Source organism: Adiantum capillus-veneris, chromosome 19, assembly GCF_014529385.1.
Source record: "Adiantum capillus-veneris isolate H3 chromosome 19, ASM1452938v2, whole genome shotgun sequence".
NCBI lineage: Eukaryota > Viridiplantae > Streptophyta > Polypodiopsida > Polypodiales > Pteridaceae > Adiantum > Adiantum capillus-veneris.
In genome coordinates, this window is record NC_140949.1 from 124710621 (window position 1) to 124782709 (window position 72089).

Sequence of the window (72089 nt, forward strand, 5' to 3'; positions counted from 1 at the left end):
AGGCTCACAGTGTAAGTATAGTATGTATATTGGGGTATTATTAATTACCTCTTGAACGCACGTGATATAGGGGTTTTTTTATAAGTGACTGCCCCGGGAGTGAAGTGGATTGGCATTGGGAGCAAGGAAACTCGAGCAAGTGGATAGAGCACCAGGTTGCTAGCAAGAAGGTCAAGGGTTACCTAGGTTTCCCGATGTTCATTTAAGGGCTGAGTCGCACTAGCGGTGAGTAGGATTAATGGTTACTATTTCCTGATGAGTCCATGTTTTTCTCCAAAAGAATAGAAGCTTTCAACAAGCACTGCTAGCACTTTCAAAACACTAGGGAATAAGCTATTTTCACGAAGGAGAAAGGCCTTCCTTTATTTCAGGCCTCTCATCTTCAATGAAATGCTTGGCATGTTCTCCTTAAATTATGGAAACCCATTCCTTTCCCAGTCGTAATTGTGGGTGAGACACTATGCAACCTTCGTCCACCCTTGCCCTTACCTACCTCATCAAAGGGAATCTAGGGCCCAAATTTGGGCAGGCGAGGCGGCTTTAATCTTAGCCGTCGAATCATGCGGTGAACTGGGGGTGAACTAGGGGTGGGTGAACTAAGGGCGGATAAACTAGGGTGTGATCATGTGCCATGCTAACATGGACAGTGACACGCGCTAACGTGGTGGCAGGGCATTCGTGTGGCAACCAAGAGGTGTTCGATCCACACCACGCGAGGCGAGTGAACTAGGGGTGAACTAGGGGTAAACTTGGAGCGCCATTTTTGCTCAGAGTTCACCCTTAGTTCACTCCCTAGTTCACCGAGTCGACGGACGGCTAAGATTGCATTGCGATTCCCGTTTCTCTTTCCCACCATAGATCCTCCTTTGCTAGAGCCGTGCCATATAATGACGAGGCCCTACTAGCACACTCACACTGTGACGTTTTACTCTGGAGAAGAAACCGCAAGGTGCCCACCACTGTCAATGAAAATGCAACACTTGTCGTGACTAGAAGAATTGACAGGTAGAAAGCGGGCGACACGTTATGCGAATCGTGGCAAGAGGCGAGTGGGTGCGTATAAAGGGGGCAGGAATCCAAGCACAGTCATCCACTGCAAGGTATATAGAAGCGAGAGAGACTAATAGCGAAGACTGCGACACCAAGCGCAAGAGCGAGCACGCACCATTGAACAGCAACACCCTCTCTCTCTCTCTCTCTCTCTCTCTCTCTCTCGGTCTGTGTGTGTGTGTGTGTGTGTGTGTGTGTGTGTGTGTGTGTGTGAGAGAGAGAGAGTGGGCGCTTGGAGGAAGATGGGCGGCGTTCCTTTCTGCGTAGAGTGCGGCACGACTGACAACCCCTGCAGGTGCAAGGTGGTGGGTCCCACGCTGGGGCTGGTGTGCATGCTGGTGGCTGCGGTGGTGGAGTGGCCTGTGGGCGCCGTGGTCTACCTCTTCCACCACCACAAAGGCCGCCGCATCATGTCCCATCCCGTCTCCGTCGTCTACCCCTCAGTGAAAAACTCCATCCCCATCTGAAAATCTAATCCCCCGCCCCCAACTAACCATTCTTTGTATACTTGTAGGTTCATTTCGCCATTTCTCACAATAATTGGCCCTCTCCTCTGTACATCTTGAACTCAACCCCAACCCCCTAGTTAAAAGAGACATTAAATGTCATTAGAATATTCCAAACAAAACAAAAACATATGCCCCTCTCTCTCTCCCTCCCTCAAATTCAATATCAATAGAAATATATTTTCCAAGAGCCTCTGACTGACAATCTCATGGTTTGCTTCAAAATGTTAGCATGGGTGAGTAATGGTAAGCTTATGTAATTACATTGTGGATTTACAGAAATTGCCTTGTCACACCATCGTTTGGACTAGCTATAGCCACACAGTCATAGGTTTTCCTTGCGAAAGTCTTAACCACCTCCAAAAGAGGTTGTTGTCTTTCTATGGTAAACACATACTCATCTTACAATTTCTGAGAGAGAATATAAAACAAGTTTTCTCCCTATATCTATCTTTCATATAAGTTGAATGACAAAAGTGATTGGGATGACATGATTTTGCTCTTATCTTTGTCTTCATATGCTTTTGTTTCCTTTTCCATGCCGTGATTCAAAACAGTTGTGCATCATGTGCAAGCCCGTGATCTTATAATATCTTATATCTGGCCACAAAGTAGTAAGGTCTTTGTGCCTTAAATTGTGAAGCAGCACTATCTAACATCACCCAATGATGATGCAAACAAAATCCTTGTTTCTTTAGCCACTTGTCGCGAAGCATAAAACAATATTACACAAATACTGTATCATGTTGCTTGTCATCTGATATGTGAAAATGCAATGTCTTCTATTGCATCTCTTACATAGGTAATTTGCACAAGTATTTGTGACATGGGTCGACCACTTATGCATGGACCGAATTTCATTGTGAATTTCGAAAAACTAAAACAAAAGCACTGCTAGAAAATTAAGCAAGTACTCCTTACACTATTGGCAGGAGATGAAGTTATGCTTGATGAAATTTGTGAGGTGAGCTAATAAAAACCAATCACATAGCTCGGACTCTAGATGTGCCACAATAGAGCTCGGAATTGCTAGTCCCAACCATTGCATCATGGAAATATTGTAAGAGAGTGTACAAGAGATACTCACCTTGGCCATAACAAACATTAAAGCGTTGGGAGAAAGGAATCATTTAATGAACAAACCACGCAAAATGCAAAGTGAATGGCGCTTATAGACAACTTGCTTGCTAATTGCTCATAATATTACCAACAAATGTGCCATGTTTGAAGATTCAAAGTTGATCACATTGCCGTCAAGGTCGGAGTTGAGGGGTAGTGCATTCCAACCATCCATTGACTCGTGTTTACTAAGCGTAATCAAGGTTGCATGCATCACATTTGCAACACGTCACTCTTGACGAAAGATCTGTTAGTGACCGTTCCCTTGTAATGCATGTTTTCCCATGGCTCCCTGCCTCCGCTGATCACCACGCAATCACTTGCATTAGAGGAAATGGTCCTACCCCATGAACGTCAAACATGCCATCTTCCTCTCTGAAGCTGGTGGTTAGCCTTCCACTTCTACGGACACTGAACAACTTCTAGATAGAGCAAGTTTACACTCTCCGCAATTAGTAGGATTCTTCAATCGGCTCCTCTAGGGCATTAGAAGAGCACCGCCCTGCTTTGTTGAGACAATGGGCACGCATGGCTACGTTCTGAAGTGTCACAAGGTCAAATTACCTCACATTAATTGCCATCGGCCCGATTCATTCTCCATGACTCCAACACACCACCCTGAGCTTGGAGTCCTTGTGCATATGTTTTGGTTTGTATGTGGCTCCTTGAGAGGAAAAGACCACCTTGAGCTTGGAGTCCTTGGGCATATGTTTTGGTTTGAATGTGGCTCCTTGAGAGGAAAAGCTGATCCGAGGATCCTCAAAGACCCCTAGAACGCAACAATGCAAATCTCTCTTTTCTCAACGAGAAGAAGAGTTTATACATCGCAGGAAACTATCAAAGAGAGAGAGAGAGATTTTATTAGCATCGTCAGAGGTCATAACCTATAGGACCAAAGATACTTGTAATGTACTATATGCGGGGCTGATAAGTGATTCTCGATACTCAAGGATCATGGTGGGGAATCGCAATCGACCACCCCCACTCTGGCTGGAAGAGAAAAGTGTGTAGGTCTAAGTCATGGCTGAATTTGTGAGGGAAGCAAGATCGGATGTGAGCAAAGCTGAGCACTCTGATAGTGTGTGGTACTAAGACTCGTACTTGCAGCGAGCATAATGCGCATAGTCAATGGGGCCCTTCTCGTGTGTGTGTGTGTGTGTGTGTGTGTGTGTGTGAGAGAGAGACTCATGAAAGAAGAAAAAGTAGCTAGCGACTGTTTTCAGAAATCAACTCCAAACTGATATACCATGTCACTGGAAAGAAAACTAGTGTCAAGCTTGGCATAAAGATGAAGCATCCAAAGCCCAAAATATCCAGATCTTTACCTTGGAATGTTATCAAAATTGTACCTTCTAAAGCCCAAAAAGCAAGTTTCTGTTCACCACAAAAGGTTCTATTTGCATATAAACCAACATGGAACAGCTGGACTATATGGCAAAAAAATCAAACACAAACCATTTTGGAGGAGGCTCGGCAAGATGATTACATCACAAAGCATGGGCCATGAATGCAAATTCCTAAACAGAACACAAGACCCTCTTAACCATCCCATCACAAAGAAACTTGACAATACCTTTGCCGGTCTGGATTAGTACTGAGTGCATACCTAACAAGAGGGACAAATTATGTGACCTTACCTTCAGAGAAGGAATTAAAGAAGCATGAAACCTCAAATAGCAAGTGTATACTATGCTATGACCACACCGGAAACAGCAGGACTATCCTACAGAACTAACACTTATACCATGCAAGGACATCCATCAAGCTGCTAAAGATCAAGGTGCAATTCACCATATTCTCCACTGGACTCTCCATGACATTTGAGCTTCTCCGTTACAGCATCAATATTTACAAATTTTGAAGACACGGAGTTTGAATACCCTTTCACTCAAAAGAGGTAACACCCAGAGACCACTTATGGTACAATTTTAAATGGTGTCGTGCAAGTAACAGATGCATTTGGCAAAAGTTCCACCTCAAATGGCCCCAAGGGAGCACAATTCAAATTTAAGGAGCAAGATATTTGTCCATAGGCACAAAATCTCCAACATAAAAAACTTTTGCTGCCGAGCTAAAAATAAATAAATCTTCTATACACCTGACCTCATCATCCTTTTTCAAAGAAAACAGCTTAAAGCTCTCCTCAAGATAGCTTTTGTTGGAAGCACTTCAGCCATCCTTAGAAGGCATATTGACCAGCTTCGGCCGCCCTAGTTTAGGATCTACCTCCACTTTATAACCCATCTCAGCCAATTCAGTGGGCGTAAGAGAGCCTCTCATCTGCAGTTCTGAAAGTTCTTTAGAGTTCTCAATGTTGTTATCTACCAGATTCCGTACAGCCCACAAACCCCACTCCCTGAGAAATGGATTTGCTTCATCCGTAACACATTGCTGCAACAACAAAAACAGGCCACCTAAATGTCTCACTTCATCCTGCACAGCCCGATTTTGATATGCAGCATTGCCAATTACAGCTACAAGATCTCTGCGGTATCCTCGGTAAGGAAGGGTAGCAGTGGTTGCATTTAAAGGATCCTTTGCATAACCTATAATCAGTTGTAAACCTTCTTGAGTGTCTTTTCCATTGTGTTCATGGCCACTATCATGCGCATTGCTACGCTGCATAGCTCTAACGATCAGCTCCGGAGGCCCGAGTTTTTTGAGAAGCTCTATGCATAACTCGATCACCCCATCTTCCAGAAGCTTCCCTACAACTGAAGACCGACCAAATCTGCTACCTGATTTCTGATCCCCACAATCAAAACCAGAAAGAACTTTGAATAACTCAAGAGTGTACCCTAGCACATCAATAACAGGGATTCCGCAAGGTCCAGTAGCATGAGCCACTGCACTTGAGGTCGTAAGGAGTGAGGTGAAGTAGGCATGTGAGGCATATCTTAGAATCTGTGCTAGAAACTCGATTATCGCCAGCACGTCAATCTTACTATTTTGAACAATGTCATGGGAATGCTCTTCACCTAGGACATCAAGAAGGCAGCTTAGCAAAGTAGCCTGCTCAGTTGTAAACTGACACTCTGGAATGCTCTCCTCAGATGGACCTTGTAGACTTCTAAAAAGAAGTGGCACAAGAGACTTTTCAGAACAAAGATCCAATGTAAGGAGACATATCCAATCACTGTCACTGCCACAGAGAGCCCCTATAAAAGCAAAAAAAAAAAACATCAATTCACTGAGGCAGATGATTAAATCAATGGCATCCAACGCCCTAATAGTACCAAAAAAAATAATGCATTAAGGGTTGACTTCTTCGGCCTACAAATCCTAAGATTCTTCATAATGGAGAATGCTATGTGGTGCCATCTACTCAAAAAATATTATGCTTACCCTATGACTTCGCATTTCAGAAAAATCGGGCATTCTCATACTCATACTGGTGACTTCGTTATTATATTGCCCCCGAATCTTTCACAGATCCCTTTGAGATCCATTCGATTCTATTCATGCAAAAGCTCTTCATATCGTGAGGATTCGAACCATGGCTGCGACATTACAAACTATTCATCGCTCTGACCATCCCAACCAGAGCTGCTTGGTGCCGCGCAATTGAAGCCTCACATATATTTTCTAAAAATCCCTGCGCCTGTCCTACCCTCCACGCCTGGAGCCCTTCATGCTCTGCCCCACCTTCGTTTCGCCCTTACCTTGCGCCTCCTGCCTGCGCCCCTTGCTCGACGCAGCACGGCCCCTTTACCCTCCTGAGAGTGCTCGCATCTTCAGAGATTCTTATAACTTACGATTTTTTTGAAATCGTAGAGAGGAGACACCTTTTTTCATCCAAGATGAATAAATAATTCCACTGTCAAGATACTTAAATGATGAGTGAATTCAGGGACAACTACTCCTTGTTAAGGGACAACTACCATAACACCAGGCCCTTTAACTCTAGCATATAGAAAATGTCACACGACTTTGGGCCTTTGGGCTGTGGCCTGCTAAGAGATGTCACAACATGTACTTCGCCGACAAATATAGCTTTTCAGAAAGCTACTGGCATTCAATTTCTCTAGCTAAGCCAGCAGTCTGTTGGTCATGTTTGGTAGAATAATTTTCTTCCTGGAGGTAAAATCAGATGACCTCCAATCAAACAACAACAGCAATGACAAAAATCAGATAGTCTCTACAGACACAAAGATTACAATATGCAGGCCCATGATATCCTGATGATATGAAGTCACCAATTTTGGCCATTGCAGGGCTGATCTGCAACTGTCACCGATTTGACCCATAGCTATGGACGGGGCTGAATATCAGCAAAAGTTGAATATTTAACAGGAACAACTTGAGAAGCTGCACGAGAATCTGTTGCTTGTGAAGCTACAAGGGCATGACCTGTACAGAGCGCCCAGGAGAAGGGAAGCTGGCAGAGCATGCAGGGCAACCCATAGCTTAGCAAAAGATCCAGAGAGAGGAAGGCTACTGGTCATGCACAATGCCTAGCAGGTGCTGGTATCTTGGAGGTCCAGGGTTGCCACGGAAACCCTAGCAGACAACTTGAAATTCCTTGGAACATCTTTCAATAAGTGTCTTTTCTCAAGCTGATAACCTTAGAGGTCCAGTGTGATTGCTATGTCTTGGGACTACCATCACCGCCACAAGAACACTGTCTGTCGAGGCTTGTTTCAACTATTCAAGAGCTTACGGACCATGATGCAATCGGCTACAACCTTCTGGAAGAAATCTAACCCTAATCTTGGTGTAGGTTTCAGGATGGAAAGTCAGTCGCCTACTTGTCTGGTGATCCTGTTTGGAATTTATTTGAAATGGATGGTATCTGTTTTGAACCTGTCTTGGGCTAGAGCAGCTACCTATCCGATGGGTTGCAGATTGATGAGTCAGTTGCACTTTTGTACCAGATTGTGGATTGAGGATGACAGAGGGGGATTTGCTCCCTTCTTGAAGCAGAGGATGTTCCATGATTTTTCATTTTCCATATAAGGATGTGCACTGATGGGAGCTGCTTTTGCCGTTTCTATAGCGATCTCGATCGAGCAAGCCAAGCAGCGTTCTCCCCCTTTCACTTCTATGCACGACTGCTGCCGCCATCGCTTGGCCTTGAGTTCCTACTCAAGGGCCAGAAAGTTCACAGGTACTGGATTGGCTAGCGGCTAATCCCCCGCAGGCACAGGTGAATTCGGAGAGGTTTCACGCCAGAAATCTCGTCCGATTCAAAGGGCAAGGAGCCCTACAGGTGCGGGAGCTCGAGGAAGCGACCGGCACGCAAAACGGAGCCCGAAACAGTAAATTACAGCCTGCTGTGTATTTTTGCAGGTTTAGGGTTTTGGTTCTAAACGGACCCTAATACCCCCAAGAGGTTCGGGGACGCGAGGGGACCGCTGTACAGGTGATCTGGCGCATTTTCAGGGCTGAAAACAGAGAATTCAGCGTGCTGCAGATTCTCGTCAGGTCTTGCAAAGTGCCCGTATGCGTCGGGAAAGTCACTTAATGCGTGGGAATACTGACCGTGAAGGGTTCTAGTACAGCTATGTTGCCGAAATCGGGCCAGAACAGTTGAAATTCAGCCAAGGTTGTGCGGGGCAGCTTGTAAGGAACCACAACGTTTATTCCCTCTTTTAAACAATAAAGAAATACCGAAAGGGGCGCCTAAGTTAGGGGCCAGTCTGGTGTCGGTCTTTTCATACATGTGCAACCTAGCAGCCTGTATCCCTTTCCCTTTTGTTGTGTCTTGAAAGTACAGGTAAAGTGGGCGACAAATTAAATGGGTGAAAGCAAATAAGGTTTAAGTCTAAAGTCTACCGCCCTTTTTGGATTGAACAGGCCGGTTTCGGGGGGGGGGGGTAGAAACTACCCCTTGTATACCCTTAAAGGCCAAGGAAATTTAAAGGCTCTTGCCTCGGCAATCGCGCATGAACACACACAACTGTACATTGGTCAATTGAAAATCCCACTAGTGGGGCATAACATACTGCCATAGGGAAGAGAGAGGGCAGTGCGTAGCGTGCAGGGCATCACTCTTGGCACCGCACTGTACATAGGAGGGAAAGCAAGCACTCCATAGCTCTTAACCTGTGACAGAAACTTGCAAAATGAGCCTCTCAGCTATAAATTCAGCGCCACTTCTTCCTTGAGGAGGCAAGTGCACAGAAATGTGCCACTTGGCACATTTACAAGCATTTTCCCGTTTTGGGTTCGCCGCTTAAAAATATCATGACCGGTTGCCCAGTTGACTTCGCGGCAGAGTAATAAAATGTTCCCCTTGTCATTCCCGAGGTAATGACACGAACACATTTTCAAGTCCCAAAATAGCAGTTCCCTAAATTTTAGGAGATGCTGCCATTGTATCTTTTTAGGTCATCCGACCCTCTTTGTACACTGCAGCCACACCCAGAACTGAAATGTAGCCTTTGTAGCAAAGGATTCCACTTTGGCTAGTTAATGACCCCACTTGGCTAACCATAGTCCTTGTCCAACCTTAGTGCTCTCTTGCCCTCAAGCCTGGACTCTCTCTGAACAGTTCCACACTAGCTATGCAATGCAGGGCAGTTAGATTTCCCGAGGGGCGTTTTCCAAAAAGTGGAAATAAATAAATAATAGGAAAGAAATCAACAAAAAGGATAGATAGTAGTCACACGCTGGTGACATACCCCCCTCTTGAAATCTCAAACGTCCTCGTTTGCATCTATGTCGTACATGCTCACAGTCAACACTGATGTATTCAACACCTGTCAACACATGTACGACATATACATGCTCATTGTCAACCCTGGTGTATTCAACACCTCGTCGACACATGTATTGCCTGCGTGTGAACCCTGTTCCAATGACATAGTGGTAGCTTCGCACTCTGCCATTGCTTTGAGTCACTAACTTTCCAATGACAAAATGGTAGCCCCACATTTAGCCACTGTCTTTTAGTACACGTTGGATCCCGTAACACTTTCGAGCATACCCAAACCGACAGTTTAAGAATGCAGTTACACATGTACCATTTAATAGAAGCAATTACTGTATTCTTGACAAACTGACAAGGAATACTCACTTCTATAGCACCAAGCACACTTTTGGACATTCCATAAGAGCAATTGCCAAACTGACAATCTGTACAGCTCTAAGATTCATGTAACAGGTATTTCATTTAAGCTCACTTTAAATACCATGTACATCATTTCTTTCAGAAGCCATTGTCACACCGACAATCCATGTAGCTTTGAAAGTCATGGGGTCAAGGTAGGTTGCAAATCGAAGGCTTCAAGGTAAAGTGATAACACAGTTGGTGACTCTGCAAGTTCACCTTCTTCCATCCACTTAGCATCCATTGGTGGATAGTTTCTGAACTTCACCAAGTAACGCCTAGCAACCTTGCCTTTCACTTCTCTTTCTTTATGTGCCAAAATCTGTTCCGGGACCAAGATCTCGTCAAGTTCCTCGACTTCCGGCTGATCTTCAGCTGGCATATCCTCTCGCACATCACCCACATAGGGTCTGAGAAGACTCACGTGAAACGGATTGTGAATCTTCCAACTCTCAAGCAATTTCAGCCTATATGCAACATCACTAATTATGTCGCACACTTAAAAAGGCCCATAGTAACGCGTGCTGAGCTTTGGAAACAATCTTTCCTTGCCCTTCATCTTCTTTAACCTTGCCTTTTCAAAGCGCAGAAGCACCCAATCACCAAGTGACGATCAGCTGCTTTCTTTTGCTTTGCCTGAGTCTTTTCTAAGGCCACTTTGACCTTCTTGTACATTTCATCCATGTCCTGAACATACTTATCTGCTTCAAATATCTTGTCCTTTGTATGCAGTATGGGAGGAACTTTCTTGCCACCTTCAACTATCTCAAAAGGTGCCTTGTCAGTTGATGAATGCACTGTATTATTGTACGCATACTCCACCAATGGCAAATATTGCTCCCACTTTCCTTTATGCTCTGACACGTAGCACTTCAGCAGATCTACGACAATAGAATTTGCCTCTTCTGACTTCCCATTTGTTTGAGGATGAAATGACGAAGAGAATTTGAGTGTTGTGCCCATATTCTCAAACAAGACTCTCCAGAACAAACTTGTCATGCGTGGATCACGGTCGCTAACAATCGACTGTGGCATGCCATGATACTTGAAAATATTGCTCATAAACAAGCGTGCCATCTGATCTGGCTTTATCTTCTTCCTGACACGAATAAAATGAGCGTGCTTGCTGAATCTGCAAATGATGGTCCAAATACTATCGTTTCCTGTCTACGTTCTCGGAAGATCAAAGATAAAATCCATAGCAATACTTTCCCATGGTTTATCTCGAATAGGTAGTGGTTGCAAAAACCCTGGTGCCTTTTGCCTGTCAAACTTGACCTTCTGGCATATTATGCATTCTCGCACAAAGGCATCCACATCTCTTCTCAATGTAGGCCAGTAGAAGAATGTCTCAACCGCTTTAACTATAGCATCGATACCACGATGCCCGGCATACGGTGGGACATGTCACAAAGTGATGACGTGGCGGACAGCAGAAACCCTAATTTCTGCCAAAAACCCTAAAATTCCTGCAAACCCTAATTTCTGCCAGAAACCCTAATTTCCGAAAATCGCGGAGGCTATAAAATTTTTTTTTAAAAATGAAATGATGAGCGACGCGAATTTTGCTTTTTTTTTATATAAAAAAAGAAAAAAAAGACTCTCGAAAGAGAGAGAGAGGACTACTGCTTTTGATTTTAAAAGCTTTTGGGGCTCTGCTTTTGGGCATCCCTTGTAACCTTTAAATAAGTGGTGAGGGCCTCACTTCTCAGAGGATCTGGACGCAGAGTCTGAGAGTGAAACCCTAGCCACTCTCTTGTACTTTGATCTGATTAATATAAAAAGCAATACCGAAAGGGGCGCCAGTCTTTGGGACAAATATCTCTAGGCACGGAACTCCGCCGGGCCAGTGCAAATCTATTGTGATCTGTGAATTGTTTTGAAGTGGTTATTTGGTGCTTTCGCGGTTGATTCTTGACTTGGAGTGTGCAAGTCTGTTACAGTGGTATCAGAGCACGGCCAATTTCTCTTCTACAGGAAATCCGATCCCCGAAATTTTTTTCCGCGGCACCTATGGCTTCAGGCAATGATCAGTCGACTCCCTCTGCATCTGGAGATGCGGGCTGGGATCACAACGAAGATTCAGACAAAGAGTATAGCCCGCCTCGGCCTACTCAGGCGGAGCAAAGAGAGATGGAGCGTCGTCAATTGATTGGCGTTGCAACAAAGATGATGCTCAATTTTGCCAAGGACCCGAAGATGGCAAAATATATGAACCAAACCTCTTTGGAAGAGGTACAGATGGAGTGGCAGAGAACCACAACACCACTCCCGAAACCCGCTCTCAAGAAACCTTTTTGCCTCCAAGAAATATACGGAGAAGGAACTAGAGAACGTGGTTGATGCACGGATTGCTCAGCTTTTCGACGTGCAAAAGAAGGACAAACAGCACGGCAAAAAGCAGAAGAAAGGCACCGACTTCCCGGGATATTTGGGTCGTCGGTCGACATTCGACAAGGCAAAGAAACTGAAGAAGCGCGTCAAGTTTGAAGGCCTACCCAGTTCTTCTTCTTCTACTTCTTCTTCTTCTTCTTCTTCTTCTTCCTCTGACAGTTTTTCTAGCTCTTCAGACTCGAGCGAAGAAGACAGGAAAAGCAAAAAGCGTAGCAAGAAACAAAGCTTCGGAAAGGGCAAGAAAAAGGCAAAGAAGGCTACATCTCGCCCAGAGACTGACAGTTCTACTGAGGACTCGTCCACAGACAGCTCAGATTCTGATGACGGAAAGTTTTATGCGAACAAGAAGAATTTTTACAAAGCCAACCAGTGTGACTTTCTCGAAGATAAAAGCAAGAAAGTCCGAGAGTTTAAGGAAGGTGGCCACTCGATCAAGTTTGATACTTTTTCAGGATACTCAGATGCATGGAAGGCTTTGTCTTTTATACAGCAGTTTGACATCGCTTTCGCGGGAGGACGCTATTCAGAGCACTCCAAGATTCGGAGAGCTGCCTCTTACTTTAAGGGGAATGCTCGTACTTGGTGGTCCACGCTTCTATTAAGCAAGACTGTGCCAGTTACATGGCTGAAATTCAAGAGGCGTTTTATTTCTTCTTGGTTGACTCAAGAGTTTGAGCGAGATATACGACCTGCTTGGAACCATCTCCGGATGACCAAGAGCGATACAGTGAATTCTTATTGTGAAAGATTCTGGAGCTCTTTTCTACCCGCCTCTTCATTCAAGAAGATCTCATTCAGAGAACAGATTGAGCGGTTTACCTTGGGTCTACCTACAGAGATCCGAGATCACTGCTTGGCACAGAAGTCAGCTTCTATTCATGAGTTGATGAGTCATGCGAAGCGGGGCTTAGCCATTCACTCTGGCAGTTTGACCTACCCCACAGATAAGGCCATGACACAACGAGCCGAACAGACTTTTGGGAATGAAAGTAGAAAGAAAAAGAGCAACCCAGAAAAAAAAAGGATGCACGACCCAAGCTTACTCCTGAGGAGAGAGCTCGCTTCATCAGAGAGGGGAAGTGCTTTGGATGCGGGGAACATGGACATATCTCCGCGAAGTGCCCTAATAAGGCACAGAAAGAACAGAATGATAAAGACGACCACAGGCCTGAGAGTTCGAGAGCAGCTGAGGAATGTGGCAGAAAAGGCAGATAGAAAAGCAGAACTGGTACCACATGGCGTGGGACCTGCACCGAATCTAATGAATGAAAGTACAAACTTTGCCGCTTTCGGGGCAAAGTGAAGGATCAGGAAGCTCTTTCGTAGGAGCCAAGGCCAACTTCTTTTCACTTAGAATTTGCGGCTCGATTTGAAACTACGCTCGACAGACTGACGCCGCAGGCGGAGGTAGTTCGACTGGCACCCGGATGGGATGTTGCCATTACACCGAGCATTGGCAAACTTTGTTTGCAATGACAGGGGTGTTCAGGGCACGCGAGTGACGTTCTACTCGGGATCCCTTGGTACCACAAGAACTACGCCGTGGTTGACTACCGGGCCGAGAAAGCGACTTTGATAAATGAAGGGCTTAGAGATTGTACTTGATGAACTTCAGTTTTCTTACTAATTCTTTTGGGAGAACTGAACGATGGATAAAAGTTGAATATGTTTTGACCTGAAGAAAAGAACGCCAAGATTTTTTTCTCCACGCTCATGCCGATTGCTTTTGAGAGGGCCTGAAGATCATACCATTGATCTAATATCTGGAAGCACGCCACCGAATCGGCCACCTTATCGTGTGAGCCGAGTACAGAATGAAAAGATTATGAACTCAGTGAAAGACCTCTTGCAAAAAGGTCTTGTCCAGCCTAGTACTTCACCGTATTGCTCTCCAGTAATGTTGGTTTTGAAGAAAGACGGATCTTGGAGAATGTGCATCGATTATAGCACTCTCAACGAAATCACCATCAAGAACAGATTTCCGATTCCTATGATAGATGATATACTCGACAGGTTACAGGGATCCTCGTGCTTTAGCAGGATTGACTTGAAGAGTGGATATCATCAGATCAGGATAGCGCCAGGAGATGTCTACAAGACAACTTTTCGGACGACTTTTGGGTTATTTGAGTTTTTGGTGATGCCTTTTGGCTTAACCAATGCTCCTGCGACATTTAACCGGATGATGGATAGGATTTTTCGAGAGTACAGGCTATTTGTTGGCACTTTCTTTGACGACATCATTGTTTTCTCGACGAATGAGGCAGAACACAGAGATCATTTGCTTCAAGTCTTTCAGGCATTACGAGATCACACATTAGTGATTAATGCTAAGAAAAGTGAATTGTTCCTACCAGAGATACACTTTTTGGGACACATTGTGTCAACAGCAGGAGTGCAAATGAACCCGGCCAAGATAGAGACTATCCGTGATTGGCCCGATTTGAGGAATGTCCATGAAGCTAGAAGCTTCTTGGGACTGTGTTTGTACTACAGGTGGTTCATACGAAAGTTTGCAGAGGTTGCTTCCCCTTTGCATACCTTGACACAGAAAGGAGTACCTTTTTCGTGGGGACCCACAGAGGTGACTGCCTTTCGGATATTGAAAGAGAAATTGACTACGGGACCTATTTTGACTTTGTCGGACTTGCAGAAGTCATTTGAAGTATATTGTGATGCTTGTGGTCGTAGTCTGGGTGCGGTCTTGATGCAAGAAGGCCATGTCATAGCTTACGAGAGCCATTTGTTCTCTAGGCCGGAGATGACAACACAGATTTATGAGAAAGAGCTTTTGGTGGTTATCCATGCTCTTACTCAGTGGCGGCATTACCTACTCGGAGCGGATTTTACTGTCTTTACAGACCATCAGAGTTTGCGCTACTTCTTGTCACAGAAGCAGTTTTCGGAAAAGCAGATGCGGTGGGCGAACATCTTGTCACAATGCCACTTCTAGATTGTCCATGTGAGGGACAGAAGAATGTGGTGGCAGATGCTTTGTCTCGGAAACCGTTGGTTCTGGCTATTTCCGCGATTCATCATAGGAGCTTCGAGGATATGGTCGATCAGTATGCCACAGATACAGATTGTGCAAATATTTTTCACACGGATACGGGATGGGGAGACAGTAGCTGGATACTCCCTTCGGGAAGGCTACTTGATGAAAAAGACTATGTTGTGCGTTACACAGCCGTTGAGGGAAAAGGTTATGACTGAATGCCACTATCCACCTTTTACGGGTCACCGCGGCATTGCTACCACCATGAAAGGGGTAGAGAAATACTTCTTTGGGCCGAGACTCAAAAAGGATGTGGAAGAGTTTGTGCGCAGTTGCTTGGTATGCCAGAAGGTCAAGTTTGCAGGCATAAGGCACAGGGATTGTTACAGCCTTTACCCATACCCACCCGCCCCTGGGAAAATATTGAAATGGATTTCATTTTTTTGATCTCCCGAGAACACAGAAAGATCACGATGATTTCTCGATTACATGGCACGTCTAAGACGATTGTCTCCGACAGAGACCCCAGATTTATGAGTTTGTTTTGGAAGGCAATTTGGGAGAACATTGGCACGCACTTGCAGTTCTCGTCATCGTTCCACTTGCAAACTGACTGGCAATTTGAGATTGCCAATTCAGTGATTTTAGATTTATTGAAGTCTTGTATCTCGGATCAGAAGACTCAATGGGAAAGGAACTTACCTTTGGTGGAATTTGCCTACAATAACACGATACACTCTTCGACGGGGAAGACGCCATGTGAGATTGTTGAAAGTGCTGCGAAGGTTCCATCCTTCCTGAGCACGAAAGATTAGATATTTGAAGGAGATGAATATTCGCGAGATTCGGATACAGCTTTTGCCAAGGTTCGCGAGACTTTGCAAGAGTCTCAAGAACGACAAAAAAAGGCAACGGATCGCCATCGTCGCGACTTGAAACTAAAGGAGGATGATTGGGTGCTCTTACTTTTGAGAAGGCACGCCTAAGAAGAAAAAGGGAAAGGTCCAAAGCTTACTATGTGATACTACGGACCTTTCCGGATTACTGAAAAGATAAATGATGTCTCCTTCCGATTGAAACTGCCAGATACTTGGAGGAATCATAATGCATTGCATGTGAGTCTCTTGAACCCTGTTAAGGGTAATGTGCCTGATGATGGGGAGCCTGATGAACAACCCGCAGTGGAAGAAAACGAGATCCTTGTTCCTGAACAGATTTTGGCACATAAAGATACGAAGAAAGGTAAAGTCTGAAGGCGGTTCTTGGTTAAGTTCAAGAACTTTCCTGCATTTGATGCGAAGTGGATGGAGGAGGAGGACCTAGCAGATACTCCTCAGATTGTGAAACTTTACCTCGATGTTTTGGTTTAGCATAGTCTACTCCAAACGGAACCCAGAAACTCAGCTTGGCCGAAGATCTGGTGCAGTGGGATGCACAAGAGGGGAGTTACTCCGCTCCTTTGTCAACAGATGCCTCGATTTTGATACTAAAGTCACTAATGTCTCTTTGAGCTTCAGGGATACTGAGAGCTAACAGTATTCTGCTGGATGACTTCATGAAATGGAATTCCTGATTATGATACTGATTTGTTTCTTCACTTCTTTTGAGTGCAGGAACTGATAGCCGAAATGACTGCAGCATTTTGGTCTGATTGATCTCGAATAGACATGGTTGCAATAGGGGTTAGTCAATCGGACATCGATGAGGTCCCGATTGGACCTAGATGTGATTGCTAGCTACATTGCCGATAAATCATGGTCTAAGATCCAAATGAATGTTGAATGTCATGTGATGTCCTGTGATGTCTGGTGATATCCTGTGATGTCGTGTGATGTGACTGTCGATTTCGTACATGTGCTAGATGTGTGTTCCTAGTACGTAGGTACTAACAGTCAGTGTCTGCTAATACGGTTTATGGCTTTTGTCGGTTTTGACAATGATTTCAAGAGGGGTTATGTCACAAAGTGATGACGTGGCGGACAGCAGAAACCCTAATTTCTGCCAGAAACCCTAAAATTCCTGCAAACCCTAATTTCTGCCAGAAACCCTAATTTCCGGAAATCGCGGAGGCTAAAAAATAAAAATTTTTAAAAAAATAAAAATTTGAAATGATGAGCGACACAAATTTTGCTTTATATAAAAAAAGAAAAGACTCTCTAAAGAGAGAGAGAGGACTATTGCTTTTGATTTTAGAAGCTTTTGGGGCTTTGCTTTTGGGCATCCTTTGTAACCTTTAAATAAGTGGTGAGGGCCTCACTTCTCAGAGGATCTGGACGTAGAGTCTGAGAGTGAAACCCTAGCCACTCTCTTGTACTTTGATCTGATTAATATAAAAAGAAATACCGAAAGGGGCCCCAGTCTTTGGGGCCAATATCTCTAGGCACGGAACTCCGCCGGGCCAGTTCAAATCTATTGTGATCTGTGAATTGTTTTGAAGTGGTTATTTGGTGTTGTCGCGGTTGATTCTTGACTTGGAGTGTCCAAGTCTGTTACAGGACATGACTCTCTTCCATAACGGCTTTGTGACACACAATCTGCCATGCATCATCATGAACCCGTCTTTAAGAAGATAGTGTTCATGACGTATTCTTCCCTCATATCATCAAGTGCATGATGATAAGGAATTGACACAGCTGAAATTTGTGGCTTCCTTGACAAGGCATCGGCCACAACGTTCTTCTTGCCTTCCACATGCACAATCTGAAAGTGGAACATGGACAAGATATTTGCCCATCGCATATGCTTCTCAGATAACTTTGCCTGTGTCAAGAAGTATCGCAAGGTCTGATGGTCCGTTTGGACAACAAAGTCTCCACCTAGCAGGTAGTGTTTCCAACTTAAGAGCGCATGAATCACAGCCAGTAACTCTTTCTCATAGACCTGCATGGTCATCTCTGGCCCTTACAAAATTCTGCTCTCATAGGCTACTACCCTACCATCTTGCATTAGCACTGCACCAATGCTACTACCGCAGGCGTCACACTGGACCATAAATGACTTCCTAAGATCTGGCAACACAATGACTGGATCTGAAGTCATCTTTTCCTTTAAGAGATTAAAAGCTGAAATCTCTTTTTGTGTCCATCTAAAGGTGACTGCCTTCTTTTGAAGAGCATGTAAAGGTGAAGCAATCTCAACGAAGTTTCGAATAAACCTTCTGTAATAGGAGCATAGTCCCAAAAAGCTTCGCACATCATGCACCGTCTTCAAATCTAGCCATGACTTGATCGCTTTAACTTTTGCAAGATCCATTCTGACACCATCCTTTGAGACAATGTGTCCCAGAAAGTGAATCTCTTCCAAAAAAAAATCACTTTTCTTTGCATTGACAAGCAACCTATGACTGCATAGCTCTTTGAATACAATGGCCAAGTATTGCCTATGCTCCTCTTCATTCTTTGAGTAGACTATCATGTCATCAAAGAATGTACCAACAAACTACTGGTGTGGACGGAAAATTCTGTCCATCATCCTATTGAACGTAGCAGGAGCATTTGTGAGACCAAAGGGCATTACTAAAAATTCGTAAAGGCCAAACGTTGTTCTAAAAGCAGTCTTGTGCACATCCTCTGATCTAATGCGCATCTGATGGTACCCACTCTTTAGATCTATCCTGCTAAACATAGCTGCTCCTTCTAATTTGTCCATAATATCATCAATTCTAGGTATAGGGAACCTATTCTTGATGGTATTCTTGTTCAGTGCACGATAGTCGATGCACATACGCCATGAGCCATCCTTTTTCTGCACCAACAACACTGGAGAACAGAATGGAGATGAACTGGGCTGAATCAGCCCCTTTTCTAACAGCTCGTGTACTTGGCCCATTATCTCTTTCTGCTGAGCCGCACTAACCCTGTACGGAGGCTTACTTGGTGGGCTACTGCCTGGCACCAAATCTATCGCATGGTCCTCGGGTCTCTCTGGCGGTAATTGAGACGGTAATGAATCGGAAAAGCAGTCACTATACTGTTGTAAAAACATTGACCTTTCTTTATCTAGCACAGATAAATTTGATTCATCACAATCTGACACTTCACGTGCAAAAACCAAGTACGCAGAAAGATGCTTTTTCATTACAGAAGTAATAGCAGAAGCTGATACGGTAGGAATAGACTCCCCTTTAAGCTTTACATCCAGAATATGAGTCTTTCCCCTGCTCTGTACAGTGATCTTTTTGTTGTAGGCATCCATGATTCCCTGTACACGAAACAACCAAGGAATACCTAACAACACATCACATCCGTCCAGTGGTATGATGTAAAATTCTTCAGCATCTACATAGGACTGGATATGTAGACGCAACTTTCCAATGATGGGTGTCACAGCCTCTGTATGGCCAGGACATGCCAAACCTGCCTCTGCTGTATACCCCATCTCTTCAGGTCTGATTCCCAACTTTGAAGCCAATTCTGGGGAAATGAAGTTGGCTTTGGCCCCTGGATCAAAGAAGATAAGCACTGTTTGATCCCTAACCTTTCCCCATGCTCTGCAAAGCTCACTTGCATTTGAATTTGGCTTGTCGCCCACCATATCTGGCACTAGACCAGCCATGGGCTTCTTTCCTTTCTTGTCTTCCTTATCTTCAGAATCAACAGGCCTTTTCTTTTGAGGACAATTCTAAGCAATGTGGCCAGGCTGCTCACAGATAAAGCATTTGATCTCTGACCTTAGGACCTTCTTTTGCTCTTCCGACTTGCGAGAAAAACGTCTTTTCCATTTCTTTGCTGGTCCCTTTTCTGATTCAGCCGTAGCTTTATCTTTCCCTGCACTGGCTGGCTCCTGAGTCCCTTTAGGAACCTCATTGGGAGCGTGCTTCTTTGCTGAATTTTTCTTGGCTGATCCCGCTTGACGCCAGTATTAAATTCACAATCTTCTCCCTTGAGCAAACCATTGCCAGTGTTTGCTACCTCGATGAGCTGCGTCAAGGTAGTGACTTTGGTCTTCGTGCAGTACTTTCTCAATCCTTTGAATAGGCCACAATAGTATTTTTCAATCTATTCTGTCAATGGCACAAACCTATAAGAAGTTACTAGAAGTAGAGCTTTCCAAAACTTTCGATTATAGTCATCCAGATTTCTGCAAGTGGCAGCATTAAGCTGGTGCCATTTTGTCATGACATCTGCTTCAAAGTCATCAGATAACCATGCTACTGCAAAAATCTGCTTGAAGTAAATCCATGTGGACGGAGCTTGCCCTTGAAGCAATAAAGTTGTCCACCATTGTCCCGCATTCCTTGTCAAGAAAGTGGCTGCCTTGCGGACCTTTGAAGCCTCTGTCAAGTTCCCCCCTGCATAGGCCTTGTCAAACTGTTGGAGGAATGAGAGAGTCTTCTTCCTATCATCAAACCCTGTAAAGGTCGTGAATGTCACACCTTTGCCACCTTCTTTATACGGAGTTGGCTTCTCCAACGGCGTTAAGTTGTCATATGGAAGTGACTGAAACATGGGAACACTGTTAGGGTTCATCTGTGTTCCTTGGCCGCTATTAAGTTGACCTGGAAATGCCAAATTTGGCTGTTGATTTGAAATTCCAGCCATACCAAAATTTGCCTGTGGCATCCCAAATTGGCCCTGAGTGCTCTGAAACCTTGGTTGCATACCCATGACACTGTACATGGGGTTAGGCATCATCGTTTGAGCACCCCCGAACACTGCTCTTGGCGTGTAAAACTAATTTCCAAGTGCAGGACCATCCATGCTCTCGAATACCGATCCACCTCCAAAATAGCCAGGGTGTACTGAAGGTGGTGGGAAGACTTGTTGCATAGCCTGTAGCTTGCTTCCCTGCCCATTAGAACCGGCTATAGGCTGCTCAAAGGTGGCGGGCTGAACTGGTACAGCTTGCAAGACTGGCATTTGAGCCACCTGTTCTTGCACCTTAGGCACAGGTTGTGGAGATTGCATGTTCTCCGTCGAGTGTACAAGTGTTTCCATTGACTCTGAAGTATGAATCACCTGTGCTTGAGCCTTAACAGGCTTGTGAATATGATCAAGTGACCCAACTTGCTGAGACGGAAGAGGAGGTTGCAGAAAGGCTAAAAACCTCGGGTTCTGCATTACTTGTGTGAACATAGCCACAGCAGTATCCAACTGGGTCCTGAATATATCATCATCCGTCTGTGGTGGTCTTGAAGACTCGCCCACTTCATGTGTGTGTTGACCCTGTGAAGAGGAAACCTCTTCAGTCACATCATCTGATCTGTCAGCCATGATTGCAATTTCCTGTGTCTGGTCTATGATCCCCTATGTCTTCAAGCCCAAACTGACCAAGGCTCACTTCTATGGGAAAAAGTGATTTAATCCCGTCGATGGAACCATGAAACCGGCCTGTTCAATCCAAAAAGGGCGGTAGACTTTAGACTTAAACCTTATTTGCTTTCACCCATTTAATTTGTCACCCACTTTACCTATACTTTCAAGACACAACAAAAGGGAAAGGGATACAGGCTGCTAGGTTGCACGTGTATGAGAAGACCGACACCAGACTGGCCCCTAACTTGGGCGCCCCTTTCGGTATTTCTTTATTGTTTAAAAGAGGGAATAAACACTGTGGTTCCTTACAAGCTACCCCGCACAACCTTGGCTGAATTTCAACTGTTCTAGCCCGATTTCGGCAACATAACTGTACTAGAACCCTTCACGGTCAGTATTCCCACGCATTAAGTGACTTTCCCGACGCATACGGGCACTTTGCAAGACCTGGCGAGAATCTGCAGCACGCTGAATTCTCTGTTTTCAGCCCTGAAAATGCGCCAGATCACCTATACAGCAGTCCCCTCGCGTCCCCGAACCTCTTGGGGGTATTAGGGTCCGTTTAGGGCCAAAACCCTAAACCTGCAAAAATACACAGCAGGCTGTAATTTACTGTTTCGGGCTCTATGTCGCGTGCCGGTCGCATCCGTAGCAAGTCCTCAAGCTCCCGCACCTGTAGGGCTACTTGCCCTTTGAATCGGACGAGATTTCTGGCGTGAAACCTCTCCGAATTCACTTGTACCTACGGGGGATTAGCCGCTAGCTAATCCAGTACCTGTGCAAGAGGCTCTTGCCTCGGCAATCGCGCATGAACCCACACAACTGTACATTGGTCAATTGAAAAGCCCACTAGTGGGGCATAACATACTGCCATAGGGGAGAGAGAGGGCAGTGCGTAGCGTGCAGGGCATCACTCCTGGCACCGCACTGTACATAGGAGGGAAAGCAAGCACTCCATAGCTCTTAACCTGTGACAGAAACTTGCAAAATGAGCCTCTCAGCTATAAATTCAACGCCACTTCTTCCTTGAGGAGGCAAGTGCACAGAAATGTGCCACTTGGCACATTTACAAGCATTTTCCCGTTTTGGGTTCGCCGCTTAAAAATATCCTGACCGGTTGCCCAGTTGACTTCGCGGCAGAGTAATAAAATGTTTCCCTTGTCATTCCGGAGGTAATGACGCGAACACATTTTCAAGTCCCAAAATAGCAGTTCCCTAAATTTTAGGAGATGCTGCCATTGTATCTTTCTAGGTCATCCGACCCTCTTTGTACACTGCAGCCACACCCAGAACTGAAATGTAGCCTTTGTAGCAAAGGATTCCACTTTGGACAAGGACCCCACTTGGCGAACCATAGTCCTTGTCCAACCTTAGTGCTCTCTTGCCCTCAGGCTTGGACTCCGTCTGAACAGTTCCACACTAGCTATGCAATGCAGGGCAGTTAGATTGGGCGTTTTCCAAAAAGTGGAAATAAATAAATAATAGAAAAGAAATCAACAGAAAGGATAGATAGTAGTCACACGCTGGTGACACCCCCCCCCCCCCCCCCCCCCCCCCGGTTTGCAAAATAATTCATAGCCTCAACGCGAACTGCAACACCCAAGCAAAGCAAGGCATGGCCTTTTGCTTGCAAGTTGTCCTGTTGCAGCAGAAAAAAAAAGCATCAGGAAATCATGCGTTACTTTGGGCTTTTTCCTTGGCCAAGGTCTCGATCCCCAGCGTCTTGTCTAGTAATCCAGCCATGAACTAGCTTGACAAGGCTCATCCGGTCAATAGCCTCGGCACAGAGCTTATCAAGGCGATGTCTTCAAAATAAAGGAATAAAGAATATGAAGATATGCATAACAAAAAGTAGTCTCAGTAAGAGTCTCGCCAAGGACACGGTCCTCAGAAAAGAACTTTGTTGAATTTCCTTACACAAGAAGTGCGGCTTATCATATGCAGACAGAGAACATCGATGACACACGTTGAGATTCATGTTCTTTATGGGTTTTTTTTAGTTTTATGTATGCTTTCATCTTGCAGGAGATAGATCTTCCTCCGGGACGATCACTGATACTTGGAAATTGTTGGCAAGGCAAGGCTTATTGTTCAATTTGAGCAAGAGTGAACAGATGCTTGGCATGCCCGACTATGTGTCACCATTCAAGCCGATGACAGGAGTCTCTCTTTTTCCATCTTCTATGAATGGAATTTGAATTTTTATTAGTGGCACGACTCCTAGGCAAAGACAAGCTCGCGGCTCGGTTTGAGAATTAAAGAAGCTCAAACACATCGGCCATGGGTCGACAAAACAAGCCAATACAAGTCATTGATGAGGTAAGCAGTAAAATTTTGATCTTTTGTTGACAGTTTCAAGAACATACGGAGTGGCTATAACATGGACTGGCCATGTATGATGCCATTCAATTTTTTCAATGTTTGTACACTTCAAGCCAGTAAGGCATAAGCATGGCTGGTGAATATCACCATAAGCAACACAAGCAAGGCTTGTGCAAGACATGTTGCTATCAAAATCCGCTACAAGCATGGCTTGTCTAAAATGGTGATTTAACTCGAAAACCAAAGGTTGCTTTTACCAAGAATGGTTGAGTACTTTAAGGTACTACTTGACAAGGTCGATTTTTGGTTGTGCGAATCAGGGCTTCTTGTAACAAACTGTTGACGTGTCAAAACCCTAAAGAATGGGGCCAACTTGCAGATGACGGCCGAGGGGCCTAAACCCTAAGAAGAACAAGTAACAAAAGAAGTCCTCCCAACTTATGGGGACCCCGTCTGATGAGGCCCCAAGTGACATAAAGGATTAAAATAAAGCAAGACCCGCACACGCAAAAACTGATGACGTGGCAGATTTTTGAAAATTACGTTGGCATTATGACATGGCAGGCTGTACGGATTTCCGCGATTTGCGTTGACTACTGACGTGGCAATTGTACGGAATTTCAGATTTTACGTTGGCAGCTTTTGAGCATTGCTTTTGGACCAGATGCTTTTGAGTTTTGAAGGCTTTTCACTGTAATTGCTTTTTAGACCAAGGGCCTTCAAATATGAGGTTAGGGCTCACTCTCTGGCATGCTTCCTGGAGAAGGTGCAGAGTCTGGAGTACCGGCTTGTACTGTGTCGATGCAATATAAAGAAATACCGAAAGGGGCGCCAAGGTTTGGGGCCAATACTCTCTAAGGTGGAATTCCGCCACTCCGTGCCGCGCGTCGCCTCTCTCTCTCTTTTCAGTTTCTATTGAAGTACTAAAAGTCTATTCAATCTGTTCTTTTCTATTGGCACGTGGTGCCCGTCTTGTGACACTTCTACTTTAGACATATTGCATAGCGGCTTTCAAAGTTTGGAATATGCTAGCAGCATACGAACTTGGGAGAATTTGCAATGTGTCTGCAGATTATTTTACTAGGTGTCAGTCTGACACAAACCACGAGAGCATGCATGGTATACATGACAACTCTCACTCTCACAGAAGATATATGGCTAAGAGCCAAATTCCAGCACAAACAACAGAATCAGGCTTAAATTCATCCTCAAAAAGAAATTTTCCCTCAAAATTTCAGGAGACAATTGGACACAACTGGGTGACAAGACACAGTACAGGAACAATTTTAATGGCTAGAAATTGTTGGGTACTAAGTATAGACTTATTGAGGTTACAAATATTGTAAACAACATTGATGGTTGTTTACACTTATAGCAAGGCTATGCTCTGTTAATGAAAATGTTTCATGGTTGGTACATAGATGTGATTAGTTTTCACAGTCTATTATAGTTTAACAAGGTTTTCAAGTGATTACGTTGGGCTATCTATCCATTTTTTTACTCTTGTTATTGAAGTGATATAAGAATAACATTCACCATACGCAATGGCAATTAAAATCATGAAACTGCAAGTTCGAGTACATTTTTGCTAAAGACATGCACACTAGGTGTTATAGGCCCTAGTGTCTAGCAAAGGCTTACTTGGAGCAGCATGCAGATTCATGAAGTTAATAGCTTACGAAGCATTTTGCACCACAGGAGCAGTATCTCTATGATATTTTTTGTGGATCTACCAATCACCATACAAGTTAATGGCTCTGTACGGGTGCTTGTAGATAACAACTCACTACAAAACTGACACTCTTCCAAAGATGGATGGGTACCTGGTAAGTATTAATCTAGTGCTAAAGGATATGCTATAAGCTGTAAGGTGCAACGGAATGAATGTTGAACTTTGCTCAAGATGAGTGCTCCGAACTATGCTCAAGGTTTCTTTTACTTAGAGAAGAGAGAGCCTTCCGTTCTTTAATGAGAGAGTGCAATGAACACAAACAAAGTGAATAGACACTGTGCGTGAAGGTGCATGAGACTGAGAGATAGAGAAGAGAATACGACACCGGAGATGTTGGCAAACCCTCCTCCAAGGGCCCCACTCTCGTTGGCGAGAGTGGTCTACTATTGATTGCACAATCTGATACAATGGTTGATGCAATGAGTCTATAATGGTTGCTATGTCAAGGCCGACGGGGGTGACGACAAGGACGAGACTATGGCTGGAAACTGAATGCTTCGAATCCGGACTTGCTACTGTTGCAAAAACACTGGATTGCTAGGCTTCATGTCACTGGATTTGCTGATGCCAGACGCTGATATGCTGCTCTTCTATCTGCTGAATTTTGCCTTGCTGAAAACGCTGGTTTGGCAGTGCAAAAATGCTGATGCAAAGTTGGCAAAACGCTGAAGTGGTTGAATTTTGTTGATGCAAAAGACGGTATGGCTGGCTGAAAACGCAAGTTGCAAGGCTGAAAAACGCTGGCCTTCCGGGGTGAAATCGCTGATCTTACTGGGCTTTACAAGCGCTAAAGGGCTAAGGTTTCCAAGGGCTGAAAATGCTGGCTTGCGGTGAGGAAAAACGCCAGGCTGAGGGGTGGTTCTTGTCTTGCTTGAGAAGGTTCTCCAGAGGCCTGCTACACTGAGTGCCTGATGCTCTCCTTCTTCTTCTTCCAGATAGTGCTAGTGCTAGGTTGCTTATATATTATCTTAGCAAAATTGCCATACCTAGTTCCCAACAAAAGTCGCTTAATAAATAAGTGAAAGATGTCAAAAATAGGAAAAAATAGGTTAAATGCACTATAAAATTCCCTTGATGGATTTTGATGGGAATGTTGATAATCATGTTGTGTAATCGGAGGATATGCATCTAATCTAAGTGCACGGTCTGCGAACAGACTCACAAAAGTGCCAGATCACTTCTTATTCTAAACTGACTTGACTGAACTGAACCCTGGTCATGTTGTAGCTTGTCCACGGACACATAGGGTTGGATGTGTCACGTGACATGAGCATACATTAGCGAGAAGCAACCCAAATGGAAAGATTATCTTTCTGGTTTGGATTTTGTTTATCATGGTGCCAAACATGTTGCGACTAAGTTTAGTCCCTATATGTTTGTCATGTTTTCAACCTCGATCACTGTTATGGTGGGGTTACCTACTGACAGAAATGACAGCAATTCAAGGATTTCGAACACGCTGATGAGTTATGTCAGCAAGTCATTTTCATGAAAAGTTGTAAGGAGGTATTTTTGAATGTTCCACTTTCTCTAGAAGGTCTGACTTCTGGTTATTCATCTAGATACCTCTTAGTAGTTGTCACGTGCACATCTAACCTTGTGTGCATGTGGACAAGCTACTTCAAGTCTAGGGTTCATGTCGTCTTAGGAAGTGTTTTGGCACCTTTGCGAGCCTCTGTGCAAGTTGTGCATGTCCAGACACTTAAGAGTAGTTCATTTCCTCTGGTTGCACACAACATGATCATCAGTGTTACAGTCAATAGCCATCAGGAGCATTTTTCAGTGCACAGAACTTATTTTCCCTATTTTAGCCATTTTTCACTTATTATTAATAAGTGACTTTGTTTGGAACTTGGGTAGGGCAATTTTGTTAAGTCAATATAAAAAAAACCTCGCAGTCACTCAATAGAGCAGAAGAAGCAAAGAGAGCACATGCAACCTCTTGCAACAGGCCCTCTATCTCTTCTTCTCAAGCAAGAACCTAACAAGACAGCGTTTTTCAGCCTGATCTGCTGGCGTTTTTCAGCCCTGCCGTACCAGCACTTTGCACGTGAAGAATCAGCGTTTTTAAGCTTTGCTGTAACAGCATTTTTCAGCAGCACAACCAGCGTTTTCAGCAGTGAAACTCACGCCAGAATAGCAGCGTTTTGCAGCCATCCAATCACCGGTTTCAGTCAGCAATCATAGCGTCGTCGCACTCGTCATCGACCTAGATCCTCATTGCATCATTGCGTCAAGAACTTGCATCAGCACCTTGTATCAAATTTGTGCAATCAATTGAAATAGATTTCTCTCGCCATCGAGAGAGGGGCCCTTGGAGGAGGGTTTGTGTGAGGACAACGGGTAGACAGACATGCGAATAACCTCCCAACCATCTTATATATAGGCCCTTTGCCCTCTTCCATATATAGACCCCTTTACTGCATGTGTGTCTGGCACATTGGCCGGGCCGTGCCCGTCTAGTCCTACCCTTGGCATGACATTACTCCCCCCTTGGAGAAGCGTTTCCGTCCTCGAAAACACAAGTGGTGGTATCTTCATAAGAACACTAATGTTTTCCACCGTGGCATCCCTCATGGCTCCAACGGTTCATTGAATCGGAACCCGGTTCAATGGGAGGTTCAATGAAATCAAGAGTAACGTCTTGATTTTCCACATTGTTGTCCCTGTGCAACCGTCTTGGTTAACCGACCCATAATCAAAAGAGCGTGAAGACTCCATTTAGAACTCACTTGAGAATGCTAAACGGGTTATCACAACTAAGAGGTGTTTAAATGCATACCCAGGTTTCAGACTTTCTGAAGGTACTGGAATGTGCAATACAACCTCGGCTCATCTTTCCATGAAAGTACTATGCTGACATACTCATCAGCGGCAACCAAGTCCTTGACTTGTTGTGGTTTCTTGCCAGTAGCCAACCTCATCAAAACTCATGATTAAGGTTGATAACTTGAGAATAACAGGCAGAGACTAAAACTAGCCGTAACATGCCTTTCATTATATGAAGCAAACTTCAAACCAGAAAGGTAACCGATCCAGTTGTTTCACTTCTTGCTAATGTATGCACTCAGCATATCCTTTAGCGTAGTTTACTAATGTATGCACTTTGCATATCCATTAGTACTAAATAGAATGCTTGTAAGCTACCCATCCTACGCAGGATGAATAGCAGCAGTAAGAGTGAGGTGCTTTCCCCCAACCACTTACAGACAGTCGCCCACAACTGACGACAAACTATGACTCGATCATTGAGTATCCAGCCATATATTCGATATGGAATGGAGACAACCAACTAGGTTGAAAGCAGATTGGAGTTTCAAGCAGCCAATCACGAACACCCATACTCAGCCATCACCTTGTATGGCAGGGTGTAAACTCATACTAAATCTGCAAGAGAGATTGCATTGGCAGTGCAAAAGGGTGCAGAAAGAATAAAGTCCATGAATTTGCATGCCGCTCCGAATAAATTTGTGTTAAACACTAGGGCCCATAACACCTAGTGTGCATGCATTTAACACAAACATATCCGAACCGCAATTCCATGACGAGACTTTCCACGGTACGTACGTGAAAGTCTTGCAACAAATTTGGACCATAACAGAATGTGACAACCCGGTCACACCTAGGTACCAACCATGAGACATTCTCATGAATATAGCATACTTTGCGACAAAAGTTGGACCATAACAGAATGTGACAACCCAGTCACACCTAGGTACCAACCATGAGACATTCTCATGTACATAGCATACTTAGCTATATGTAGAAACGACCCTCCGCGAAGGTGGTTTCACAGCACTTGTAATCGTAACAAGTTTGTACTTAGTACCCGACAATTTCTGGCCACTGAAATTGCTCCTGATACTGTGTGCTCAAAATGGTCGAACCAACGGATGCGACCAGCACCTAGGGACTTCGTTGCGACACATTGTTAGAAATTTGGCACCAGTGTCAGTCCCAGAGACTCATATTCTCCACATGTGGAATATGTCTCAAACAAGGATATCAAGAAAAGAGACATCCATCAAGTACGAGCTGGTACTTGTGTGTGGAGGTAAATGCAAACACTACACGACAAGAGTGAGAGGGACCCTCATTATCATGCTCCACACTGGCTAAACTAAACTCCCTGAGTTCCTAGACCATGTTGTATCCCATGTGACAACATGTGCCAAATCAAACCCTACAACTAGGTTCGTAACAGCATAATGTATAGTGGATACTACGGTCCAAAATACTCTGATCCAACATGTCCTTGGCATGGCTTTGAAACATTCAAGAGTATTTATACGACTTGCACTGGAAACTGTGGGTGTTGCCTGCGCAATCCAACCCCTTTGGTTAACATCTACGTAGTCAAACCCCTTGGTAAGACCCTCTGTAGAAACTACTCAACTAGCAGGTAACGGTAACCAACATAGTTAACCGTGTACATAATGATTGGAATCGACTCAAAAAGTTGAATTCGTCCACTACCATGTGGTAGATTGCGGAATTCTTTCCTTGAAAGTATAACTGGGAGAGATCAAACTGTGATCCTCAATGCCTATGGGGTGATTTAGCAGTCACCCGTCGGATCGTACCCCAAACAATATGTCCATAGACACTCCCTAGTGCTATAGAGAGAGCAGGGAATCCACACAAGTGAACTGCATAGCTCTTATGGACAGCCATGCTGTCAGAACTGATTGCTGCATCTATACTTCCTTGTAGAGATCAACGGCTGTGAGTTTAAGATTATCAAAAACTCAACTTAAGTGTCGCACTGAAAACATATAGTGCAAAAATGACACCCTAAACATCCGTAATGACAAGACTCTTGCGTGTCCATTAACGTCGATGTGTACTCCCTTGAGTAGATCTGTTCAATCTTGAGAACAATCACCCAAAGAATGCCAATAGCTGGGTCTTACCCTTGGCCTGACAATGGCTCTTAGCCAGTGTGGATCATAGCCCTTGTGCAAATTAGTGTTTAATGGACGAACCGATGAAGACTAATTTGAGTAGCATCTTAGGCATGTGTTAGCTGAGAGTTAGAGCACCTTGGCTCAGGCTGACTCACGAGCAAAACACATAGCAAAAGCTTCTCAGAAGATTTTCATTTTTCCCTTAAAGAGAGAGAGCACGAGAGAAGAAGAGCATGCTGGGCTAAGGAACTTTCCTTAAGTTTTTTGAGTGTGTGCCCAAGCTGTGTGCTCTTACGCATCTTATGTCTAATTTGCAACTTATCATATAAGCATTCCACAGTTTTCCGGTATGACGCGCTCATTGAGAGAGGTTACAGAAAAACACCACCACATCTTGACTTACCTTCCTTGCAAGGTCGGGATTGTATGAAAATGACTTAGCATTGGCACTTTGCCTGTGAAATAAGTCCCAGATTTAGGTTCCTTTTAGTGCTGTTGGGTGTTGATAGCAACCAACCATCAGGTTCAACAATCCATCACTTAGTCTATCCTTGACAAAGTTGCGAGTGTGATAGCAAAAGCATAATGCATGAAGTGGTGGAATCCATGCCACCTGCTTAGCATCCTTGCATGCAAAAGCATAAGCCCGTGGCTACTATGACGATCTCAAGCGTGAGAACCAAAACCATAAGTGCCTTGCACATAATAAACTAGTAGGGATTGTTTGAGCTGACATTCCGTATGTTGCCAGTTCCCCAAACTTGTGTGCCAATGCCCGTGATTCCAAATCAATGGGCAGGATCTCGACACAAGGGAGAAGCCTTGCTTGATATAAAATTGCCAAAGCACTTTGCTTTGCACAATGACAGTAATTGCCAAGTAAAATGTAAACATGGAAAATATTAAAAAAACTTAAGCTTGGCTAACCTGGTCATTCGACTGTCACCAGTTGGGTTGAACTTCCAAAGGAAAACTCGTTCGAATGTGGCTCCCAGCCAATTCTGCTACACGAGAGAGTTGTCTCGTATGCACTTACGCCCGCTTGTATCATGTACACCATGAAAGATCCGTCAAGCATAGTTTCAAATCCCTCCCAAGATTGTATGCTCATAGCATATGCCAAACGGGGAAAGTGTCAATGCAAAATGTATAAACTGAAGCCTTGCTTCGTATAACGATATCTGGCCTCATTGCCAACAAATGCTACTGACAACAGATGTCATAGCAAAAAGAGTCGACCTTGTCGATCATGTACCAAGAATGGACCTTGATTATTGTTGTCCTTGACCTTATAGGTTTGTCGTGAGCGACTAAAAATGCAGACAGACGTACCCTAGAAACCATGTTCTTAGCAAGAAGTCATATCAAAAGAAAGTCGACCTTGTCGATCATTCACAAACAATAGACCTTGTCTACTTGTAGATCTCATAAAGTACTCCTGTCGACGAATCTTACCATCGATTTCAAGAAACGATGACAGTTAGTCGGCCATGCCGATCATGCGAGCAGTTGTCGGCTGTCCTAGTCATCAAAAAGAGAGTGTTGTCTGTCCTGCAAAGATTCGGCCATGCCGAACAATTTTTGTACCTTTCATCAAGTCGAGTTACAAACGTGCAAATTATGCAGCTTGTACCTGCTTGGCTCTATGAATGATAGTCGTGATCATCCATGCCAGTGCCTACTAGAGTTATCAAGTACATGCTCAATAACTACTCTTCTTCTTGCTGCCAAGGGCCTTGCCCAATGTGCAACCAATGTGGAATCGTGTGAGAACTTCCATGCTCTTACCTACTAGGTTTGAGTGCCATGGTTCGTGATAATCAGCACCCTATCATTAGTGCTTGTATCACCACATGGTGCGGTTTAACGATGTATACGTATAGAAGCCTTGCTTCTCCGCACCCCTAAACTCAAAGGTAAAGAAAGAAAGGCTCTTGCCAGACTTTCAGAAATTGACCATGTCGATCATCAATCCGGCCATGCAAAACAACGGTGCATCCATGATGCAAAACAACGTGGCATCAAGAGCAATCTTTTACATGCCGTTGCCGACAAGCATGTTGGAATAAAAGTAGTGGCGTACCTCATGAACGCATGCTCAACAAGATAAATTTTTTAAAAAAAAATCAACAGCATACCTGAGGGAATGCGTACTTCGCGCCCCCTTCTCGACCATATGGCTTCTCTGCCCTTGGCACCTTTCCGATGCGCAATGAAAGCACTTTGCTTTCTCCAACTATGGCCCCTTTTGCGGAGGCCCATGCATGACCTAGAAATATTCCTCTGTCGCGGTAATCACGCCGCCAATGAGCATCATCACGTTGTATGATGCAAGAAGATTTGCATAAAAAGCGGCACACATCCCGGTGCAAATACTGCAAATTACGCATCGGAAACTGCTCGCAAGAATCCGCTGCCTCAATACAGGTCGTAGGAGCCGTGGGGCTTGGCCCTTACCGGTGCTAGGGTTGCCCCTTGGGCGCCCTTGGTTGGGCGCCGAAGGGCGGCCATGTACCATGAAAAAAATAAAATAAAATAATTAAAATACCTCTAGTTCCAGGCATGGCGGCGACAGCGCAGGGGAAGAACAAGCCATAATGCGGACAGGGTTGCTCGCCTCGCGCCCTGCCCATGACGAGATCTAATCCGCTGCCTATTGCGCACCCCATGATGGCCGCCATGCCCGATTCTTCGCAGGTCGGCAAAACCCCTTGGGTGCTGGTAAGAGTTTATTCCCGCGGATCCTTCCTGAGTCGAAAACCCCGCCATGTCTCCTGCTTGAGGCCAATTCCCCTGCTTCGACTTCATGCAAATCCATGCAAGGACGCTTCTCCATGATTCTTTTACCCAATTCTTCTCCTCCATGAAGAACGAGAGAGAGAGAGAAAGAGAGAGATCGCCATGCTTCCAGAGAGAACGCCATGCTTCCCTCCTCCATAGCTCCCTTCTGCCCCCTCCTCTCCACCTTGCTCTGATACCAATGTGAGGACAGTGGGTAGACAGACATGCGAATAACCTCCCAACCATCCTATATATAGGCCCCTGGCCTTCTTCCATATATAGACCCCTTTATTGCATGTGTGTCCGGCACATTGCTCGGGCCGTGCCCGTCTAGTCCTACCCTTGGCATGACAGTTTGACAACTTGTGTTATGTGCAACAGAATGTGTGAGGATTCTAGGTACTAATCCTTTATTAAGTACTTAAACTCATGATTAAGACTTAAGAAACTTGAACTGTACTCGAGACAAGACTTAGAAGACTCTGTGTTTGATTGATTGAATGTGTGATACAAGGGCTCCTTATATAGGAGACGAAGAGACATAAATGAAAAGACACGTCTCACGGTGAAGAGACGCGACTTTAGACGTAAAGACACATCCTTTCGGCGAAGAGCTGCAACCATTGGGCGAAGAGTCGCACCCGTAGAGCGAAGGGGTGTGACCAGTCGTCGAAGGAGTGTGGCTTTTGGCGAAGTGACACGTCCTTTGGGTGAAGGGGTGTGACCATCCAAGCGCAGGGGTCCTCCTTGGCATGGCACTTCGCGTATCTGCAACTAGGAGTAGATGTATTGCTGTTAACATAGTCACAATCATGACATTCCCTCCCATTTAAAATGAGAGCCCGTGTACAAGAAATGACTTCTGATGTTGATAGAACTCTGGAAAAGCATTGAATCTTCGAAAATCTTCAGTCTTTGAGTTATCTGAAGTCTTTGTCTTGAACCTTTGCTTCTTGCGAAACCTTTTTGCTTTGATTGCTAAGTCCCATATCATTGCATTGTTCAAAGTATTTTTAGAGGAATCTGGCATAATCAGGTTGACTGCAACAAAAGGTTGATCTTCAAAATCCTGCGTGTGATGTAAGCCTTTTGGTTCAAAATCTTCCAATAACTGTGAAATATTTGGGGAAGAGGAAATCTTCTCAAGGTACTCTTCAGATGGGGTAACTTCAACTTTATGAATCACTGGAGAGGATTTTGGCTTGAGACTGTAATCATCTTCCAATGAATCCCAAAATTCTTCACAATCGTCTTCTGGAACTATAACTTCATGACTTGTAATTGGCATATCATCATCCAGTAAAGAATCAAAGAAAGCATAGTCGTCTTCAGACTCGAAATCTGCAACTATATCTTTATCTTTGTCTTCATCAATTGATTCAGGAGAAGTTAATGAATTCAAAAATTCATCAATAATAATATCTGCATCTCCATCAGAAATTATATTCTCTTTATAATCCACTGTATCATGTCGCTTGACTAGTACACATGAGGCTTGAATCACTCTTTCCGCATGAGAAAGCCCGTGTAAAGTCAATTCACGTCCATCTTTGAACAAATTGATAGTATGTCCTCGAAAGCTAATTGTTGGATCATATTGAAATAACCAATGTTGACGAAGAATCATGTCGTAATAAGATAAAGGCATGACTTCAAAATCCAATTGATCAGCATAAGTTTGAATCTCGAACTGCAACTGTCGAACTGTTTGATCACAAGTCAAAATTGATCCATCTGCTAATTCCACATCATATAAGTGAGATGTCTTCTGAGTTGGTTAGCCAAGCTGTTGAACTATCTGAGTGCTGACGAAATTATTCGAGCATCCGCTGTCCACCAAAATATTAATGGAGCGACCATTGAGTGTTCCAAGAAGACTCAAAACTTGCTTTGAGAGAGGCTCCAAAACTGAAGAATTGCACTGAGCATGCTTCATAATAATAGTCGTATCCTCGGAGACACGAATCGTATTGACCACTAATTTTCCTTTATCCTTAGAAGAATCTGGTTGTTCAGAGTTCGATGATGTTTCCACATTGGAATTTCTTTTCAAATTAAACGGATTTGGTCTCTTTGGACATTGATACCATCTATGGTCACCACTGCAAATTGTACATAATCCTTTCTTCTTTGAAGTCGAAGATCCATTTGACGAAGAGCTTTGCTGAGTATTGGAATGCCGATCTTGAGAAAAATCACGTCCTTTACCACGATCAAGTGGAGAAACATGTGAAGAAAATCTGCTTTCAAATTGTCGATCTTGAGAATAGAACCTTGAAGTTGAATAAGGTTGCGTTGCTTGCTGTCTAAACTGAGACTGATGTTGCTGACCTTGGCTATAGCTGTCTCAGTGATCGCGCTGTGAAAAGCGAGCGTTATTTGAAGATCTGTTACCAGGGAGAAAATTCTGTGTAGGGCGTCAATTATCGCCAAGACGCTCCACATAGGCAATTGCAGCATCCAAGGTGGTAGGATTGTATTTGTGCACATCGTCCTTCAGGTTGGGTTCGAGTCCGTCGATAAAACTGTGAAGTTTATCAGAGGGACTAAGAGTCTCTATCTCCAGAGTTAGCCTTTGAAACTCTGTGATGTACGCAGCCAAGAAACTTGTCTTGCTCAGGCGGCGAAGAGAGGACCGGGCATGAAAATCCGCATTGGCAGGTTCGAACGCCTTGCGAATAGCACGCCGGAATTTATCCCAAGAAGGTGTGTGTTTACCATCAGCAACCCGTCGTTGCCACCAACAAAATGTTGTGTCCTTGAGAAGAGAACTAGTAAGTGCAACTTTTTTACTCTCGACCAAGTCCGTGTTTGTTAAGTAAACCTCCATTTTGAACAACCATTGTTCCAACACGCGCTTGTCGCGGCGACCATTATACGGGTCCGGCAGTTTAACATCAAGCTTCTTCTTCTGCGCAGCATTAAAAATTTATAAAGTAATTGAAGTTCGCGATTGTCTACCTCATCTATTGGATCTGGTTCGTTCGGTTCATCCACTGAAGCTTCAGAAGAATGTGTTGAAGATGCTGCATTAGTAGTTCGAGAAACAACAGGTCGACTTCGAGAAGTGTTTTTCGTGTGCATCTCATCCAAGCGAGTGTGAAGTGATGTGAGGCTTATGGAAAGTGTGGTCATCTGCTCCTTGATAAGAGTAAGGCCATCGTCAGATTAACCACCTCCGTCCTGAGAATTTGGCATGGTTACGCCTCAAAAGGAACTCGAATAAGTGCAAGTTCGGGTTCGGGAATAGGTTATAGGACTGGTGATCCGTGAGCGAAAAATCTATCTGGAATAAGTTCGCGCTATGGAGTCCGGGAATTTCGCAAGGTTCAAGAGTTCAAGAGAGTAGACTGGCGATGGAATTTCCGCAGGAAAGTCCTGAACAGGATTTGGTTCAGGAATAGGCTCTTCTGAGAGTACGTCAAGGTAGCTCAAGTATGGCACTGGCACGCGGAACTCGTTGGCGTCGGCATCCATGCAACTGTGAGCATGAAGAGGAGCATCTAGAGCACCTAATAATTTTGGGGCCTTTTAAGTGATTAAGTGTGTTCACATGGGCGTTAAAAATTTAGGGCATGTCAATCAATGTTGGCCGGCCACTTTGGCATTGAAAATTTTGGGCTATGTTTTTAATGTTTAACCTGCTAATGCTTTTACGTAAACAAAAGACCAGCCAGCGAAAGGGTAATTTCAGCCCAGCGTAACATAAAGTTTAGCCAACGTGGGATGTTTTCAGCCAACGTGGGATGTTTTCAGCCAACGTTTCAGCACAAAGGCAACCAGCATATAGGAGAATTTCAGCAGAGGCTTTCAAAATTTCAGGCCAGCAATTGGGTGAATTGGGTGAAAGGCAGCCAACACTTTGTGAAGGGGTGTGATTCCTGGGAATTGAAGGGGCACATTGCCTTTTGCCAAGTCAATGGCCTTTCACATGAAAGCTAGCACACAGGTGCGAAGGAGTGCAATCCGATGAAGGGGTATGCACGGTTCTCCGGGTACGCCACGCACACACATCTGTGTTCTGTCCTTATTTATAGAATTGGAACAGAAAAATTCATGTTACCTCATGCTTGTATACACATGCGTACCATCTTTCTTCTGCTTCCATGCAACTCCGGGAAGGGGTAGAGTATAGCGGCGAGGGTGAGAGGCTCACAACCTTCGGGTCCCGGTAAAAAAATTACTCTGATACCACTGTGAGGATTCTAGGTACTAATCCTTTATTAAGTACTTAAACTCATGATTAAGACTTAAGAAACTTGAATTGTACTCGAGACAAGACTTAGAAGACTCTGTGTTTGATTGATTGAATGTGTCATACAAGGGCTCCTTATATAGGAGACGAAGAGACATAAAAGAAAAGACATGTCTCATGGTGAAGAGACGCGACTTCAGACGTAAAGACACATCCTTTTGGCGAAGAGTCGCACCCGTAGAGCGAAGGGGTGTGACCAATCGTCGAAGGAGTGTGGCTTTTGGCGAAGAGACACGTCCTTTGGGTGAAGGGGTGTGACCATCCAAGCGCAGGGGTCCTCCTTGGCATGGCACTTCGCGTATCTGCAACTAGGAGTAGATGTATTGCTGTTAACATAGTCACAATCGTGACAGAATGAATGTTTGCGCTTTGCTCAAGATGAGTGCTCCGAATTGTGCTCAAGGTTCCTTTTGTTCTTATGGAAGGGAGAGCCTTCCGTTCTTAATGAGAGAGTGCAATGGACACAAACAAAGTGAATGGACACTGTGCGTGCAAGTGTATGAGACTGAGAGATAGAGAGAGAAGAGAAATACGACACCAAGGACGATGTAAAACCCTCCTCCGAAGGCCCCACTCTCATTGGCGAGAGTGGTCTACTTATGATTGCACAAATCTCTACAATGCTTGGACTTGCCAACGATGAGGACGACAACGAGACGGGCTGAAAACTGAAATCGCTAAGGGCTGAAATCTGCAAATCTTGTATCTGCTGAATTCTAACTCTATGTCGGTGACGATGTCGCTGACGACGATGCGACGACGACGCGCTGAAAACGCAGATGCTGAAATCTGCGTTTTCCGGGCTGAAACTGTAAACTTCGATGGATCCCACCGTGCGGCGAGGAACTGCTACGGGAAGGTGAGATCTGCAAGGTTCGGGACTTCTTTTGCTAGTGCTAAAGGTTGAAAACTGAAAACACTGGTCCTATGGCTGATTCTGTCGTGATGATCTTCAAAAACGCTGAGGTTGATCTGCAAATCAAAAACGCTGGGGCTGAATTCTGTGCTTCTGCAAAAACGCTAGGCTTCTGCTGTGTCTTGCTGTCGCCGGGTTGGTCTGCAATGCAAAACGTTGGGGCTGATCTGCAATGGAGAAAAACGCTGGCTGTCCTTGGCTGAAAACGCTACGTCTCCTGCCCCGGGGGGGGGGGGGGGGGGGGGGGGGTCCTGCTGAGAAGTTGCTTGTTGAGCAAGGTGCTCCTACTGCCTCTTCTGCCAATTAGTGCTAGTCTAAGTTTGCTTATATACAATTTCAATTTGCCCTACCTACTTTCCAACAAAAGTCACTTAAAAATAATAAGTGAAAAACAAGAGCAGAACTGGGGTGAAGAGAAGATCCTTCTCTAACATAGATTGCAAGCGAAAGAAGAACCTCAAGAACCTCAAGACCCTCGAGAATCTCAAGAACTCAAGAACCTCAAGAACCAAGACCCACAAGAACCCAAGTTCCTCGTAAACTTAAGAACCCAAGACTTCAGTGGATGGTCATCACTCGAAGCGGAATGGATACTTTGCTTGGAGGTGGTGAGCATGGGATTGGAGAAGAAGAGTTTTCCTCACCGGGAGGTTTTTCCGACCTTCCCCATCTACGCCAAAGATTGCACTAACTCCTATGGAGCTTTTCGACATAATGATGATGGACATGAAGTTAGAACGTGAAGCAAGACAAGCAGAAAGAAAGGCCGAGCGTGAGCGTGAGCGTGAGCGTGAGCGTGAGCGTGAGCGTGAGCGTGAGCGTGAGCGTGAGCGTGAGCAAGCGCGCTTGGCGGCCGAACAGAGAGCCCAACAGATGCAAGAGTTGTTCCGACTCTTTTCTAGTATGCAGGCACAGATTGCAAAGGATCAAGAGAAGGAGACTCTCTCAGTCTCTTCTTTTCCAAAGCACCACACACATGATTTGCATGATAATGACAAGCATGATGATGAGCATGATCAAGATGTGATTTCTCACAAGCATGATGATTTGCATGAAGATGATGTGATTGTTCACAAGGAAGATGTGTTAGTTGATACTTTCTCTAGTGAAGCTAACCTCATTGCAGATTCGATCAATCACAAAGAACCGATCTTGGCTCTCGAGTCGAGGTCCACAGAACCCCCACAGGGAGATTCGATCAAACACGAAGAACCGATCTTGGCTCTCGAGCCTAGGTCCAAAGAACCCTCACAGAAAGTACTATGTGTTCGCATAATTAATCTACACGCATTGTTCGAGCACGCATTGTTCGACTATTTCATTCGTGATCGTTTCCTGTATTTTAGTCAGCGTCTTTATGTGATCCCTTTTCCTAGGCATGACATATTGTACGTTGAGCACAATTCACTCATGAATGAGCACAGATGTATGCGGATTTCTCATGAAAAGCTGACAAGTATGCATTCAAGGAAGTCACATTCCATGTCTCTTCCTTGGCATGACACAGTCGTAGCAAGATCACAAGAAGAATTGAGCATCAAGCCTCGACATGTCCATTGTGATTTGCCACAGTTGATTGATTTAGATCAGAAAGACGAATTTGGATCCCATGTTTTGCATGTGTTTGATGAACGGTTTGGCACTGCGTCTCTTTTTTCATCTACATTGCATACACAGTCTTTTAGGAAGATTAGATTGTGTCCAGTCACTTTACATGGAATGGGTATGTTCATGTTTTTGCGTTGGAAGTGGTTTTAGGAATTTTCAGCCATGAAGATTCTTGAAGAAGGTAGACGCATGACTCTCGACGCAGTTGAAGCATTGAAGGAGCCACAGAAGACTTTGTCGCTTTTGGCGCGGCCCAAAGAAGAAGGCATCGCAGACCTTTATGAAGTTCGAGTATCGCACGACCCACACATCAGAGTGGGCCGGCGAAGAGTCCTTTCGAGAATTCCGGATGTTATTTATTGGCGATCTCCCTCGACGCCATACAGTTCGGTACCAATACCTCACTTTGAAAAGGAGAGGATGTCACATGACACATCCAACCCTATGTGTTCGTGGACAAGCTACTTCATGGCAAGGGTTTAGTTTAGTCAAGTCAGTCTAGAATAGGAAGTGATCTGGCACTTTTGTGAGTCTGTTTGCAGACCGTGCATGTCCAGACACTTAGAGTAAATGCATATCCTCTGGTTGCACACAGCACGATCATCAGCATTACCATCAGAATCCATCAGGAGCATTTTCCAGTGCGCAGAACCTATTTTTCCTATTTTGACATTTTTCACTTATTCTTTTAAGTGACTTTTGTTGGAAACTAAGTAGGACAAATTTACCAAGCAATTATATAAGGAAAACCTAGCGCTAGCTTTTCTGGCAGAAGAAGAGGAAAGTGCACAGGAGCAGGCGTCTCCCTCTTCCTCTCAAGCAAGAACCAACCCTTTCAGCCTGCCGTTTTTCAGCCCTAAAAGCCAGCGTTTTCAGACCTAAAGCATCAACAATTCCACCATCCAGATCAGCGCTTTAAACCCCTGCAGATCAGCGTTTTGCTACAGCCAATTCAGCGTTTCAAAGGCCTACAGACATCAGCGTTTTTCAGCCTAATAAGACCAGCCCATCAGCGTTTTACCAAAGTAGCAAATCAGCGTTTTCTTCAGCAGTAAAGCAGCAGCAAAACCAGCGTTTTTTCAGCAGTCATCGTCCTCGCCGTTCTCGTCGTCATCGTCGATTCCGTCCTAGACATACCTTGCATCAGCATCTTGTACCAGATTGTGCAATCAATAGAATGACTTCTCTCGCCATCGAGAGAGGGGCCCTTGGAGGAGGGTTTTACAACATCCCTAGTGTCATATTCTCTTCTCTCTCTATCTCTAACACTTAGAGTAGTTGCATTTCCTTTGGTTGCGCACAGCATGAACATCATGGTTACAGTCAGTAGCCATCAGGAGCATTTTTCAGTGCACAGAACCTATTTTCCCTATTTTAGCCATTTTTCACTATTGTTAATAAATACTTTGTTGGGAAACTGGGTAGGGCAATTTTGCTAAGTTAATATAAAAGGAACCTGACAGTCACTCAGTAGAGCAGCAGAAGCAAAGAGAGCACATGCAACCTCTTGCAGCAGGCACTCTATCCCAAGCAAGAACCTCACAAGGCATAGCGTTTTTCAGCTTGATCTGCTGGCGTTTTTCAACCTGCCGTACCACCGCTTTGCACCTGCAGAATCAGCGTTTTTAAGCCCTGCTGTACCAGCATTTTTCAGCAGCAAAACCAGCGTTTTCAGCAGTGAGACTCAAGCCAGAACAGAAGCATCTTTCAGCCATCAAATCAGCGTTTTCAGTCAGCAATCATAGCGTCGTCGTCACATATGTCATGCCTACGAAAAGGGATCAAATAAAGATAGAGACTAAAATACAGGAAAACATCACGAATGAAACACTCGAACAATGCGTGCTGAGTAATCATTCGAACACAGAATACTTCCTGTGAGGGTTCTTTGGACCTCGACTCAAGAGCCAAGATCGGTTCTTCGTAATAGATTGAATCTTCCTGTGGGGGTTCTATAGAGCCAAGATCGGTTCTCTGTGATTGATCGATTCTGCAATGAGGTTAGCTTCACTAGAAAAAGTATCAACTAAACCATTATCCTTGTGAACAATCACATCTTTTCCTTGCAAATCATCATGCTTGTGAGTAATCACATCTTGATCATGCAAATGTCAGAAACTGCTGACGTGTCAAAGCCTAAAGAATGGAGCCAACTTACAGATGCAGGCCGAGAGGCCTAAACCTTAAGAAGAACAAGTAACAGAAGAAGTCCTCCTAGCTTATGGGGACCCCGTCTGATGAGGCCCAAAGTGACATAAAGGATTAAAATAAAGCAGGACCTGCACACACACACACACACACACACAAACTGATGACGTGGCAAAATTCCGAAAATTGCACTGACATGATGACGTGGCAGGCTGTACGGATTTCCGCATTTTGCGTTGGCCGATGGCGTGGCAAGCTGTACGGATTTCCGTGATTTACGCTGGCAACTTTTTGGCTTTGCTTTTTGAACCAGATGCTTTTAAGTTTGAAGGCTTTTTACTGTAAATTGCTTTTTAGGCCAAGGGCCTTTAAATATGACGTTAGGGCTCATTCTCTCGCATGCTTAATCACATCATTATCATGCAAATCATCATGCTTATCATCGTGCTTATCATTATCATGCAAATCATGTGTGTCATGCTTTGGAAAAGAAGAGACTCAGAGAGTCTCCTTTTGACGATTCTTTGCAATTTGTGTGTGCATACTAAAAAAGAGTCGCAACAACTCTTTCATCAATTAGATTCTCTGTTCCGCCGCCAAGCACGCTTGCTCATGCTCACGCTCTATGGCTGCCATGTGATGAGCGCGCGGCGGTGTGTGCAAGTGAAAGAGCACGCGAGAGTGTGCGGGGTGTGTGCAGGGAGAGGTGGGGAAGCCCAGCAAGAAGGTGGGCGCTAGCACATCGAAAGAGAGAGAGAAAGAGAGAGAGAGAGAGAGAGAGAGAGAGCACGCCATCTGCAAGGGAATAAGTGAGTGAGTTAGTTGAAACTCACTTACCCTTTATTATTTGTATAAGGACCAATTTAATAAGTTAGTGGCCAAGTTCACATTAAGTTCAATGTGAACTTGGCCAAAGGTTAGTAACCTTTAAAATGTACATTAAAGGGGGCCATTTGGGCCTTTAACCCAACAACCTCCCACTTAAAGGCATAAATGGCGCCTTTAAGCTACATGTGTCCCACCATCTCTATGTATAGATGATGTTGTGCTTTGGGTAAGCACTTAGTGAGAGCATCTGCTGGATTTTCTGATATATGGACCTTAACCAATGTAATAAGGCCATCCTCAAGCACTTCTCGTATGAAGTGATACCGCACATCAATATGCTTTGTGCGTGCATGAAACATGGCGTTCTTTGCCAGACATATGGCACTCTGACTATCACAACCAAGCATAGGTGCCTTGGCAGGCAAACCAAACTCACTGCATAGGCGTGCTAACCAAATAGCTTCTTTGAAAGCCTCAGTGGCTGAAATATATTCAGCCTCTGTGGTAGACAATGCAACAATCTTTTGCAATCTTGAACACCATGAAACAGCACCTCCCGCAAGAGTAAATACATAGCCACTTGTGGATTTTCGTGTATCCACATCACCAGCCATGTCAGAGTCACAAAATCCCTTCAACTCCATTGGTCCTTTACCATAGCAAAGGCATTTGTTTTTAGTCCCTTTCAAGTACCTCATAATGGACTTTACTGCAACCTACCTGGATTAGCCATAAATCGGCTCACAACTCCCACTGCATGGGCTATGTCAGGCCTAGTAGCAACCATAGCATACATAAGTGAACCACAAGCTGAAGCATAAGGCACACTTTGCATGTCATTGGCTTCTTCCTTTGACTTGGGACAATCATCCTTATAGATCTTGACATATGGCTGTAATGGCACACCAAGAGGCTTTGCTTCAACCATGTTAAATCTGTCCAGCACCTTTTCAATGTACTTTTCTTGCGACAAATACAATAGACGCTTGTCTCTTTGCCGTGTAACACGCACTCCAAGTATATGTTCAGCTGCCCCAAGGTCTTTCATTGAAAACGCAGATTTCAGCTGCCCTTTAAGAGCATCAACAGTGCTTCTTTTCTTTGTAGCTATCAACATATCGTCTACATAGAGCACAAGAATGATAGGGCTGCCATCCTCATCACATTTGGTATACAAACAATGGTCTGCATGGCTTCTTTTGTAACCATGTTTAAGCATGAAGCGATCAAACTTCTTGTACCACTGTCTACATGATTGTTTCAGCCCATACAAGCTTCTTTTGAGCATACATACCAAATGTTCCTTGCCAGGGATGACAAAACCCTCGGGTTGCTTCATGTAAAGCTCTTCTTCCACATCACCATGCAAGAAAGCGGTATGTACATCCATTTGGTCCATTTCCAAATCAAGAGCAGCCACTATGGCAAACAGTACACGCAAAGTGGTCATCTTCACAACAGGAGAGAACACCTCCTTAAAGTCTATGCCCTTGGTTTGAACATATCCCTTTGCCACAAGCCTTGTCTTATACTTGGGTTTTGCATCAACAATTTTGATTTTCTACACCCATTTGTTAGGAATAGCCTTCCTTCCTTTGAGCAATTCAACCAAATCCCAAGTATGATTGGCATGGAAAGCTTTAATCTCTTCCTACATAGCAAGCTCCCACTTGCCGCTGTGCTCACATGTCTTTGCCTCTTTATACGTAAGAGGCTCTCCCTCATCTGTCAACATAATGTAATGCAAAGAGGGGTCATATCGACTCACAGGCCATCTTTGACGAGTAGACCGCCTCACCCAATGATCCACATTATCCGGCAATGGGTTTACATCAGATGGCACTACAAAATCATCAACAATGGGTTGCTGTACATCATTTTCAGCATTGTTTCTTGGCTGCAAATGCCCTTCAGGAGCCTCAACTTGCTGTCCAACAACATCTAGCTCAAACACCACTGGATCATCTACATTTTCAGCCATTTGTGGTGCATCCTGAGGGTCAAAAATAGGCCTAACAGGTGGCTGGTCATGTTGAAATTTCACCCTTTTATGGTCATTCTTTGAGGCACAATTGTTTTGAAGCAGCCTTGCCTCATTAAAAACAACATCCCGGCTGCGTACAACCCTTTTGAGCTTAGGTAACCAAATCCTGTAATCCATTTCGCCTTCTTCACCATATCCCATGAAGAGGCCTTTAATGGACTTCGCATCTAGTTTACTCCTAAACTCAGGTCTAACATGCACAAAAGCTTCGCAACCAAAAATGCGTAAGTGATCATATGAAGCAGGCTTGCCAGACCAAACCTCTTCAGGGATGTCACCTTCCAAAGACATTGAGGAGATCGATTGCATATATGCACTGCAGTTTTCAAAGCTTCTCCCCAAAATCCATGAGAGAGATTAGCTGTGGACAGCATGCATCTCACCCTCCCACAGTGTCCTATTGAATCTTTCAGCCACACCATTAGAAGAGGGGCTGTATGGCACAGTAAGCTCCCTCTTAATGCCCAAATTTTCACAAAACTTATTAAATTCAGCACTTGTGAACTCCCCCCATTGTCTGTACGCAAGCATTTTAGCTTTCTACCTGTTTACGTGGTCACAAATGCATGAAATCTCTTAAACGCAGCAAAGGCTTCATCCTTAGACTTAAGCAAATAAACCCAAATTTTCCTAGAATGATCATCAACAAAGGAGACAAAATGACATGCACCTCCCATAGATTTAGCAGGCATGCTACATACATCAAAATGTACAAGATTAAGCAAACAAGATTTACGAGAGACACCAGAGTAATAAGAACGCTTTACTAGCTTGCCATATTGACATTCATTACAAAAATCAAGCTTTGTGCCTTTAGCATCAAGCTTGTTCAAAGTACAAAGCTTAGAAAGGCCCTTTTGGCTCATATGGCCAAGCCTCTTGTGCCACAACTCCATGTGAGAGTTAATTTCAGCCAATGCAATAAACTTGCCCAACACGGCCTTTCCATGCATGCAATAAAGTGTCCCTTTCTTTGTGCCCTTTACAATCAGCCTTGAGCCTTTGGTCATTTTCCATGATCCTCTCTCAAACAAGATGCTGTAGCCATGCATATCTATCTGACCAACAGAAAGCAAACTCTTCTTGATTCCCGGCACATATCTAACATCATGCAAGACAAGCTCATTTGTGCCATCTATGGAGAGATGCACAGTGCCAATACCCTCAATGGAACATGCATGATTGTTTCCAAGGTATACATGGCCACGCTTGCCTACATCAAAAATAGAGAAACACTCCTTGATAGGAGTCACATGAAATGAAGCATCGGAATCAACAATCCAAGTCTGGGATAATGCATCATTGACAGTCAACAAAGCATCAATAAGATCACTCTTGGTGATCTGCATGTCTTGTGAATGAACATTTAGAGAGGCATCAAAGTCATAAGCATCATCATCTGACAAAGTGACACACAAGATGTCCTCTACATCTAACAGCTCATCAATCACGACACTAGAAGCCACATTGGCCTTCTCTTTGTTGCTAAATTGGCTTTATCTTACAGAAAAATAATTCTAAATGAATTATTGGATTTATAAGTGAGAGGGTTTTCTCGCTTGGAACACCAAGGAAAAAATAATTCTAAATGAATTATTGGAATTTTAAGTGTGAGGGTTTTTCTCACTGGAGACATTCGAGTACAAAGTATTCCTAGTGCGTCATTTAAAGTAATGACGGGAACACTGAGAACGGGAATATCTGTAAGGCCACCAGGAATGGGTACTTCTGATGCGTCACATCGGATAGATGACAGGGAGCATCGGAAAGAAGTATCCGACCATCCGGGAACGGACATCTCTCTTGAGTCATAGGATGGGTGACAGAGCATCGTGAAGGAGATTGTACCGTAAGTTCGGTAGGAAAGGACTAGGTGATGGATATTCCTGATGCGTCACAAGGTGGGTGACGGGTGCATCGGAAAGGGAATATCCATAGTCGGGAGGAAATTCCGAACTGTGTTAGAATTGTGCACAAGGAAAAGCAAGCACTTGAATGAAGATGGGTTCAGAGGAAACTTTGAGGAAAAACAGATACTTTCTGAGAAAGCGGGATTGCTTTTCGGGAAAGCAGATGCTTTCCCGCGAGGAAGTCTTTGTCTGCATTGCAACTGTGCATGTGATTGCATCCAGGGATGCCTGGGAAGTGCTGTGAAAGCATTGTTTTTAACTTATAAGGTTTTATTGAGTTTTTGGGTAGGTTCAGATTATTTTTAAAATACGCCGGCCGTCCACTTAATAAGTGGGCAGCCATCTGATAAATAAGGCAACAGATCAGCCAGCGTTTTCTCTCTCTTTTTCTGGCACAACAGAAAAAAAAAAACACGACCGCGATCTCTACGCGAGCAGCTATTCGTGCCCGTGGCTAGGAGCTATAAAAGCATCACATGCCCTCACTCAGAGAGGAGGACCAATCTTTGCAAGGAGGAGATGCTACTGCAGATTTCAGCCATAAAGAAGATGTTGCCAGTGATGCCCATGGCTGCCCCAAGTGTACCAGATGTCGCCAAGACCCAGTGCGCGAGTTCCCTCGCGAAGAAGTGCCTACGAAGCGTGTTTCCATCACGACAAGTTGCTGTTTTTCTCTGTTTTCAGCCCATAAACGTCGTAGACGAGGCTGATTTATGAGAAGGAACCCGAGAACACACCTCTTTTGTGTGTAGGATTGGAAGAGAGGATTTTTCTATGTAAAGATCTCTTCCGGGGAATTGCTTTTCGAGAACGGAGTAGGAGTAGGCATGAGCAGAGGAAGTAGGATCTCTTCGTGAGGGAGTAGGAGCAGAGGAAGGCATGAGCCTCTGCAGGAGAAAAGCGCTCTGAGGAACTAGAGCCAGATTAGCCCAAGGGTTTCGTACCCGAGTTTGGGAAGAAGATCCACGGATCGGAGAGAGAGAGTCTCTCAAGTTGCGATCCGGAAGTTGGGATTCCCAAGTAAGGACTTCGTGTCTGGGAAAGCAGAGTTGTTCTGTGGGAAGAGGACTCTGGAGAGAGAGTTAGAAAGAGTTGCAGGGATGTCATGCCCTGAGTCTCGAAGGTGAGATCCAGAGGCGAGAACCTTGATTCTCGAGGAATTGGAATAAGGAACGGAAGTTCCTTGGAATAGGGTTTTGCCCTAGGAATCGGAAGTTGAGGCTTCTGGGAACCATCAAGTCTTATTCTAGAACGAACGTGGTAATACGTTCGGTTCAAGTGCTTGTATAGACTTCTCCTCAGTAATAAAGATACTATTACGGGGGGGGACCAACCCATCTTCTAGTCCCCACTACTATGTCGATCTTCTCACTCTATCTCTCTCTCTATTTATTTCTCTCTATATCCTCTGGCTTCAGTAATAAGTGATAAATCCTAATTATCCGAATGTATTTTATATTGTTATGCGCTCCCGTTTGTGACACTCTTTGTCCTTTGAGCTATCCTGTGCATCTGCCTTGACTTCCTTCTTCTCTTTCTTTTTGTCCCCGCCATTCTTTTTCCTTTCTAACTCAGCTTTATAGTATCTGCAATCGGGTTTCTTGTGACCTTTCCTGCCACATTGATAGCAAGTCACATCACCCTTGCCTTTGCTTGCATTTCCCCTTTCTTTACTCTTACTCTTACTCCTTTGTGCATAAGCATTCTTCTTTTCTATCCTGCCTCTAACCGTGTTGGCAGAGCTGCCTCCCTCTCCACTTGCTTTCCTCTTGATTTCCTCATTCAAGATAGAACCCCTAACACCATCAAAGGTCAAATTGGTGTTATTGGACAACGAAACCACCAAAGTTTCCCATGACTCGGGTAAGGTCATAAGCAAAAAGATAGCTTTCAGCTTATCATCAAAAGGGGGCAAGCCAGAATCCTGTAACTGGGACAAAGTACCTGCGAACAATGACAAGTGCTATGCCGCTCTCTTGGACTCATCTAGTGCATGCCAACAAGTTTTCGCATCAAGTACACCTGGTTGACAGGCGTTGTATTTTCATACATTCCCTTTAACTTCTCCCACACATCAAAAGCAGTCGTGAGACCTTTCACATCAATGACGTCTCATCCATCATGGCCATTTTAATGTATGTAACGGCCTTCTTGTTCATGCTAACCCATGCTTCATCCGTCATATTCTGTGGCTTCACCTATTCAAGTGCCCCTTCGCAATCCTTAAGAAATAGGATTCCCTGAATCCTGTCTTTCCAAAGATCAAAACCTGTACCATCGAACCTCCTAATCTCGAAGAGGTTGTTCACATCCGAAGAAGATGAGGCCATAGTTGCACGAAATAAGAGGGATAATACGCTGAATTTTTGGACAAAATGCACAAAAATCAGAGTATACCCTCTTAGAGATATGCATTATAGCTCCAAATGGTCACAAGAGAAATTAGGGGCAAAATAGGTCGATTTGGACACAAAATTCAATTTCTGAAATTTATGTGCAGGAAATTTCAGCGAGCGAATTTTGCTCGAAAACAACAAATTTAGTTGTTTTTAGCCTCAGAAGACATACATAAGGCTAATACACGGCCTTTAGAAGCATGTAAGCACAAAAGCCCCAATTTGTAGCATCAAAATTGCATGAAATTGAGCCACAAATGGTCATACATTGCCAAAATTTGTCAAATGTGCGTAGATTGCATCTATTTGCACTTTCCCCAATGTAATCGCACCATAAAAACACTTGCAAAAATCTGCGTAAATCTGAAATTTGCTTAAAACACCTGTTTTAGGGCTTGTTTTTCGGTAATTTCAAGGTTTTCGGGTAGCGGGGACTTAGCAAAAGTATTCCCACACCTTAATACATCATTTGCAAAACCTGTATTTTGCTGTCAGAACCTGTAATTTGATGTTTTTGACCTAATTTCAGCCTGTTTTGGGTCAATTTGGGTTGCCGGGAGCTCTCTAGTGTCCGAGTACGAGTCCTTTGGCGACGAAATTGCAAAATCTCGAGTGAAAGTTGACCTTCTTGGCTGAAATTCAACGTTTGCAGGTTTGGGGGAAAACCATAATCGGGCTCTGATACCAGTTGATGAGCGCGCGGCGATGTGTGCAAGTGAAAGAGCACGCGAGTGTGCGGGGTGTGCACAGGGAGAGGTGGCGAAGACCAGCAAGAAGGTGGACGCTAGCAGATCGAAAGAGAGAGAGAGAGAGAGAGAGAGAGAGAGAGAGAGAGAGAGAGAGAGAGAGAGCACGCTATCTGCAAGGGAATAAGTAAGTGAGTTAGTTGAAACTCACTTACCCTTTATTATTTGTAGAAGGACCAATTTAATAAGTTAGTGGCCAAGTTCACATTACTTACCCTTTATTATTTGTAGAAGGACCAATTTAATAAGTTAGTGGCCAAGTTCAATGTGAACTTGGCCAAAGGTTGATAACCTTTAAAATGTACATTAAAGGGGGCCATTTGGGCCTTTAACCCAACACCATGCTTTCTTTGTATTCACGATCTATGGCTGCCAGTCTTTCTGCGGATTCACGATCTATGGCTGCCTTTCTTCCTTCGCGTTCTAACTTCCTTGCTTCGCGTTCTAGCTTCCTTTCCATAAACATCTGCTCCAAAGCCTCCATAGGAGTTAGTGCAATCCTTGGCGTAGATGGGGAAGGGGGAGGGTCGGAAAAACCTCCTGGTGGGGACAACTCTTCTTCGCCACTCCCATGCTAAGTCTTGGGTTCTTAAGTTTACGAGAAACTTGGGTTCTTGCGGTTCTTGGGTGCTTGGGTTCTTGGGTTCTTGAGGGTCTTGAGTTTCTTGAGGTTCTGGAGTCTTCAGGTTCTTGAGTTTCTTCTTTCGCTTGAAATCTGTGTCAGAGAAGGATCTTCTCTTCACCCGAGCTCTTCTCTTTCCCGCGGGCGCACCCCTTGGCAGCCTTGCTCATCTGATGGTCATGTTGTTTGCAACCAGAGGATATGCATCTAATCTAAGTGTCTGGACATGCACGGTCTGCAAACAGACTCACAAAAGTGCCAGATCACTTCCTATTCTAGACTAACTTGACTAAATTGAACCCTGGTCATGTTGTAGCTTGTCCACAGACACATAGGGTTAGATGTGTCGCGTGACAACAATCATTGCGTCAAGAACTTGCATCAGCACCTTGTATCAAATCTGTGCAATCAATAGAAATAGACTTCTCTCGCCATCGAGAGAGGAACCCTTGGAGGAGGGTTTGACAACTTGTCTGGTGTCGTATTCTTCTCTCTATCTCTCAGTCTCAGTACCTTCATGCACAGTGTTTTCCGCTTTGTTTGTGATCATTTGCATTCTCTCACTAAAGAACGAAAGGCTCTCCCTTCCGAAGTAAAAGGAACCCTTGAGCACAGTTCGGAGCACTCATCTTGAGCCGAGTTCAACATTCACATCCGCTGCACCCTACAGTAGTGGTAACTCGTTTATAATACTCAAGTGGGTTATAAATAGAGTCTACATACTATGTTGGATTTAAGCCAGTTACATTCACAGTTCCATAGGGACAACAATGTGGAAAATCAAGATGTTTCTCTTGGTTTCATTGAACCTACTACTAAACTATGCACTCGCCAAATGAACAGCTGGACCTCTGAGCGGTGCCATTGTAGAAAACATTAGTTTCTATTCTTTTCTTGTGCCTTGGGACCTATTGGTAGCCCTACTAGCCTCCCTGTCCTTGGCACCTCAATTTGGATCTGATGAATTATCTAATCTACTATTTGATTCCCTTTCCTTTCTTTCCTTGTGCTCTAGGACCTATGGGTAGCCTCGCTAGCCTCCTCTATCCATTGGCACGTCAGTCTTAATTGTCGAAACTCTGAGTCACACTATCATCCTATCCTTGTTCTTCTCCAAAATCCTCTAATGAACTTAAATCTGATTCCCTTAGTTTTTATGAACCCTCGGATGCGCTACCATCTGATTCTCTTACAACTCCAAAATCCTATGATTAGCCATCATCCGATTCCTCTACTTCATTCTCTTCATTGGCAAACTCTTGCCTTGTTGAGGTGGATACTATCATGTCCGTAGGATAAGTCAATGAGCCGGCATGCATTCCAAATCCTTGCTTAGCATGTCCCATAAGTCTTTGAATAGAGTCAGACTTATGTTCTAGACAATACTCTTGAATTCAACCACAACAAAACCGATCAATCTAGTCCCTCAAATTAATCTTTTGAAACTAAGACAGTTATGTTTGCCTACATTTTAATTGTAAGCCCCACAAAATAAGAGAAATACAACATGAAAATATATACTTGCACCCAGTTACAACACAAACTCAATCGCATATGGCCTAGGGGTTGATTTGGCAAGAAAAACAAATTGGACAAGGACAGATGCCAATTCAGGGACAAAGAATGCTGATTATGAAGTATTACGCACTTACTGTTGGGAGCCACTGCTTGCAAGCAGGAAGATAGTACAACGGCACCATCCTGAATGCACAAATCCTTCAGGCGGTGAAAATTTCCATGACTGCAAGTGTAGATCACCATGGAAAGAGGCTCCATAATCTTGCTTTCATCCTTCAAAAGAGCCAAAGTCCTGAATGTATCTGGAAAGAAGGCTTTCCACGCAGCATCCCTCTGAGCTTCGCCTGCTCCACAAGCATTCCCAAGAAGTTGCAGGCAAATCTGCAAAGTAGAGACCGCCTCCATCTCCATGCGCACGAGATCAAGGGCCCTATTGACAACACGGGCAACAAAATGCACACCATTGCTGCGCAGGAAACCATCCTGGTTAGAACGGTCCCCTGCACAAAGGTTTCTGAGAAGGTTAAGAAGGAGAAGAAGAGAGGAAGTGTCTTGAGCGATGAGGGGTACGAGGGAGGGCACTGCATCGTGGCTTGCAAGTACGTTGCGCACAGCAGGGGAGCGAGAAAGCACAATCAACCGCCTCAGCGCACCCGTCTTCGTTTCTTCATCATCACTCGAGCAACGTAGAACGATGCCCAACTGTGAGACAGCTTCCTCTTCTTCTGCCATATTACCCCTCACCAAAACTTTTATATTCAGGGCAGAGTGTCTCCTGCTGCTGGTCGGCCAGTGTTTGGAAGAGCAAAGCAATGCACTGATTGGATGGCAACAAGGAGGTGGGACATCCACATCACTCTCGATCAATGGCCTACATTAGGCGTCACAAGGCAGGTGCAATCCAAGCTGTCCAGCTGTGAACTAAGAGTGAACTCGGGAGGTATGTGCACCACACTGAATTTGGTGTGAACTCGATGTGAAAAAAGTGTGAGTCTGGTGTGAATTGGGGAGGGTCTGCACACCACACCAAATTTTGTGTGAACTCACTCGATGTGATCTCGGTGTGAAGTAGATGTGAATTTGATGTAAACTTGTCCGCGATGCCGTGATCTATATACTTACCACACTCACACCTTTCAATGAACACGCAATAGCCTAGTGGTTACAGTCAATTCCATGGGGGAGAGGGTAGCGGGTTCAAGCCCCAGATCCGAAAAAGTGGGAATCTTTTGCATACCCTAGGTAATCCAATGGTCACAATCAACCGGTGACTGTGAGCGATTGATCTCACCTCCTAAAAGGAGGTGTCAATTAGTAACGAGGGTGGGACATGGACTTCAACGGCCAACTAGCTGCTTGGCGGCCAAAAAAAACATGGGCAATGTAAGCAAACGCCCCTTCGAGATGCCTTTTGGATTGCAGGCCGGAGTAGATGTGCTCCTCCTAAGAGAAAAAGGGTAGACTTAAAACTCTTTCGGTTTTTACGTCAGAGTTTGAAGGATTTGCCGGTTTTTAAACCAAAACTTGTATAATTTTATCGATTTTCTTCAAGGTGGATTTTGCAATTTTAGCCGGTTAAAAAGACACTAAAGGCCGATTTTGTGCGAATATTGGACCTGTCCTTAATACATATATATTTTCCATGCTATGCAAAGGCATTAGAGATTGAAGTTCATGTTAAGTGGGAGCCAACTACAATAAGGTTCTTGCACCACATCAATGCCATGGAGAATGAAGATAGTCCAACTTTCTCTATTGCTTGATATAATTAGTCGTTGCTTGGAAATTTTTTAAGATAGTAAATATTTCTATTGCAATTATAATTGGGTAGATAGTAGCAAGATTAAGGATTGGGTATAGTAATGTAGGATACTGCAACAACACTCGCAAAGGGCCTATGATAGGTTTGAACAACGATCTTCGAAGGGATGCAAGTAAAATCTATATGTATTCTATAACAGCAAAGCAAGTGCCCTTTACACGTGTCGAAAACTGCAAGACGAAGGCTAAAGTCCAAAACGATAGAAGCTCCTCTACGCACGGTAAAGAGGAGAGAGAGAGAGAGAGAGAGAGAGAGAGAGAGAGAGAGAGAGAGAGAGAGAGAGAGAGAGGCCACCGAAGGCACTAGTGTTACATAATGTTGGCTTATATTAGCAATCTTGGCTCCTGGCTTTGCCCTTGTTGAGCATATCTTTTAGAAAAACATACAATCAAAGAAACAACATTTTGGCTAGGAAGCTCGCCAATGGCTTATTGTGCTTGAAAGAGAGCACCACATTTAACATACACATCAACCAAACATTGCCAACTATGATACGTGTGTATGATCAAAGTGAACCCAAGCATTTCTCGAATCACATTGCCCAGTTCATCTCATTCAATTGACTAGATTCACACCCGATGTAGGACCTTTTATAGGTCTCTTGAAAAGGTAACACTTTTCTCCATTGCACCATGGAAAAAGGGAAACATGCAATGTCTTGCAGTTGAAAAAAATTGTCATATTTGAAGAGTGCGTGGTGCATGCAGAGTGAGAGGGAGAAGAAGAGCAGACACGGAGTGTTGGTGGAGCTCTAAGTGAGGATTCGGAAAAATACCTCACTACTCCTTATTATCCTTTATGATCAAAAGAATAGATAAAGTTAGTATGGTCAATGTGACGAGTGTCCGGCCAGTTGGCCTGTTAACCCTCAGGGCTCACGGACACCATATCACCTACGAAGGACGTTGTATTATTTACTTGGTAGAGTCAGGTAACAGGCTTGTCGGTCCAATAGGAAAAGGGTAAGAGTGATCGTCGATGAGAGACGCACTCTAACTGGAACATTCAAGGGATTAGTTGGCTAAGCATGGGCGCCGCAAGTGTGAATGGGACGAGCTCATATAAAAGTCAACTAAACCTAAAATTCACTCATTCTCTCATTTGTGCAATTGAAGAGTGCTCTTGCTCCATCTCCATCTTCTTCTTCTTCATCTCCTTGTGTGTGTGTGTGTGTGTGTGTGTGTATGCGTGAGAGAGAGAGAGAGAGTGTGTGAGAGTGTGTATGATCGAGCATTGCGGCGGCACGACGGCGGCGAGGCGGTTGAGCGCGGCATAGCGGCGTCTCCCTCTTCTTCGCGGCGAGGAATCCTCCACGACAGGAAGTGTAGAGCGGTGAGTGACACACCAACGCCATCTTTGAGCTTACTAGTTTAGGCTTGTTGTGTGCTTGGAGCCATATGTGGCTCGCACACGGTGTATCGGCAAGTTCCTTGCATTGACGCGTGCGATATACGCGCATATTTTTGGCGCCGTTGCCAGGGAATGCCATACACTAAGCTTGAATGGCACTCTGTGCTTCTTTTGTGGTGCAACTTCAATTGTAGGAAAGTTAAGGAAGGAGGGTGTGTGTGTTGAGAAGAAGGATTTTGTGTTACTACTGTGTATTTTTTTTGTTAATGGAGTTTTCAAAGGTACTGTGTTTTTTTCTCTATGTAAGGTGTTAGTATTAAGGTTGTTAGTTCTGTGTAATGTAATGTACTGTAAGTAGGAAGTAGATATGTGAGAGCTAATAGAGTGTGTTAGTGTGTAACAGTAGGTGTATTAGTTAGAAGTAGGTAGGTAGAGTGTGTGTGTGTGCTCTCGCGCAGGCCGCGACGACCTTATCCTTTTTTCTTTTTTCTTTTCTTTTTTCTTTTCTTTTTTTTTTAAAAAAAAAAGGTAAATTAAAGGTAGGACCGAGATCGGGAATATCTTCCAGACCCAGGCCCAGACCCAAGCCCAAGCTCATGCTCAGGCTTAGACATCTATCACCCTTTAAAATTACGAATTTTAGCTTCACACGTACCTAAAAATCGACTTTTTTGAGGACCAACGGAGCTTCAGCTGACCGAACGTTGTGCTGTAAATCACACCACGACCCTCCTCGTTTTGAGCTATCACACACTTTTTTTTTAAAAAAATCAAATATTAAAAAACATTAAAAACGTAAAAAACACGAGTGAAAACGGACGCTTAAAAAATTATGCGGTTAACCTTCGAGATTATTCACCGACGCTTGTAGGGTGTCAAAAGCACATGCATCTGCGCTCTGGTCGTGTGCTAGAGATGGAGCAACTAGAGAGAATTTCGACTTACGCGAATTCTCAATATCCACCTACTTTAGGTTCCGGGCCCTCGGCGGGGACCCAAGGTAGTGCAAACCAAGACCCGAACATAGCGGCTAGTGACTCTTCCTCTGACTACGACGTCATGGAGGGTTTCTCAATGCCTAATCCTGATAGCTCAAGCCAAGACATGCATGCCATGGGCCCGCGGTCTGGGCCGAGCGTGCTAAACCGCGTGAAGGAAACCTTTAGTAGAGCCACTCGCTCCGAACATGGAGCTAATGATGTAAATGAGGGGGGTGGGGAAGTAAATTCTCCATTCGTGACCAACATAGACCCTATACCCTTAGAGAATGTGCACGTGAATACTTCATTCACTGCACCTCCTGACTCTTCAGAGTTATTTCCCTCCGAGGTCATTTTACCCGATGATAGAAGCCTTGCTGAAGTGCAAGAGGTTGAGCGATATATCCTTGCAGCAAGGGAAAAGGAAATTGAGAGCTTACGCAAGGCGGAGTAACGAAGAGAGTTAAAAGCGAAAGCCCCTATGTCAATATCCTTGCTAAGAGAGCAATCGAGTGCTCCTGACTTAGCAACCGTGAAACCATGGCTGAAGAAGATTTTGATTCAGGTGAAACCATGGAGACCAAAACGACCACTAAGATAGAAACCAACAAGGAAGATCTTCATGAGCCACAATGGCCAGGATCCAAGAAGAAGGTAGGAACTTATCCAAACCCTACAAAGGAGATTGAGCGAGTCAAGCAATTAAGGAGTTTGGTAGAAGATACCCAAAGGGGTCTAGAACCAGCACATAGGCAAATCCAGATTACAGACACCGTGTTCCCTACGCAACAACAACCTCACCAAGTCCATAGACCCTTAGCCATACCTAGTGTCATCCAAGAAGAAAGTGACTTAAAGTCATGGGAAAGTGGGCGTACTCACTTCTTGATGGAAAGAATGTTTACAGAGGGACTACTTGATCCTATCGAAGAAATGGAGATCCCATCTTCCCCACGTCAAGGGACTCAAGGCCAAAAGGTGCCGTTAAACATTGCCAAATTGATGGATTTCATGTCTTCACAAGTTAGAACCACCATCATGTCCAAACTATATAAAGACCCTGAGCTAGTCTCAGCTCTTTGAGCCTTCCTCAATGGAGAACTGAAGTTTGGGCTACCACAATTTGCTCAGATGGATGGAGCTGGGGAGATGCCAACAAAGGAGGAACACTTAGATCCACAACCCAACCTAGATGAGAACCTTGTTATAGAAATACCTATTAACAAGTTGGGACAATACTTTGAGGGTGATGAATCCAATGCGACCATACCAATCACTATTAAGGGATTAAATGTGAAGGGAATCCTTGATGGTGGCGTTGGGGTTAGCAATGTGACTAAAAATTGCTGGGAAACTATGGGAAGACCTCACCTTGCGACCACAACCATAGTAGTGAAGATGGCCAAGGGGTCTATTGTTAAACCTATTGGGATGCTAGAAGATCTCAAGATCAAGGTCTTTGGACATAAAATAAGGATTACCTTCATTGTTATGGATTTCTCCAAACACACTATGGCATTGGAGATGATCTTAGGACGTCCTTTCATGAGGGAAGCAAAAATGGTGTATGACTGGTCTAAAAACCATGTCTACCTGCAGTTCCAAGATTCTGTCATTCGAGTGGATCTTGTGACGGGTCGAGCACATCCTCTAGGAAACAGGTTTATGATTGATCATAGATCTGACACCACAGTTCACTCGGCCCCATTGCAGTATTGTTACACGTGTAAAGCGGACACTGATGTTGGGGAAGATTCTCCTTATATGGATGTACTACCTGGGATGACTGAGTAGGACAATGTGGATTGGGTCCACCTAGAAGTAACCATAGACACTTGGGGAAATAGGGGGATGACCTGGGTAACACCTGAGGGTGATGAAATGCCACCACTTGTACCCTTAAACATGCTAGAAGCAATGCATATAGCTTTTGATAACCTACAAGATGAAAGTTTGACTGGCATAAGAACCAGTAGTGCCTCACAAGACTATAGCCCACGCGATTTGGGGTCAGAATCATTAGTTGAAATTGACTCTGAGGACGAAGAATCTGAGTTAAATCTTAGTGCAAATGTGGGTACAAACCATTCAGGGCCCAGTGGTAACCTAGATGATAATCTATCCAAGGGAGCAGAAGATACAAGTAGTGATTCATCTGGTGACTCTTCACTAGAGATCGGCTGTAATCGAGAATTAAACAAGAAGAGTAAGAGATATAAGAGGCGACGATATCGAGCAAATGTGCATGCTAGAATAAATGAAAAGAAATCTACCGCAGAATGGCTTAATTATATAAGGGCATGTGATGCTCATCGGAAGTTGGTAGATAATTGGGGTGAATACCTTCAAAGCGTTATGTGGTGTAGCCCACAACCCATTGACATCGCACAATTAGAGGCTACTGAGAAGCCAAAGTTGAGCCGTACCGTAAGGAGATGACAAAATCGAGAGTTAGCTCAACAACAAAAGGAATCGGAAGTGAAATCACTATCCACAGAACAACAGGACCCCACAAACTTACACCCTGCACCTGAACATTTCAAATCCTATACCACAGAGGAACGTAAGGTTGTGTATACAAAGGCTCAAAGAAAGCCTATCGATGGGAGCAATGGAGTCTATGACAGTCCAGCGATAGTTAAGGAAATAGAGTTAGCAGACCCAGGAGAAGAGTCTAAACCTGTTTTCATTGCCCAAGATCTGAAAGAGACTGAGGAGTGTGTACTTAAAGAACTTCTCAAGGAATTCAGGGATATATTTGCCTGAACATATCATGATATGAAAGGTGTTCCACCTTCCGTGGTGCAACACACAATCCCCATGAATAGCATGGCTAAACCGGTTCAGCAACTACCCTACCCAATGAATCCTAAATATGCAAAAATCGTTCAAGAAGAGATTGAAAAGCTTGTGGAATGCGGATTCATATACCCTATTGAGCACTCAGAATGGGTGTCTCCAATAGTAATTGTGCCAAAGAAGAATGGGAAACTCAGAGTGTGCATGGATCTTAAGAAGGTCAATGCCACCACTAGGAGGGACCATTACCCCTTGCCATATTTAGAATATGTGCTTGAAAGAGTTGCAGGGAAGGAAGCTTATAGCTTTTTAGATGGGTACTCTGGATACAATCAAATCACAATTGCGTTGGAGGACCAAGCTAAAACAGCCTTTATAACCGAATTTGGAGTGTTCGCATTTCGTGTTATGGCTTTTGGCTTAACCAATGCCCCTGCTACCTTTCAAAGATTAATAAACACTGCTTTTAGAGAATATTTGAGGGGTTTTGTGAAGCTTTCTTAGATGACCTTTGTGTTTATTCCTCTTGGAAAGAACATCTATCATGCTTACGAAAAGTGTTTGAGAAGTGTATATTGTATCGCATCTCTTTAAACCCTTTCAAATGCCAATTATGGGTTAAACATGGAGTCATTTTAGGGCATATAGTGTCGAAAAATGGGATTTCCACAAATGAGGGCAAAATTAAATCCATTGCTGAATTGCCACCACCTACAAACTATAAAGGAGTTCAAAGGTTCATGGGCCATGTTGGTTATTACCGACGGTTTATTTTAAACTTTGCCGAGATAGCTCATCCTTTGTACAAGCTTCTTATTGAGTTCCAATGGACTGCGGAGTGTGACCATGCTTATGAGTCATTCAAAAAGACCTTGACTAGCGCTCCTATTCTACGAGTGCCCAATTGGAATGTAAATTTTCATGTGTATATTGATGCATCGAACTTTGCTATTGGGTGTGTTCTAGCTCAACCAGGAGAACATAAACTGGACTACCCCATTAGCTTTGCAAGTTGTCAATTGAATTATGCCGAGAGAAACTACACTACTACAAAGCGAGAAGGTTTAGGTATGATTTATGTAGTGAAGAAATTTGGCTACTACCTTCTGGCCCCAACAAGTTTGTGTTCTATGTTGATCATCAAGCCTTGTTGTATCTAGTAAATAAACCTTGTTCCACGGGAAGAATTACACGATGGTTGTTAATTCTCCTTGAGTTTGATTTTACCGTTGTGGTGAGACCTTGTAAAAGACACGTCATGGCGGATCATTTGTCTCGCATACCCAATGGTGAAGCCCCTACTGGAGTCGATGATGAGTTGTGAGTTGCCCCATACTTCTCTATTCCTAGTCGAAACCATACCTGAATGGAGTAAGAAGATTGTGAACTTTCTAGTTAATGGTTTTCCACCCAAAGAGCTTCGTAAAGACATAGCTCAAAAACTGTTAAAAGAATGCGAACCTTACTCTCTCATTGCAGGAACTCTCTACAGGCTAGGGAAGGATGATATTCTTAGACGTTGTGCCCGTGAGGATGAGTATTTATACATACTGCAAGAAGCCCACATGGATATAGCCGGAGGACATTTCTCAGGGGAACTAACAGCTAGAAAGGTGTTGCAATCAGGTTATTGGTGGCCAACCTTATTTAAGGATGCATCACTTTTTGCAAAAGGATGTGATGAATGCCAACATTACAAGATCACACAACGAAAGGATAGGATGCCCTTACATCCTATTAAAGTGACTCAACCATTTGAAAAATGGGGTTTGGACTTTGTAGGCCCAATTAGTCCGGCAGCTCGTAGCACTCAATCTCGATATATTATCGTTGCCACTGACTATGTGACAAAGTGGGCGGAAGCCAAGGCGACACGTAAGGCCGATGGGAAATCAACTGCCAAGTTTCTCTTTGCGAACATTATTACAAGATTTGGTTGTCCCTTTGAGATTGTTAGTGACAATCGTACTCATTTTATAAATGGAGTAATAAAAGAACTCACTACCAACTTTATGATAGCTCACCATAAGTCCACACCTTATTATCCACAAGCAAATGGCCAAGCTGAGAGCACCAACAAGACCTTAATCTCTATCTTGACCAAAACGGTGGAAGCTCATCGCACAGACTAGGATTTAAAGCTTACATCAGCTCTATGGGCTTATCGTACTCCGTACAAAGTTGCCATTAACTGCACACCATTCAAGATGGTGTATGGCCAAGAAGCGGTTATGCCATGGAAGTTTGTCGTTAGTCTTCGAGTAGCCTCTCAAGAAGGTTGGGATGGTAACCCCTTAGTTGAGCGATTATATATCCTTGAAAGGCTAGATGAATAGAGGCAATTAGCTGTGCAAAATGCACTTGTGGAGAAAGATAGGAGGAAGAAATGGTTTGACCGTCATCTAAAGAACAAAGATATCAATGTTGGTGATAAAGTCCTTATGTATGGAGTGTGTAACGAAAAGAAAAAGTTGAAATATGCGCGAAAAAGACCATATAGAGTATGTGAGATCACCCCACAAAGAACCATTCGTGTGGAGACTCTTGATGGAGTTGAAACCATAGGATTCCTCAATGGGAGCAAATTTAAAAGATACTATGATCCTTTAAGCCAAGAGGAGCTACGTGCCATCCATACAAAAAAGGCAGCCAAGGCACAAAAAGAATTGAAGAAGATACAAGCTCAAGCTGAGGCTAAGGAGCGACAATAACGCATAAGACGAAAACGAGAGGCTAACCTTGGAGTCACACATGCATTCCACATTGAAACCGACTAGGATTGGTTGGACTCTGACACACCTTTACGATACCCTATTGAGCTAAACAGCACCTATGGAAAAGTGCTATATAACGCCTTATTGGACACGGGTGCTAAATATAATCTACTATCATATGGGGTGTGGTGTCAGTTAGGGAAGCCACCTCTATCTGAGAGTATTATCCAAGTCAAGGGTGTCAACAAGAAAAAAACTGCGGTTTTTGGAATTTGGCACACTTCTGTCAATTATGACAATGGGGTTGTAGCTCAAGATTTTTTGGTCATGCCTATTGGAACTATGGAGGGTAGTATAAACCTAGGACGCACGTGGATGATAGCCACCAAATTCACTATTGATTGGGGGACAGGGGGTGTCACAACACAGAAACCAACTCTTAGCCCTGCCACTCAAGCCATAGTCCCTGAGATATTGTCTCTTAAGGAAATAAAACCCAAAACATTGCATGTCCAAGAGGTTGAACCATATGTCCCCATAGCCCAACTCTCTAGAGCTTGAACTGATGTACCTGAAATAAAGCTTGAGACACACAAGACCCATCCCAATATAACAAAGAAAACATACAAGTGGGTCCGTAAAGCTTCTTTAGCAATTATAGCCAGTACTAAAAGACAGGAGTTTTGTAAGAGACGTCCCATTCGCCCCAAGAAATGTAAAGAAACGTTGCGTTGGATTCCTACTATTGGAAGCCCAAGGCTACTATGAGGAAATGATAAAATCTGGGTGCCAAAACGTAAATTGTGCTCTTACTTGTCACCGGGCCCATGTGAGCTCAATCCTGTGGCTCCAAAACGAATCGAAGATCATGGAAAGGAAAAAATCACGGAATGTTACACACCCGCTCTAGAGCTAGTTTGGGTACCAAAGAAAGAACAATTTGTTCCACCTAGCTCAGGAACACGGAAATCAAATGAAGCTTCTTGCTCTTCATGTAGTTCCTATACGGAAATAGAAGCTTCGACACAACCTCCACCTACCATTGTACATATCCATACAAGCAAGAAAGAGTTTGCACCTCCCGTTGTAAGTTCACCACCTACAACAATGTTGCAAATAAAATCATGGGAGAGTACCTTATCACCCTTGCAACTAGATGAAACGCATAGGGTGGTAAAAAACTATTGGTTAAAGCTTTCACCTATAACAACTTGGAACAACTGGTTTCAAAGGGTGACGACATCATTTCAAACGGTATGATCTACCCAAGGAAGGGGGGAGTGTTTGCTGACAGTCATCATTCACTCACTCCCCTCTCAACCTTTCTCCCTGAATTCTTAATCTCCAATCTTAGGGAATGTATATATAAATCCTCATACTCACAAAAACAAGATAAAAAAGTAAAAGAGCAAGAGCCATAGCACAAAATCACAAAAACACATTATGCACAAGAACACGACCCTTGTAATATTTGCACTCTAACCATCATCTATTTGCGTGTACCGATATGGCTAGTACGCTAGAGTCATCCACTCCTGCCTTGGGTGAGAGGTACCCTCGTTACTTTTCACAAATGTTCCACACGGTCTTTCCGGTGCTTGCATGTGAATGGGATTTGGTAGGTACGCTAGCATGTGAGAGGAATTTCGAGGAGTTAGAATGGCTGATACATCTCTTGACCACGACTGACCCATACTTAGTAGAGAGCGTTTCTCCCATTGCACAAGCCTATCCTTTTGACCAAGATGACTATAGGCGTCTAGTGACCTTCTTAGTAAACATGGGTACCTATGATGGAGAAGAAGATTTACATGACTACACGGATGGCACATATGGTCTTATGGATGATGACTTTGTTTATCTCGACGATGAGGATAGGGGTTTAGCCTTGGGGTTTCCCCCCAATCTCTACAATATCCTATTCCCTTGACTCTCTAGGGGGAGTGCAAATAATTAGGTTAGGGTTCCTTATGTTTTTTTGTTGTGTTCAATAAGTGTTGGTACGTTTTCTCACTGATGTGCCTCCTAGAGGTATTCTTTGTGTTTCTTAGTGTGTACAGGAACGTGTTGCTGTTGTTAGGATTTGGACCTTCATGGGATCTTTCTCTCGTTCACACTTCAAATCAAGCGCGACCATCAACACAAACAGGTGTTTCTTGTCCATTAGCATTACCCCTTATCTTTTTTGCATCTATGTTTGTCTGCTTTGATTGTGATTGGTAGCATAATATTTAGTGCCTTTGTTTAGCACCAAACATTAAATTCAATGTATTTTTTTGTCATAATCACTTTTCTAGGCTTAAAAATCAAGCAGTCTGACTAAGCTAGTTTGACCAAGCTAGGTGTTAGAGATCTTCTCTTAATACCATGGGGAATGCCTTCCTAATAATCAATGGTTACTTAGGTTCTTAATCCGATTTAGGCAGCATTGTGTGAAATGTACTAGGGCTTTCTAGTGGGCTTAGTCCCTATTGACCTTTAGCTTAAGTATTATAAAGGGAGTTTACTAGTGTGATGAGTCTCGGGAGGGAACCGTGTTATATGACGCCCCAAAGTTACAAAATTAAAATGCTGAAAACGAACAAACAAAAGAAAATAAAAAAATAAAAAAAATCAAAGTGCCACAATGTAAAATCTTAAGCTGGAAGAGAAATCTCAGCTTGATTTGGTACTTCACTCACATGTATCGCCTATGGTACTAGAGCCCTAGAGGTTCCCAATGTGGGCGCTTTTCCTTGAAAAGCAAAAAACCCAAGGCATACAAAATAAGCACACACATCAAAATTGAATCACTGTGAAAAGACTTTGGGGGGTCAAAGAAAAAGTAATCAATCAGGCGATGATTTCATGAGAAATTCCTTTTATTGTAGCTTAACTACAAGGTCTTCTAGGTATAGCCTCTAGTCAGCCCTCGAACATGAAATACTTGGTGCTCGCGATTAAACAACTTAATTGACCATAGAAAATTAAGAAACTTATCCATGGTATTAATAGTCGATCTCTAGTGCCTTTCGATCGTTAAATTAGCGACCCCATACTTGTTTAATTTTTTACATTTACATCTGTTTATGCATTTGATTATATTGCAATTTAATCTTTATTGCTGACAAATGGTTTAAAATTCTGTTACCAATCACATTGTCTGCCTACAACTACATATGCTTTTTAATTCTATATGAGAATGTAATTACTGTGCCACTGTTGTTGGATTTTGCAGTGACTGAAGAAGGCTAAGGACATTCATCTCAAATGCTCTTCCACCTCGACGAACGAGCTTCAACTCAATAGCTTACGAGGACAGAATCTACATCAAGAAGGGGGGCATGTTAGCCCTCACGGCTCACAGACACCGTATCACCTACGAAGGACGTTGTATTATTTACTTGGTAGAGTCAGGTACCGGGCTTGTCGGTCCAATAGGAAAAGGGTAAGAGTGATCGTCGATGAGAGGCGCACTCTAACTGAAACATTCAAGGGATTAGTTGGCTAAGCATGGGCCCCCAAGTGTGAATGGGACGAGCTCATATAAAAGTCAACTAAACCTAAAATTCACTCATTCTCTCATTTGTGCAATTGAAGAGTGCTCTTGCTCCATCTCCATCTTCTTCTTCTTCATCTCCATGCGTGTGTATGCGTGAGAGAGAGAGAGAGAGAGAGCATTGCGACGGCACGACGGCGGCGAGGCGGTTGAGCGCAGCGTAGCGGCGTCTCCCTCTTCTTCACGGTGAGGAATCCTCCACAACAAGAAGCGTAGAGCGGTGAGTGACACACCAACGCCATCTTTGAGATTACTAGTTTAGGCTTGTTGTGTGCTTGGAGCCATTTGTGGCTCGCACACTGTGTATTGGCAAGTTCCTTGCATTGACACGTGCGACATACGCGTACATGGCCTGAACCCTAACATTCTCCCACTTGAAGGGCCAATGTGGCCCAAGTAGCCCATGTATGTACGTTTGTACAATTGGAAGCAATCCTATGGCTTCTCCCTACACCCATCATCTCCATGCAATGTGTAAACCGCTCGGAGGGTATGCTCTATGTGAGAGTATCTACAGGGTTATTATCCATATGAACCTTGACTAGCTCAATGTGCTAGCCAATATGTCTCGTATCACATGATAACGGACTTTTATGTGTTTTGACTTGGAGTGAAGTTGTAATGAGAATGGCCTATGAACTTTGAGAATAGCAGAATTAAGAGAATTAGAGTGAGCATTTTTGTGAGATCACTTTGAGAACATAGAGGGTGAACTTAATTGATGGTAGCAACATAAACATAGTGCTTAATTAACTTGGCATGAACAATACTTTTGCAAGAGAGAGAGTATTAGAGAACATGACAATGGTTGAGGACCGGATTTACTTGGAGTCGATCTCCCCTCCAAAAAGCGTCTGTATTATAGATTCTCTTATCAAGAGAGACTTGGTACGATACAGTCGTTGTGTTCCTTGTGACCCTTGGGATGCTATGAAGTTGGAAAGCTTCATGCATCACGAGCATAACATAAAATTTTCAAAAAGCATTAACTATCCCAAGCCTCAGTGCCAAGGCCTCAAACACCTGGGAAGGTGGAGAGAGCTAGCGGGGAATGAGGGTAGGGAAGAGGAAGAAGAATCATCCATAGGAGAAAAAAATAGTTCCTCACTTATCATCACTCTTCTTGCTTAGCATAGTAATGAAGATGAAGAAGATGACACAGCTTAAGCATTGAAGCATGGCTCTTGGTTGGATTTGCATTCCATAGCCAAGATTGTTGGTGTATGCTCTCAACTTCTCAACAAGCTTGGAGAAGGAGATGGAGCTCTTGCACTTTGCACTTCACATAATGAGAGAGAGAGAGAGAGAGAGAGAGAGAGAGAGAGAGAGAGAGAGAGAGGGAGAGTATACCCCCCCCCTCTCAAGCTTGGTCCACCTCTCTCTCTCTCTCTCTTATTATTTAATTATATCATTTGGATATGTGTCCTCTTTTTCCTCTTTGAGAGAAAGAACTTAATATTTATTTTTATGGGTTGGATTTGCATTCCATAGCCAAGAGTTGTTGGTGTAGGCCTCTACTTCTCAATGCTTGGAGAAGGATATGGAGTTCTTCTTGCACACATAAGTTGTGTGTGTCTGTGTGTGGCAATGATTTAGAGTAAAATGCAGCCATTTCCCTCATCTTGGTCGACCCCTCTTGCTATTTGCTCATGCTGGCATCCTATTGGCTCCTGCAAAGCTTAGCCAATGACAATTTAGAAGCATAATTGTTAGTCTTGTGACATGTGTCCCCCTTTCCCCTTTTGTGAGAGCCTTAGGTAATTAAATAATTCAATTAAACTCTCATTGGAACTCTTAGTCTTCTAGCCAATAGGAATCAAGCAAGCCATTATGCTGCTGAATGCTCATTTGACCCCTTGGTAGACTGTCCAATAGTCTTCTAGGGAACTTAATTTCTATTGGTTCTTTTATCAAGAATTTTTAAATTGATTAGACTAAATTTACTCTAGCCTAATTCTCATTGGTCCACCTCTATGGCCATCCAATAGGATTTGAGGGGAGATTGGGGGCAACTGGCTTAGGAGCCTGACATGTGTCCAGTATGCCCTTTGAGTAAAGGGGGAGCCTTGGAGAGTGTGTTTGTGTGTGTTTCTCTCTCATCCCCTACTAAAAGGGCTTGCCCCCTCCTTCCTAGGGATGTGGGAAGACTTTTTAGTCTTCCCACATGACCATCCAATTTTCCCCTTGCTTTGGCCATTGGATAACTGAGTTAATTTTTGGAACCTTAGCCTATGGAAGTCTTAATGGAGCTAAACCTTAGGTCTTTTAAGCCCCATTGAAGCACATTGCTCTTTTATAGACTGCCCCCCTTTGAATCCCTATTTTTCCTCCTTTGGATCCCTGACAAAGACCGGTTTGGCAGCCTTACCAATATTCTAGCTTTTACTCCCATGGTACTTCTCAATATTAAATGATCATTTTAACATGAGAAAATCATTTGGGAGTATTAGATATTAGTTTTTATGATAGCAAAGATCTTCCCATGTACTTTAAGTAGTAAGGGACATTTGGATTTTCCCTCTTTAACCTCGAAAGGTGCTTTCCCTATAGAAGTAAATACAATGTCATTGTATGCATACTCTAGTAGAGGTAGCTCTCATTGAGAACGTTGATCTACTTCCATGACATAGGCTTTTAGTAGATTCAAGAATCATTAGATTAGTTATTTCACTTTGGTCATCTGTTTGTGGATGATAGGCTGAAAGAGAAATTTAATCTACTTCCTAGATTCTCAAAGAGACCCTTCTAGAAATTATTGATCATTCTAGGATCTTTGTCCGACACTATGGATGTTGGCAAGCCATGATACGTGAAAATTTGAGATCTAAAGAGGGTTACCGTTTGATGTGCCTTGATAGTCTTTTTGACAGGCATAGAGTATGTTTTCTTGCTAAGCCTGTCGCCTGAAACAATCCAAGTTACTTCTCTCGATTAAATTTTAATTTTTGGTATACCACGCATTTTGAAACATACTCTTGTATGTTTACTTTTTATGATAGACCAACAGAAATACATTTCTACTCCTCGAAGAGTAGATTATGGAATCCTTCTTTGCCCCGCATAATGAGAAGCATGGGATTCATACATCACTTTCTTATTGTATGGGTGAGTAACACATAGCCTATTGCCGTTTGGAAATAATCATCTTCCAAGGTGAATGGTTCTTTTTTTTAATCCCTAACGCAAAGGCTGTAGTTACATACTTAAAGTCTCGATCCGTAGCATACTCATCTATCATAAAAGATAGATCATTGTGAGTTGCTATAGACACCACAGTTACCCTTGGCTGTTGTGAAAGTGCATCGACCAATTGATTGTGCTTGCCAACAAGGTGAGCAATATGAAATTTAATTGCAAAAGAAAAAATTTTCACCTCATTTGTTTGTCGAAAAGCTTGGTTTGCGTCATGAAGTACTTGAGACTTTGTGATCCATTCGTAGGATGAATGGAGTCCCCCAAGAGATAGTGCTTCCATGTGTCTAGGGTGTGTAGAACAAATAAAAACTCTTTTTTGTATATGCCCAAGATCCGTTCATCGTCATTGAGCCTTCGGCTCTCATATGCTATGGCATGCCCTTCTTGAAGCAAGACTGCTCCAAGGCAATCACCACAAGCATCACATTGGACCTCAAATGGCTTTGAGAGCTCCGGAAGCATGATGAGTGGTTGAGAGATAAGCTTCTCTTTGAGCTTGTCAAAAGTATTTTGCTCCTTTGTAGTCCATGAATACTTAACGTTCTTCTTTGTTAAGTCATGTAACGGTCCTTCTATTTGAGAAAATTTTGCTATGAAGCATCTATAGTATGCACACATACCAATAAAGCTTCTTAGCTCATGTAGATTTCTTGGATTAGGCCATGCTTTTATTACCTCCAACTTTGATGGATCCATACAGATACCATCTTGAGAGATAATGTGACCTACATATTGAATCCCTTGTAGAAAAAATTCACTTTTCTTTTGATTAATGAAAAGCTTATTCTCTCTCACAACTTGAAAGATTACCTAGAGGTGTCACTTGTACTCCTCAAGATAATTTGAGTGGCCTGAAGATTTTTGTCCATCGTGAGTTTGAATGCGGTTGGAGCATTTTTCACGCCAAAACTTGTGACTTATCAAATAGATCTTCTACCTGCGGCACGAGAAATCTTTTTTTTTATAGTGATCGTATTTACTGCTCTATAGTCGACACACATGTGATATGTGTCATCTTTCTTTTGCACTAAAAGTACCGGTGAATAGAATGGAGAGGAGTTAGGCCTCACCATCCCTTTTTCCACCAATTCACACACTTGCCTCATGATCTCCTCTTGTTGAGCTTGTGAAACTCAATAAGGAGGTTTATTAGGCGGTGAGCTTCCTAGTAGAAGCTCTATTGCATGGTCATCATCCCCTCGTTTTGGAGGTAGCTCACTAGGGATATCATCAATGAAAACATCTTGGAATCCATTTAGGAAATTAGAACTCTAATTCCTCTTGATTCACTTTATTGCTACTTGTGAAAACATTAGAATAATTTAAAGATTCTCTAATAAAAATCATATACGCAAAAATAGAGCTTTTCATTGACTTATCAAAAGCAAGCATATTTACCAGGGATATGGTGTTCCCCGACTCATTAGAATCTATGTACATGCTCTTTTCCCTGTAGAGGTGAAATAGATTCTCCTTTCAGGGAACTTCATGTTGGCAGCCATGTGGTTGAACCATGGTGCCCCTAGGATAGCATTCTCGTGTTGGAGAGGAGAGATAAAAAAGTCTTCTTTGTCGACATAGCTTTTGACATGAAGCCTCAACTTCCCAATCAAGGGAGTAACGGAGGCTTGGTGTCCCTTGAAAGTAGTGTCAGCAGTTATAGTATCTCCCATCTCAAAAGCTTGAATGCCTTGGTGGCCGTTGATATGAAGTTGTGAGTAGAGCCAGGGTCAAACAAGATGAAGGTATCATGCTCCCTTACTTTTCCCCAAGCATAGGAGAGTGATGAGCCTTTGCAATGAGTATCCTCTTTTGGAGCTTCAACCATGGAAGCTCTAGGAGTGTCATTGAGTGCATTTCTTTTGGGACAAGAATGATAACCATGTCCTTGCTCCCCACACTTAAAGCTTTGGGAGAGAGCTTATTTTTACCATTGTAAGATCCTTTCTCCTTGTCCTTGTTGTTGTTGTTGTTGGTGATGCCTTAGGAAGAGTTTTGAGCATTGCTCTTTCCTTTAGCTTCATTTCAATCCTTGCTTTCCATGGGCTTGAAATTTCCTCACACCCCTTGTTGAAAATTGATCCTTGAAGCAACCATAGTGTGGTGGATGACGTTAGTGATAGTGTTAGGCCGTTGTGAGTTGCCATACTTGGCCATTTCTTCAGGTAATCTCGTACAAAATTGTTGCTTTTGTTTGGAAAAGTCTATCCTTTGAAAGACTGTAGCTTTGAGATGTAAATCCTAAAACTTGTTTACATATTTGTGGATAGACTCGTGAAGAGCAACTTCGAGATCCGCCATTCGGTAAGCACTTTGCATCGCTTGCAAGAAATTGCTTCATGATGGAACATGTAGAGTTTTCCATGTCTTTGGGGCCTCTCCGTTGCCACAAAGGCTAGCCCACCATTGCCGAGCAGATTTTGGAAGTGCATAGCTACATGGCGTAGCTTGGAGGACTCCGTGAAGCCCTCGTCTCCAAAGGCCGTATCAAATTGTTGGATGAAGGCCAATACTTTGTTGGCGGCATCGAAGGAGCCATCATAGGTGAGAAAAGAGATACTCTTTCCTCCCTCTTTGAATTTCTTGAGCTTTTGGGACCTTCGGCATGCAGGGTAAGTTTTGTGATGTCCTCTCCTCTTGTATTCTCTAGGAGAGTAACTATTGCTTCCGTCGGAAGAGGAGGAAGGTGAAGAAGAAGGAGAAGAGGGTGACCTCTTTCTTGCCTTTTTCTTCCTTTGTTTCCTCTCTTTCCTTTCGGAATGACAAGGATAAGGACTATGGGTTGAATGTTTCCTCTTGGGAGGAGTTGGCGAGAGTCTAGACCGCCATCTTCGTGGAGCCACATCTTTAGAGGAACTCAGGGATTCACTTCTTTCTCGTTCTTTGGATTCCTCCTCTCTTAGTCTTCTTTCGGGAGTCTCATCAAGAGGCCTCCTAAACTCTCTCTCCTCTTGGAGAGTAAGGGAAATCCCATAAGCACAAAGTTGTTGAGTAACTTTGGCTTGCAAAGTAGGGTTGCCCATAGCTTTATGCAACCTAGTAACAAGATAATTGATAAACATGGGAGCATCATCATTAGCACCTTCATTTGTAAAATCAAAGTTATCAATGTTCATTCTACTCTCTTGGTTATTGTCAGCCATGCTAATTATACTTATGTGTTTACTTAGTGTATCCTTTGGCAATTCAAAACCTTAGTTGCTACTCCTTTTAGCCTTTGAAAATAAGTACTTAAGTATTTACACCCACGGCTAGAATTGGTTAATTATAGAGAGTAGTGGGGTGGGTCTAATATAGCAGAATTGCCAAGGGATAGCTCCTTTTAGACTTCTTATGGCTCAATAATGGTAAAGCCATAGGCAAGTCTAAAAAGACCCCATTATTAAAACCAAATCTCCCGAGGTGTGAACCATATCCCACATAGTGGGCTCAACAAAATTGATAATAGATCCAAGTCCCACTTACCCTAATATAATTAACAAAATTAACCATTAATATACTACTTAAGGACCTCTCTTCTTAAGTAAGAAAAGAGAAACCAAATGCTCTGATACCAATGTAATGGGAATGGCCTATGAACTTTGAGAAT

At 43.7% G+C, this 72089-nt stretch overlaps 2 protein-coding genes across 2 annotated transcripts; one reads left to right on the plus strand and one right to left on the minus strand.

The window, feature by feature from the left end:
• The first annotated feature begins 1127 nt into the window (after positions 1–1127).
• LOC147434805 (cold-regulated protein) lies at positions 1128–1854 on the plus strand. Its single transcript, XM_086490032.1, has one exon. The coding sequence runs from the start codon at positions 1293–1295 to the stop codon at positions 1515–1517; it is 225 nt and encodes a 74-aa protein (XP_086346158.1). The 5' UTR covers positions 1128–1292; the 3' UTR covers positions 1518–1854.
• Positions 1855–4568: 2714 nt separating this feature from the next.
• On the minus strand, positions 4569–52901 carry MEE50 (ARM repeat superfamily protein). Its single transcript, XM_086491219.1, has 2 exons — positions 52237–52901; positions 4569–5833 (listed from the first exon to the last, which is right to left on the minus strand). The coding sequence occupies exons 1-2, from the start codon at positions 52832–52834 to the stop codon at positions 4845–4847; spliced, it is 1587 nt and encodes a 528-aa protein (XP_086347345.1). The 5' UTR covers positions 52835–52901; the 3' UTR covers positions 4569–4844.
• Between the last annotated feature and the right edge of the window lie 19188 nt (positions 52902–72089).

Excerpts from the sequence above, each read along its gene's own strand:
- LOC147434805 (XM_086490032.1), top strand. The coding sequence starts at position 1,293 with ATGGGCGGCGTTCCTTTCTGCGTAGAGTGCGGCACGACTGACAACCCC.
- MEE50 (XM_086491219.1), bottom strand. The coding sequence starts at position 52,834 with ATGGCAGAAGAAGAGGAAGCTGTCTCACAGTTGGGCATCGTTCTACGT. Across the intron at positions 5,834-52,236 it reads GCAAGCAGTGGCTCCCAACA|GGGCTCTCTGTGGCAGTGAC; the intron begins GTAAGTGCGTAA and ends TTGCTTTTATAG.